This window comes from Gigantopelta aegis, chromosome 9 (genome assembly GCF_016097555.1).
Source record: "Gigantopelta aegis isolate Gae_Host chromosome 9, Gae_host_genome, whole genome shotgun sequence".
Taxonomy (NCBI): Eukaryota; Metazoa; Mollusca; class Gastropoda; order Neomphalida; family Peltospiridae; genus Gigantopelta; species Gigantopelta aegis.
Genome location: NC_054707.1, coordinates 40,174,765 through 40,246,853, shown reverse-complemented (window position 1 = coordinate 40,246,853; position 72,089 = coordinate 40,174,765). Strand labels below are relative to the sequence as shown.

Here is a 72,089-nt window from a genome sequence, read left to right as displayed (position 1 = left end):
ACACTCACTCACTTGCACACATTAGGGCCTCCACGAGTGCAAAATACAGGACTCGAGTACTCGAGGGTCAAACTCGACCCGGACCCGAGTACCCGACTCTTACACTAGATAACAATGAGACTAAGGAATAAAGCAAAACAGTATTATGCATCTTAATTTCAGCGCTCAACATGGATGCCAAATCACGCCATTGTAATTTGTATTGCATTCCACATATTCTACTTTTGTTTTTCATAATTAAATGAGTGTTCTTCTTTGCACGGGTACTCGAGTCCTGTGAACAGATTCAAGCCTTGTTAGATTCAGCCAGTGCCCGAGTACTGGAGTACCCACAGAGAACCTAGCACACATACATTGTTATGGGTTTGTGTATATATTATTTAGTGCTATTTATTACAATATTGTGGTATACATAAGAAGTTGTAATTAAATTCAAAGATTACGCTTGGTATGAGTGGTAGTTCTGCATGAGCGAGCAAAGCCGTGTTTCAATGACTGATTGATTAGCTTGGATTGGTGTTATATAATAAGGTTGGCCTTTAGTGAGTTTTACAAACTTCTTAGCTTATGATTACCCAGAATTCAGGGTTAGAGAGGAGAGAGAAGTTCAGTTGATGTGTAGACCTGCTGGCAGACGGTCACTATGCATTATGATATTTGTAATCCATGTCGGAGACAATACTGTGTATTAATATAGTGATAACTTGTTCCACGTCGGAGACAAAGTATAATATATGATTTGCTCGCTTGAACTTTGAATTGAAGAATATGTGCTTTGCTTATGTGACTTTATGGAAGACTTGTGTGCACTGGATCTTGATAATGTGATTTGATTGAACTTGGACATTCCTAGACTTTGGGTAAATATAACCTTGATTGTGGACTTTTGCATTGTATTTGTTTGCCCACTTGTATTTGTATATTCATCTGCCAAATTAGAAACTGTCATACTCTGTATTTGTATATATCTTATTGTCTTCCTATTAAATATTCATAAACTTTGTTATTTGTTGTGTGATTCATCACTTTCAATGCGTGTTACGGGTGAGTGTTGGGAATCCCCCTTTTTCCAAGGCCCACTCGTAACAACATGCTGAGACAAATACTGACACACATAAATGTTAATCTATTATCAGTGGTGACCCAGAAATGTATTAATAGAATCTATCATCATTGTGAGGTATAGATGAGACATTTCTAAACCCAGGCACAAATTGTTTAGCCCTTACAATTTTTTTTGGAATTGCACATACATGCTGAGTCAAATACTGACACACATAAATGTTAATCTATTATAAGTGGTGACCCAGAAATGTATTAATAGAATCTATCACCATTGTGAGGTATAGATGAGACAATTCTAAACCCAGGCACAAATAGTTTTTTTTGTGAAAGCCAAGGTTTACCGTAGCCCTTACAAATTGTTTTGGAATTGCTGTATCTATACCTCACAACTGTGATTGATTCTTTTTTTTTGCCCATTTAATTACAGTAACAAAACATTAAGTTTGTAAGCAGTGGTTTGTTTATTGTAGAACTATTCATAAACATTTCACCTACAAACTCATTTAATCATACGCAGAAAAATATAGTCCACATAACAACAACATAAAAATGTAACAACTTAGCAATTAGCCCGAGTACTCTGACTGTAAGAGAGCTAGACGGACATTTGGACATAAACACGCTCTCATTACAGTCAGAGACCAACCTATGTCTTTTTTTGGCAATTCCTGACTACCAGACGGTAGGCAACGAGTCCCGCTCTACAAAATTCAGTTTGGTATACAGCATTTTTGGAATCAGTAGGTCCAAATCATATAAAAACAACTGTATACCATATTCTACCCCAAAATGCTGTAACATCCATTTTCTAGAGCTCTTTTCCAGTTTTGTGCCTAGACTATATAGTGAATAGCAGGGACCAAGCTACAGATTTTCGACACTATCTTAGCGCTACGATATCGTAAAACTGTCGTAAGCTGTGTCGGCACAACATCGCTTGACATACAATGGTTTTACAATATCGTAGCGCCAAGATAGCTTCGAAAATCTGGGCCCAGGCTTGTATAGTATTCTAATTTTTGTTATATTTCGCTTCTATTGACTTTTTTAAGAGCTGATTTTATTTTTTCATTTGTGATCAAAATTTCCTATAGGCCTGTTGTGTTTCTATAGTCCTGTTGTTTGTGTTTCTATAGTCCTTCAACTAGGGAATAAGTTTGGAATATACTACAAATTATTTATTTCTGAGCCGAATTATTTTCCAAAACACTTTTACTTTTCTTTTTATGTCAAACCATACTGAAATTATTTACAAAAAACCTCACATTATTGTTGGAGGATGGGATGGAATTTAGATTATATTTATCAGTATATCATGTATGTTAAATGTAAAAATTATTTCTAAGTTGTATTAAATTGTGCCAGTACATTGTTTTCAGTCTTTGGGAAAGCCAGGCCACTTCTTCACGAACTGGGCGACTACGTATTCCTGCAAACCTGAACTCTACTTTGAGCCAGAAACCACTGATGAAATACGACAGGTAACGTTACATTTCCAGTACCGGTATTGGGTACATTAATTGATTCTGTTCTCTGCAGTTTAGGCTAGCCTGAAGGCACAAGTGGCCAGCGGGTAAATTGGGTGTGGCGCCATACCCAAATTGTTTTGCAGATTGTATTTTTTTAAGTTGACCTTTTGACTAAATTAATGACTCTTACCATTACTGTATGATTTTCTTTCTAGGGGAGGGCCACCCTTATTCCATATTGACTGGTTGCATGCAGCACACATTCAATTCCATAGTGCCATACGGTACCCAAAAATTTCTTTCTGGCAGAATTAAACTCTGATTTACAATATGCAATATGTGTTAACTTACTTAGTTTTTTCTCAGCCACATTTAAAACAAATCTTTTATTTAGGTTTAGTTTTTTAAAGGTACTTATGAAAGTAGTTTTTTTAATAACCCGTTTTGTTTAGCCAGCATGGAAGCATGCAGTGGGGTTTTCTCTCCTGACCAAATGTTGCAACTGCAATAAATGTGTTGCTAATATATGTTACGTTAGGGCTTTAGATCTCACTGATGTGGCCACAACAGGTTTATTGTCTGCTCTGAACACAGCTGGCTCTTTTTAGTGCAGTAATGTTATATAGATAATAACTAGTTAATGACATCGGATATCTGCTTTATCCTGTGACAGTAAGAATGAGAAATTTCTCATTCAGCCTGAACAGGATAAAGCAGATATCCGACATCAGTAACTGGTTATTATCTTTATCCTGCAGACCATAAAACTTAAGGGGAAAAGCTATTATTTCTGTTATTTTAGCCACATTGTACGATGACCAAGAGGTCAAATGAGCGATTTTATAATGTAGCTACATGTATGCATGTGACGTCACTCACGTGACGTCAAAAGTTATATCCTGCTACTATACGTATATGATTTTGCTTTATCCATCATCAAAATCTATCAGTAGAAACGATGGTTGCAGGATAAATTATTATCAACTGCTGAAGCATTGTGGATTATTCAGAAATGCAGTTCAAGTTATTTGAAGCTAAAACCCTGTTCACATGATCAAAATTTACACTCTGAGTCTCATGAGTAAATATACATACTGTATATATACATATTTTACCCAAGTGTGCAACACTATATTTACTGTGCTAAGCTTTTACATGACTACTGTATAAAAGGAAGATGGCCTGAGTATAATCTCATTTCAACCAACATGCTCAGGTAAACAAGTTTTGCTGTGCGTACACATGTCCAAAAATAGTCTGAAATTGCATGTGGTCTCCACTAGGTGCAAATTATTCAAAATTACATATGTGAGTATCTTTATTCATGTATGCAAATGCATTCATATGACCAAATTTACTCAGGTATGCAAATTTGCATATATCATATATGTAAACAAATACTCTTGTATGCAAATGTGTGCATGTAAAGAGGGTTTCATTTAAAGCTTAATATTGTAGTGGTTTGTGCGGTACTTAATTTGGTTTGCTTATTTTGGGCATATGTATTTTGGACACAACCTTTATCACCTTGACTTTGGTGCAATCTAAAGCCCTGATGGCTGATTCAGCAATTTATTCTTTTCCTATTTGAAGTGACAGACAATGTTAAATGCTATACTTGTATTTATCATCCATTAACAGCTTTTGTAGGAGATATCACTGGCACTATAATTTGCGATATCTCCTGCGATATTCTCCTAGGAGATATCGGTTCTTTTGTTACGTCACTGTGTATGTTTCAGCACTAAACGGTTTTGTAAACCAATCATCATTAGTGACATCACACCACTGTCGTTCTGCTAGTTAACGAGTCTATCGCTGCCAAATATAGTGACATTCAACCCACATTACTGACATTGTTTACAATTGTCGTAAATGAAAACAATGATAACGGATGATAAAAAGAATACCCCCCTCGTGTCTTGTGATATCATAATTTATCAGCACTCGATAAAAGTATAAAAACAGGTGCTGATAAATTATGATATCACAAGACACCCGGGACACTCGGGGAGTATCCTCTGTCTTTATTATGTCACTTAATTTAAAACAAAAATTACCTTTATGACTGTTTTATGTCTGAATATATTTTCAGGTTTTGGTGTTTGCAAGAGAGAAGGCCAAAAAGGTGAAGGTCGTTGGATATGGCCACTCCCCTTCTGACCTGGCATGTACTACTGACTACATGATCAGTCTCAAGAAATATGACAAAGTCTTAAAGGTAAAAACAGTTGTTTAAATTTGCTTAGACACTGAAAATCATTCCATGCATGCTGTCTGACACTGTTTTTTAGCTATATATATATATATATATATATATATATATATATATATTTATGCAGTCTGATTCTAATTAGGAGTTTGACAAATATACTGACATCTAAAATAAATTATACCAAGAAAAATGTTTTTAAATCCTTTATAATTTGGTTAAAGAAAATAAAATGGTGGTTATAAATGTTTGTGTTTTTATGGAATGAATTTTGTTCACAACATGCCAAAAAGACTATTTTCATGAATATATATTTTTTAAACAAGCAACATATTTTGGGTGTTCTTAAGTAGTTTCTCACGAGTCTTGGTATAGGTTCTTTTGGACATCAGTCCGATACTAGTCCTTTTTTCAGGTTGGGCTTGTGACAGATGCTAGGCTACCATCCCGATATACAACTTGGGATGGTGGTGTGTCAAGTACCATAACTAGGTCACCATGACCTACTTTACAAACATCACTGCATATTAAAAGGAAATCATTGTCTGGGCCATATCTTCATTATCAATTCATACAGGATCGTCAAAACTTGCATTCAAGTATTACTTGGGATGGCAGTGTGTTGCATACCATAACTAGGTCATCACAACCTAATTTTCAGGGTCAGTACTCTTGTTATCAATTGGGTTTTTTCAGGGGTTGGGTACAACTGAGATAATACATTTCATGATGTTAGAACTTAGAGTATAGGTGTACTCGGTATAACCTATGAAAACTGTGTTGATCTTAGAAATTGTGTAAACATTAGTTCTTAAGTATTGTCTTTAAAATGTTGTGCATTGCAGGTTGATAAGGAGAAGAACCAGATTAAAGTCCAGGGTGGGTGTATGATCAAGGATCTGAACAACAAAGTCTTCCCTGCACTTGGACTCGCTTTTCCAGTGTGAGATTTTTATTATAAAATATGAAAGAAGAAAGAAATGTTTTATTTAACGACGCACTCAACACATTTTATTTACGGTTATATGGCGTCAGACATATGGTTAAGGACCACACAGATTTTTAGAGGAAACCCGCTGTCGCCACTACATGGGCTACTCTTTCCGATTAGCAGCAAGGGATCTTTTATTTGTGCTTCCCACAGGCAGGATAGCACAAACCATGGCCTTTGTTGAACCAGTTATGGATCACTGGTCGGTGCAAGTGGTTTACACCTACCCATTGAGCCTTGCGGAGCACTCACTCAGGGTTTGGAGTCGGTATCTGGATTAAAAATCCCATGCCTCGACTGGGATCCGAACTCAGCACCTACCAGCATGTAGACCGATGGCCTAACCACTATGCCACCGAGGCCGGTTATTATACAATATATTTCTCGTACAAGCCAGTGCATCACAACTGTTTTATCAAAGGCTGTGGTATGTGCTATCTCGTCTGTGGGATGGTGCATATAAGAGATCCCTTGCTACTGATGGAAAAAATGTAGCAGGTCTACTCTCTAAGACTATATGTCAAGATTATAAAATGTTTACAATCCAATAGTCGATGATTAATAAATCAATGTGCTCTGGTGGTGTCGTTAAACAAACCACATTTTAACTTTCATTGTATATTACAAGGCTCCAAAGTAACGACAGTACCAATTGCAATTTCCGTCGTTGTGATATAAAATGCCATTTAGGTCCAGAGCACTACAGACAGCATGTTTGTGCCGCTCAGTAAAAATTACTGCCATCAGTAAAGTGCTTAAAAGACGGCAAAATATATACACCAAACGTGTGTACAATTTTGTACCTTTTAAAAACAGACTTCATACAGCAAAAATACCTTTCAGTCATATTTATTATCTACCAAAGTCAGTTAAAAAAACAAATTGCTCAGGACAAATTCTTACATGTGAACCCTTTATTATATCTTATGATACACATACATGTACATACATAGATACTCAGCCATAGAGACTGGTAGTGGTAATGTTTAACTACATATCAGGGCATTTTAAACTGCGACTATTTAACACTGGCTGACTTTACCGAATAAAAGTAATGGGTCTTTTATATGCTCTGTTCCACAAATGGGACAGAATATAACACAAACTTTAATACATTAGTCATGGGACACTGGTTGAGATGTCTGAACAAAGTGTGGAGCTCGGGATAGGGTGGAGGTCGGGGTATGGTGGGTCATCTCGCCTCGTATCATTTCTCAAGCAGACATGCATACAAACAAAATGTGAAAAAAATCCAATGAAATCAGTCATTAAAAACCAGAATGAATGGGACATCCACATCATTTACACATGGACATCTATATCATTCACACATAGACATCCACATCATTCGCACATGGATATCCACATCATTCGCACATGGACATCTACATCAGTCACACATAGACATCCACATCATTCGCACATGGATATCCACATCATTCGCACATGGACATCTACATCATTCGCACATGGACATCTACATCATTCACACATATACATCCACATCATTCGCACATGGATATCCACATCATTCGCACATGGATATCCACATCATTCGCACATGGACATCTACATCATTCGCACATGGATATCCACATCATTCGCACATGGACATCTACATCATTCGCACATGGACGTCTACATCATTCACACATAGACATCCACATCATTCGCACATGGATATCCACATTATTCGCACATGGATAACCACATCATTCGCACATGGATATCCACATCATTTGCATATGGATATCCACATCATTTACACATTTTTGCTTCATTGCTATGGCCTACTAAGAGATGATAACAATCACATAAAAAATAGGACAACTGGTTTTTACAAATTTGCAGGTGAAATAGTGTTAAAGTACGTACATATTTTGTGGTTAAACTTTGTCTTTGATCAAGATAAGTTGAGACAAAAATAAAAACATTACTTGCAGCTTTGCCATGGACACATTATAAAAGATAAATTGCCTGTATATGGAAGTGAAGGAATTTATTTTTATACTATTGTTCTGACTTATTCTGTTATATTAATAGTTATCACTTTGTCTAATTTTAGGTTAGGAACAGTGTCTGAATTGACAGTAGCTGGTGTTATTTCAACAGGGACCCATGGCACGGGTGCAAACTATGGAGTTTTCTCCACACTGGTAAAGATAAAAGATTTGAGTTATTTGAAGATAAGGCTTCAAGTACATCACATTATTTTTTGTTAATTGCTCTTTGGGTTTTTTAACATTCATTTACAGTGGACTTTGTCTACGCCAGATACAAGGGGGATGCTGGACGGGACTTTGGGATCGTGCCAGTTTACACTGAAATCTAGATTACATACAGGTAGATGCTGGTTTGGACAGGTTGTTTGTTTTGTTTAACAACACCACTAGAGCACATTGATTTATTAATCATCGGCTATTGGACGTCAAACATTTGATAATTTTGACATATAGTCTTTGAGAGGAAACTGCTACATTGTTTTCCATTAGTAGCAAGGGATCTTTTATGTGCACCATCCCACAGACAGGATAGCACACACCACAGCCTTTGATATACCAGTCGTGGTGCACTGGCTGGGACGACAAATGGCCCAATGGTCCCACTGACGGGAATCGATCCCAAATCGACCGCACATCAAGCGAGCGCTTTACCACTGGGCTACGTCCTGCCCTAAGGTTTGGACAGAGTCACATACTAAATCCGATGCAGTGTTGGCTGATATTCCGATCTCTCGATGTAACAACGGATCTCTGAATTTATGGAAATTATTTAACTTCCGATATAGCATGTCGGATAAATCACAGAATTGAATATCCATTCCTCAATGTTATAATGTGACATAATCCATGATTACTGAAAAACATTTTCCAATGAGTTTCATTGCACAAAACCAGAAAAGCATTTTTTCATAAAATTAGAAATCCTAGGGACTGGAATGAATGAAGAATATAAAAATTATAGTTACTGGTAATGTTGTCCTATTTGCAGGGTGTGTTGATGGGGCTTTAAAATGAATGAACAGTATAAAAGTTAAAGGTAATGTTGTCCTATTTGCAGGTTGTGTTGATGGGGCTTTAAAATGAATGAACAGTATAAAAGTTAAAGGTAATGTTGTCCTATTTGCAGGTTGTGTTGATGGGGCTTTAAAATGAATGAACAGTATAAAAGTTAAAGGTAATGTCCTATTTGCAGGTTGTGTTGATGGGGCTTTAAAATTAATGAACAGTATAAAAGTTAAAGGTAATGTTGTCCTATTTGCAGGTTGTGTTGATGGGGCTTTAAAATGAATGAACAGTATAAAAGTTAAAGGTAATGCTGTCCTATTTGCAGGTTGTGTCGATGGAGTTAATGACAGCTGCTGGGGACATCTTGGAGATATCGAATGAGAAGAACGCGGAACTCATGCCTGCTGTCACTCTGTCTCTGGGCTCGCTTGGGGTCATTCTGACCGTGACCTTGCAGTGTGAACCCGCCTACAAGCTACACCTTGTACAGTACCCCCTCAAGCTGAATGACGTAAGCTGGTGTATTCAAATCAAAGTATTCAGGCCCCATGCCTATAAACCTCTAGCTTGTTAGTTAAAGTCAGTCAATTAGATTTTCATGTTTGCCTCAAAAAGATTTGGGTCTGATTGAATTCCCATCAACAAATTTAATATAGCTGTGGGGGTACATTTACACACACTGTTCATTTTACAACTTTTGTTTTTTATCTGAATTTTTATTTTCCCCAAAAGTAGTTTGATTCCCCCACCCTTCCTTAAATCTAAATACAGTCTGTTTTAAAATTGTTTCAAAAAAATTCCTTACTTTGATCTAGAGGTACATAATAGGTTATTTGATGTGTATATTAAAAGTGTGAGTTTTGTCTGAAGACTGTTAGAATTATTACATAGTCGGCAATTCATTAACAGGGCTTCTAGATTATGGTAGCCCCACTCTCGTGGCTAGTGATATTCAATGTTGGACTAGTAAATAACTACTATTACCATGCCCGACAGCTAGTGGAAAAAAGTTGTCAAATGCTGCATTTAAATCAATTTTGTAAATATGAATATCCTGACCCCACTACCCAAACTTAGTGTTTTTAAGCTCTATCTTCCTCTTTAGGTGACATATCCGATTATTACTATTAGTAAAATTGTACTGACTTAAAGTAAAGTAGTGCTAGTGGATATTTAAATGACTAACCCCATGGCTAGTGGATTTTATCAATGTATTCCAATGGTATCATTAAATTAAACGATGAATGAATGTTTAATGACACTCCAGCACAAAAAATACATAGGCTATTGGGTGTCAAACTAGGTAAACAAAACAAAATTTAACTTTTTGTTTTGTAAGATAAGATCAGGTGTACATTGTGTTTTTTGTCTCTAAATGTTTCAGGTATTGGAAAATCTGGACGTTCACGTGAAGTCCTCAGATCATTTCCGTTTTTTCTGGTTTCCACACACAGATAACGCTATCTGCTACCATGCAAATAGGACAACCAAGGTAAACAAATATATATGTGTTTACTCAAATGCATTAATTAGTTTTAGTTTTGCTATTAAAAAATATATTTCTATAGCAGTGGATTTATTTTAACTTCTCCAAATGGTGTGTTTTTATTATTCGTACATTTTTAACAGCTTTTCAGTTATAACAATGATGAGTTCATATGTCTAGCTAATGTATATATATATATATGGTACATTAAATACTTTGTTAAAACTTAATCATGTATTGACATTCTTGTAAACATATGATAGATGTAAATAACCACCAATTGATGGCAAAAATCATTTCTATTCTAGCTGTTAACTGTCATCTTTATGGAAAAACCACATCATTTTTAATATTTTATCATGTATTTCTTTTTTCCATAAATATTACATGTATCTTTATATACACTGGATATTGCCATTTAAAGGGACTGTCTTGAGTTTCCTGCATTCTAAGATGTTTCCGACTAATAAAATCTTTTAACATCTAAAAATATGCATTAAATATATTTTCTTGTTTAGAATATCAGTGTCTGTATATTCAATGTGTTTCTGGTCATCTTAAAATTTGTAAGAAGCCCAAAGTGGATTTTGTCTTCAAATAAGTTTCGTATGTACAAAAAAAACATTTTCTAGGAAATAAAATGAAATTTAACTTGGTTCAAATACTAGAAATCAGAAACACGTTTAACATACAGCCACTAAATTTTTATGCAGAAAAAAATATATATTTGATATGTAATTACAGTCGTTAAAATGTCTCTGTTAGTCGATAACATCTTGCAGCAAACTCGGGAATGTCCCTTTAAGAAAAATTGGTGTTTTAATCGTGAAAAGTCAAACCTGAATTTGAGTTTTCATTGCTGTAACAATATGGGCATACATACTGGTACAACAGGTTGTGAACTAATTTCCATTAGAGTGTGTTATTTGTGATTTCCAGGAACATTTTGTGAAGACTAGCTGGGTGTGGGAGATGCTGGTTGGCTACTATCTGTTGCAGCTGCTCTACTGGATAAGGTATCACATGTATACTTTTATACAAGAGAAACAGAGATTTTGGTTTTTGCTGGCTGGGGCCGGAACGTAGCTCAGTGGTACAGTGCTTGCCTGATCCACGATTGATCTAGGATCGATCCCCATCGGTGGGCCCATTGGGCTATTTCTCGTTCCAGCCAGTGCTCCACAACTGGTGTAACAAAGGATCGTGGTATGTGCTATCCTGTTTGTGGGATGGTGCATATAAAAGATCCCTTGCTGTTAATCGAAAAGAGTAGCTCATGAAGTGGCGACAGCAGGTTTCCTCTCTCAATATCTGTGTGGTCCGTAACCATATGTCTGATGCCATATAACCGTAAATAAAATGTGTTGAGTGCGTCGTTAAATAAAACACTTCCTTCCTTCTTCACTGCTAGCTGTAAAACAAGGGTTTATAGCCTCATTTCTGCTTACATGTTCACATTTTACCATGTATTTCACTTGTTGTACTTTCATTTGCTTTGGGATTTCAAATTAAGAACCCTAAATACAGGTCTATAAGTTACATTACTTACCTTTACTGTCTTTCTTGCAACTTATTTCCGTGCTTATATCCAATTAAGGTTCAAGCACGCTATCCTGGGCACACACCACAGCTATTAGGGCTGTCTGTCCAGGACAGTGAGTTAGTTGTTAGTGGCTAGTGAGAGAGAAGAGGATGTAGTGGTCTTACACCTACTCATTGAGTCGTTAAAATTCGCTCTGGGTGGGAGACGGTACTGGGCTGCGAACCCTGTACCTACCAGCCGTATGTCCGATGACTTAACCACGACACCACCGAGGCCGGTTACCTTTACTGTATCATACTACCCAAGTAGAAAGTGTTATCTCCCTTAACAAAAAGTTAATAATAATGCTTGCCTGATGTGCAGAAAGAAATGTTTTATTTAACGACACACTCAACACATTTTATTTACGGTTATATGGCGTCAGACATATGATTAAGGACCACACAGATTTTGAGAGGAAACCCACTGTCGCCACTTCATGAACTACTCTTTCCGATTAACAGCAAGGGATCTTTTATTTGCGCTTCCCACAGGCAGGATAGCACAAACCATGGCCTTTGTTGAACCAGTTATGGATCACTGGTCGGTGCAAGTGGTTTACACCTACCCATTGAGCCTCACTCAGGATTTGGAGTCGGTATCTGGATTAAAAACTCCATGCCTCGACTGAGATCCGAATCCAGTACCTACCAGCCTGTAGACCGATGGCCTAACCACTACGCTACCGAGGCCAGTCCCCCTGATGTGCAGTACCACAGAGCCACTCCTATAATTTTTTCCAGATGTGTAGAGATCTTTAAATTTTAGGTATTTCAAATGACATATACCTTTTATGAGTGCAAGTATAAGCACACATAAACACATTGCACACAATAAATAAAGAATATATCCAGCTACCTTTTAAAAATGACTGAAATTAATTGCAACAAAAACAGTTGCAAATCACATCTAATCTCATCTCTTCTACCAATGCTTCTTCATCTGTTGCATGACATTGTTGTGAATTATGAAAATTATTATAACATTTCTTTTTTTCTCTTTTCATTTTCAGTACTTTTATTCCGCAGTGCGTTCCCCTGCTGAATCGAGTATTTTTCCACCTGATATATGGTTCTCGTCAGGAGAAGATAGACCGAAGTGACCATATATTTAACTTCAACTGTCTGTTTAAACAGTATGTCATGGAGTGGGCAATACCAAGGTAATACACAAACACCACCATTAACCTCGATACTGCAGTTAAGATATCTTGCCCGACTTCACCAAGTCGACATGCTGTACACAAAACAGTGCATTTCCACAATTCATATTTTCTGCAGTTTTGCACTTGGCCCTGACTGGAAATAATAATAGAACAACAGGGAATAGATTAATTGAGACTTTGGTGGCTTTGGTTTTTTGTTTTCATTGAAGAATACCTGTGAATTTTGGGTTGAATAAGTGGTATTCGGCAAGTATTTTCGCTAGACAACAGTTGTGGAACATTGTGGTAATTTTGAAGAATTGACAGCTGATGGTGACAGCTAATTTGATTGTTTTACCAACAATGTAATTCACAAATATAAAATATCCTAAAAATTAGAAAAACCCACAAAAATAGTACTTATTTTTTCACATATGAATATTATTTTATGTATTTATAAAAAAAAATGCAAGGGAAATATGCATGTAACATTTATAAACTTGTACCCACTTAACATTATTTTTGTGAAAAATGAATCCAGTAGTCTACAACTACATTGACATTGCAACCTGGAAAGTGTTGAAAGAGTAAAAAAAATTTTTAACCCAGTGCATTGTATCTCTTTGTATCCATTAGCGTTTTTTCCATTCTTGCTATGCTTCATGGCTGGTAGCCCAGTGGTAAAGCGCTCGCTCAATGCACGGTCGGTATAGGATCGATCCCCGTCGGTGGGCCTATACTGGGTTATTTCTCACTTTAGCCAGTGCATCAAAGGCTGTGGTATGTACTATCCTGTTTGTGGGATGGTGCATATAAAAGATGCCTTGCTACTAATGGAAAAATGTAGTGGGTTTCCTCTCTAAGACTATATGTGAAAATTATCTAATGTTTGATGATTAATAAATCAATGTGCTCTAGTGGTGTAGTTAAACAAAACAAACTTTAACTTTTCATGGCTGGTATGTCAATTGACAGGTCATTGCATGTGCTGGGTTCTGTGGGAAAAGGCTTATAGGTTGTTGCTGATAAATGGTAAGCGTAACCTATATTGTAGCAGGTTTCATCTCTTACCTTCATTCAAATGTTAGTCAAGTGATACCATACACCCAACAAGCCATTGATTAAAAACAGACGGCTAAGATGTCATTAAACATTTCTTCTCATCATTCATCATATACCATTGCTGATATCAGCGTTTAGTATTTGTTTTTGTATTTAGATATTGTTATATATCATTCATTCATTCATTCATTCATTCATTCATTCTAATCCTTCTTTTCTCCACAGAGATAAAACTGCTGTTGTGCTGTATGATCTCAAAAACTGGATCACAGCTAACAAATTCCCAGCTCACTTCCCAGTCGAGGTTCGATTTGTCAAGGGAGATAACCTCTTTCTTAGTCCAGCCTATGGACAGGAAGCCTGCTTTATCAACATCATCATGTACAGGTAATTAAAACACCAAACAAATAATGTTGTCATCTCTAATTAACCAGAATGTACTTAATTTTATGAAAAATACATTAATTAATATCAAAATTATTGTCTATATGTGTGTGTATATATATATATATATATATGTCTATGTCTCTGTCTATATATATATATATATATATATATATATATATATATATATATATATATATTATATGTCTGTATATATAATATATTATCAAAAGTATATTAAGTTTTATTTTATTTTACACACTGTTTAAAATTCATTTTCAAACCTGATTGCTATTGACAAGTCTTTAGCAGGGTTGGCAAGCCTGCACATGCGTTTGTGAATATATTTAGTAAATTACTGAAGACCAGTAATCATGTTTGGTATTTTTCAGACCGTATAACAAGTTTGTAAAGAATGAGGAATACTGGGAAGCCTTTCAGAAGATAGTAGCCCAGGTTGGTGGAAGGCCACACTGGGCAAAGGTAAAGCAATATTCCGATAAATGAAACGAAAATTAGATTTACATTCTACTCCGTCTTGCAATTTCTCGCTCCAGCCAGTGTACCAGCACTGGTATAAGGACTGGTACATCAAAGGCTGTGGTACGTGTATGTGCTATCTTGTCTGTGGGATGGTGCACGTAAAAGATCCCTTGCTACTAATGGAATAATGTAGTGGGTTTCCTTGCTAAGACTATACCAGGTATGTCAAAATTACCAAATGTTTGACATCTAATAGCCGATGATTAATAAATCAGTGTGCTCTAGTGGTGTCATTAAACAAAACAAACTTCTTGTATCTTGGACATCTACTATTAATTGTTTGTGCGGAAATGGTATTTCATGCACAGTCATTCCAAAGGTGTTTTGACCTGTTTAGCTGATTGCAAGTTTGATGATTTAATTAGTTCAATGAAAGGCAATGCCGGATTTATAAGGGGATAAAGGCCCCCCCTGCCAGAGGAGCTCCCCAGACTAACGACTTCCTTTATAAACAAATTTTTAATAAAATTGCACATATATAAAATTATAAAATTAGTTCATTTTTTTTATTTGTCATGTAATTTAATTTCTATGTTGAGGGGCCCCCGAATCTGAAGTGCCCTGGGCCCCCCAAGGTCTAAATCTGGCCCTGATGAAAGTACAAGAAGTAAAGCTGGCTTTGGTTAGATCTTACTGTCTGCACTGGCTTTGACATCTTCATTAATACTATTACATGGGTCAAGGCCATTTAATGTACTGTAGTTGATCGTCCTAATATGTTTATGGCTTGCTTATTAGCTGCTGGTAGGTTTGTGCCAGCATTGATTCCCTTGATTGAATGAAGGGACATGGGTTAGGATTACGGCCTCCATGAGTCCAAAATATTGGACTCGAGTACTCCATGGTCAGACTTTACTTGGACCTAAGTACCCGACACTTACACTGGATGATAATGAGACTAAGGAATAAAGTAAAATAGCATTATGCATCTTAACTGTAGTGCTGAACATGGACACCAAATCATGCCATTGTATTGCATTCCACATATTCGCCTTTTGTTTTGCCTCCATGTCTCATAGCCCTATAATATAACCGGAGGCAAGCATATGGCAACATGACATTAAAAATATAATTCAATGAGTGCTCTTCATTGAACTTGTACTCAGGTCCTGTGAACGGACCCAGGTGTAGCTAGACTCGGCCTGTGCCCGAGTATTCGAATACTCATGGAGACCCTAGTTAACATTGGCCTTGGTTAGATCTGCTAATGGAATATCAGATGATGGGTTTGCATTCCAGATTTTGTCTTTATGATGGAACTTTCATGATGAATGAATGAATTAATGTTTAACAACATGAGCACCAAAAATATAATTGGCTGTTATATGTAAAGGTATAATAAAAAATCGATGAAAGACTGGCATTGATATAAAAATTCTACATTTTGTAATAAAATAAAGAGCTGTATACCAAGCAATAAAATGACAGGTTAGTACATTTAAGATATGGAAGATTCAAGATTTGCAAATTACTTGTTTATTTTATTATTATTATTATACCGGCCTCAGTGGCGTAGCCATCGGACTACAAGCTGGTAGGTACAGGGTCTGCAGCCCGGTACTGGCTCCAACCCAGAGCGAGTTCTTAAGGGCTCAATGGGTAGGTGTAAGGCCACTACACCCTCTTCTCTTTCACTAGCCACTAACCAGCTAACAACTAACCAACTGTCCTAGACAGACGGCCCAGATAGCTGAGGTGTGTGCCCAGGACAGCGTGCTTGAACTTTATTTGGATATAAGCACGAAAATAAGTTGAAATGAAATGAAATGATAATTATTAATATTTTAAAGTGTTAGCTAATTTATTTTGAAGTCATGAGTAAAATATTGCTGTTTTCATTTCCAGGATCACAAGTACAAAAGGGAACACTTTGAGAAGCTGTATCCCAAGTTTGGAGAGTTCTGTAAAATCCGAGAGAAACTGGATCCTAATGGGATGTTTCTGAACGCCAACCTGGATAGAGTGTTTGGCAAGGGGACATCATCAGATGTGTTACAAGTATAGAAAATATACTATACTATTGGGTTGTTTGTTAAAAACGTAATTCAAAAGCAATCTGATTAAAATTGGCTTCACTGGTTAATTACTATTACCTGTGGATCTAACAGCATCCCATAGGAGCTCATGTCCAGTTGACGTTCATTTGACCAGTCAAAACCTTACTTGCAGAATAAAGTCCGTGATTTGAAAAGAATTTGAAAACATTTGGAATTATGCCAAGGGCATTTTAAATGATTCGGGTGAATTACAAAGTATGCCGGAAACTAATTTGAATATAAAATTTAATGTTGAGCTTTCATTTCAAGACAAAAAATAAATGTGATAGTATAGCCACAATCCAAAGTTTATTACTGCACTTTTCCCCCCACATTTTTTTAATGTTGAAATAGGTCAACAAGTTCGCCTATTGCTTGAGCGACATTCTAATTGAATTGGAACTCGGCTATATGAACCACGACCATAACAGCTGAGGACTGCATATGTAAACTTAATGCAAAATGGTTATTATTATTTAATCCTGTTGCCAAAGAAATGAATCGGCATTCAGCCATACAGTGTTAAAATAACTATCATTATGTTAAACACTAGTAATTTAAATTGTAGGGCCTACTAAGGCCTCAAACTTTCTTTTCATACAAACTAAAAAACACCCATAAAAAAAATAATATGGTGGTATATATAGGACACATTTTTTTCTTACTTTTAGAGATACTGAACTTTGACTTATATATCAAAATCTAGACTTGTTTTGTTAAGTGTTTCACTTATTATCTTGAAATGTCGGCATATTATCTCAAGATTTCGACTTCTAATGTCAAGCTCTCAACCTGTTATCATGACTATATGCCACTGAAGGTACGTATGCACTGACGAGATAATTATAGCATTCGACAATATAATTTGACAGGTCAAGATAATAGGTTCAGCCCTCAACATCAAGATAATAAATTGAGATTTCAACATAAGGCCCACTTTCCTTTAACGTGCATTTTCATATCTACATTTTCATAATTTGACGTCATCAAAGTACTTTACGGCACAAGTAAACATCGATCGACGTTTTTTTTCTGCACATGCTGAATGCACACTCGACTTGTTATCTCGAGCTCTCGACTTCTTAAGCACATTACTGATTATCTCAACTGCTCAACTTGTATCTCAAGCGCTCGACACCTCGAGTTATATATATTGTAGTTGAGCAGTTGCCTAACCCGGCATGTATGTATTGGTATGGTTCATGGTACAGTGGCCTCATAAATAGTCTTGCCTGATATTTTTAGAATTTGTGTGCTCCCAAATAACATTATAAAAGGCGAAATGTGATTGGTTGATATTTAAATTATTATTTACAAACAAAATGTCACCTGGACATGGGGAGTCCACGCAATGCTGTTAGATCTACTGGTAGACCAGTAGAGCTAATTTTAATCAAAAGCTACATTCCTGCATTGGCGTAGCCAGGATTTCATTTTGGCAGGGTGAACTGCACTGTCTGTGAGTCATGCTATGGGTCAACAGAAACATATAAAAGGTGGTGGTGGTGGAAAAAACCCAGTACATTTGTGCCATATTATTGTTGTTTTTAATGAAAGGTATTTTCAACACAAAAATGCATTTAAATTTTACTATGAATATGTTTTTAGCGAGTATTTACATTTCCATTTGCAGAAGAGAAAACTTAAGTTTATAGCTAGTCATGCAATGTTTTGCTCTCTTCTTTTTTTTCTGAAGCTAATTTTGCAAATTTGGTGTACTGCATGTAGTACAAGTGGGTAATCTTTCACAACAAAAACTTCCAACACTAAAATAGAAATACCCTCAAGCCTTGTTGCTGGGTTGTATAATATAGCACAAATTGAACAGAAGTCACAAAACTTTCTTCTTACATCAAACAAAAATGAAATCATTTACAAGAAACCATTTTTGTAGGAGGATGAGACGGACTATAGTACATGTGATGTCAACACTTCCTTGTAATTTATTACATACCTATTCAATCTTACTATAATGATAAAGACATTTTCAAACTGTGTAATAAATTTATTTTGTATTACACATATGTGCAATCTGGACCGGAACTTTTAAATGGGGAATTCCTTTTTTATTTTTACTGCAGTTAGCGCCTTTTATTTACTAACGTCATATATGATTTACAAATGACGTCACATCGTATTTGAAACATTACACAAGGCTGCCGCAGAGTATGATTCTTAACGTTAAGCAAATCCATGAAAGGAGTTTTGATCATAGATTTAACAAAGTGTTGTTATGAGGTTAAATTAAAAACCGTTTTTGTAAAACATAAAAGAATGTATGTAATAAATACAGAACTTCACATACATTGTTTTCGCTTCGTATTTATTGCACTCGTTTATTTTGTGCAAGAACATACCATTCAACTGCTACGCGATCTCGTGGTAGATATTCTTGCGCAAAATAAACTCATGCAATAAATAGGAAGCGAAAACAACGTGTATGAAGTTCTGTATATGTATAACACCTACATGGACTTGGCCTTGGCTACGTCTGTATTACTACGAAGTAATTTAGATCGGATATTTCTGTCTCCAAAAACACTATATTTGATATTTATTTTATTTGTTATTTGTCTATTTTATATGTGTTTGCTTTACGGTAATATTCATTGATTTCAAATATAATTAGACCGAAACACTATATTTGATATTTATTTTATTTGTTATTTGTCTATTTTATATGTGTTTGCTTTACGGTAATATTCATTGATTTCAAATATAATTAGACCGAAACACTATATTTGATATTTATTTTATTTGTTATTTGTCTATTTTATATGTGTTTGCTTTATGGTAATATTCATTGATTTCAAATATAATTAGGCCGAAACACTATATTTGATATTTATTTTATTTGTTATTTGTCTATTTTATATGTGTTTGCTTTACGGTAATATTCATTGATTTCAAATATAATTATATGTGTCATTTTATGATCAAAACATGATTTGTGAACAAGTCTTATGGTTCATTAGTGTTTTGTTAAATTATTTAATTTTGTGACAACATGAATCTTTGAAGTTTAAACTTGATGCAAATATATCACATGAAAATACTGGTCATTTTAATTCAATTGTGTGTGTCAAAAACATGGAAAGTGACTTTAGAGTGGAATACAGTGGCATAGCGTGGGCAGGGCCACCAGGGCGGTTGCCCTGGGCGCAAAATTCTGGACTGGTGGAATGGACTCGGGGAGTGCTAATGGTCCACTTGTTAGGGGGTGCAATACTTGCCTTGTCCCGGGCATTGGCAACCCACGCTACACCACTGGTGGAATATAAAACGCAACAGAATAAATAATCGAACAATCAAAACAAGTGCTTGCAATTTCAAACATGTTTAACCTCGTACCACAAACATGTCACTATTGCATGATATCAGTATATATGTAGTGTTCAATTAACGTTCAGTTAAAATGTCAAAAATAAAGTCTGTTTTCCATTTTTATTAATCAGTGTCTACCTAAAATACTTTTTTTCTTCTTCATTATTTTTACTTAGGTGCACAGTGTACCTTGCTCAGAATGTTAATTTCGATCCCTGTGCAGCATGAAATGTACAATAAAAATAAGGGGTTGAATCTTTCAAACTTTCTTCTCCAAAATTCCAAATATAAATTCCAAAACAAATGAGTTAGTTATAAATGTGTTGCATTTTACTGGTCCTGCCTAACTCTACGTCCGAGACCACTGGACCTGTAGAAGCTGCAGTACTTAAATATGTTACTTTAAATAAAATTAGAGGTGTGGTATCAATTTTGCATAGTGGTGGCTTCTCACCAAAATTATTTAACTTTTGTGTTGAAATGTAAACATTGTACCCTTAAAAATATTTTTTAAATTACAATCAAATCATTTACTGCTGAAACATAACTATTGGAAAATCTTCATTAGACAACTGACGGAATCGGGTGCATTCAGTCACGGCGAATTCTTAATTACACTATGCCAGGCTAAGTTGCTGGCAAGTTTACTGTAATTGTGTAACACATCTGTCTAATCTAGCTGCCACAATCAATTTTCTAGATTTTGTGAATTCATACTGGTAATTTTGTTAAGATTAGTTACAACGGTCACTATTACTTCTTTTTTTTGAAAGTTATTTATGCAAAGATTTTGTTGGGTCAAAGAATATGTAATTGTTTATAACAAATGAATGAGAAAGTGGCGAAAGATATTTACATATGATATATACATTTGCACCTTTACTATATTTATAAATGAACTTTAACCATATGAAATGGTTTTAACAGAATTGTATAGACTGATTCTCAATAAAGAGGTGCATATAAGGATCATGAAACGACCAAAAATAAAACTTTTGAAATCAATGAATATTATATTCCATATAATAGTTATATATGTCAGCTGTATAATGGTATAATGGTTTCAAGTTAACTTTCGTGGTTTTGTCTCACTGCATGGAATTGTAGCAGCTCTTGATACTTAATTTTGCAGTACAGAAATGTACGTTATACATTACCCCCTTCCAATAAAATTGTCCTGAAATATCACTAAGACACATATCGGAAAAACACTATCAGCATGATAGAAATATATATTGAATAGACCTATCAGGAATTAAACAAACATATCAAACTGATATCAAAATTTATTTATTTGTATTGGCACCAACACAGTCACAGTAAACCACTGCCAAATAGGATTTTAACTTCAAACTGATCTGCTACAAGTTCACTCACTTGTGTAGCATCTTGAAATGAAATAATAAATGCACATATTTTGTGATTTCAAAGAGAAGCAAGAAAGAAAGCTCAATACCTAAACATGTTTGCTGATCGCCGCAGTAAACAATTGCTATCCTTTTCATAATAATAAATTGTAACGTACGTTTCACGAACAAGCTAAAATCTAGGAAATACTATTTTAAGTGAAAAACACCAAGGAAACGAAGAATTATAGTTATCTTATTTTCTGATAACCTAAAACTTTAATAATGAGTGTCTATCTTCGACATAATAATTCCTTTACACAGTGTAATGTACATTTCACATCTGCAAATATTTGTATTCGGCCACTAATTAAACTAATAAAAATAGTAGAAAAAACATCTTTCGAGGTTTCAGATTATGCTGATAGATAAACTGAACAATAATTTTGGGTCACATCCAAACATTAATGGCATACTTTCTTGATGATTGGTAACGTAAGTTTCTTGACAAAGTTCAATTTTGTCAACCTCTTTCTGTGGAATTTTGAACATTCGCTTTGATTTTCCCCGACGGTACTGGATCATGAATGATACACAAAACAGACTCCAGGCTAATCCAAATGACATCTGGACGTGGGGGCCATTGAAACATCTGCCTACTTTGTTTCATAAATGAAACTTCCACTGGCAAGTTACTCGCATCCTTCTCAACTTGCAGTATTTTGCCTATGTACCATTTATTTCCATACATAGCAGCTATGAATAGATCCCGCCTCAAGTCTTGTATATCAATATATCTTTTCTGTGATTCCTCTAAGACCATACCAGATTCGTCTGATGTTGGCTCTTGTAGAAGTTCGACATTCTCTTCTTGTGAAAAAGAGATCGTTGCATTTGTTGTCAGTTCACAAAGACATTCTTGTCGCCAGTCATTGCAATCTGAACCAGAGATGCAAATGTCACAAAAGCAGGTGACGTTGCGTACCAATACCTTTGAATCCCCTTTGCCAATGACTGCATGGATATGCATGGTACTCTTTACAGGTCTTATTTTCAGCAATTTAATTTGATCTGAAATTTTTTCACATTCTTCTGAAGAAACAAAGATAAATTTTACAGACGCCATGTTTGAATTGTTGGCCCAGAGAAAAAAGTCATTTGCATCCTGTATGGTGGCTTTTCCATGTCCAACAGCTTCACCAGCTAACCGTTTAACTGAACCACCCAGACCATCACAAGGCCCATTTCCATGCCCCGCTTCGAAATAATTCCAGCGGGCATGGATACCAAATAGGCTGTGGTGGTTAGCTACAAAATTGAAAATAAACCTGTTACGGTACTGACTTGTAGGACTATCAGTCCAGTAGTGCAGTACTTTGACATCTGGGTCGATTTCCTTTACATATGGGATGATCTTCTCTATAATTGCTATAACAGTCGATGAGACGTCACTCAGAACATATGAAATGGCGACAAAACTCTTATGTTCCAAAGACCCATCATTTCCACGATAATAGCAGACAACTGGATGAATTGTAACGCCTGTCTTATTAAAATACGTACTTTGGATCTCTTCCATAGTGTTGCAACTGTAATTTTCCGCAAAATCCATTTGTAGTATGATGTGGTGCTGAGGGAGATTTTCTTTTAATGTTCGGATTGCTTCATACTGTATCTTTACTCTTGTATCCAAGAACATTTCTTTTGGTACAACAGTTTGGATAACTAGCATTACAGATTTCCTTTTGTTTTTCTCTTTGATTTTTACCCTCTTCCATTGGCTGTAGGTAACATTTTCCGGAAGCTCATATTCATCACAATCATGGTTTTCTTTTACAAATGTTTCTGGATTAATAGGTACATTGACACCTTCCTTGCGAATAGCTTTGATTTTTAGGGCCATGTTTTGATGTTTAGTGCATAAGCATGTACATGTACTCCTAGTGATGAAAGAAGTAAGAAGGACATGTTTAGGTCTGGCTTGGCAAAATGACGCCATTGATATTTTTATTGTCGGGTTTTCTGAAAGGAACTTCACGTGCAAATTGGCCAAATAATCAGTCAGTATTCGCTTTTGTATTTTTACTCCATGTATTGTCTTAGTATCGGACTTTCCTGGTTGACACCGACTGTTATCATCACGCTCATAAAATTCAAGTAGATTTTGTTGCAAATTCTGTATTATTCTGGATCTTCTTTTCTTTTCTAATGTAAGGGATTTGTCCTTCACACTTGCCAAAGAGTTTCTACTCATTCCTGTTTTAACACTCATCATTTTAATGCATCGATATTTCTTTAAGATTTTGCCAGCTGCTACTCTGTGAAGGATAGTTTTATTTCTAGATTTCATCCTGGACTCCTTTAATTCATGTAAAACAACATTACTAAATAGCCGTTCCTTTCGTACACTTGATGCTTGTTCATTTGTTAGTTTTGCTTGATACATTAGAGCCTCTGTTTTACTTCTTGGTGTCTTAGGGGTTCCAGTTATCTCTCTATCTGGCGGTTGTTTTTTCTTCAGTCTTGTCACTTGTTTCTTTGCCGATCTGTATTTCCTAAAAAGTGCAGCCTTTTCTCTGTTGAGACTTACAATTCTTTGCTATTCTTTTCTTGGGACCTCTTCTACGAGCATTTGGGAATCCTAGTCTTACAACTAATCTTTCACTTGAGGTAGAAGGTTCTTGACTATCATATCCACTTGTTTCTTGAACATCTGTGGACTCCATATCTCTGTTATCCCTGTCTATTTCAAGTAACATTTGTTTCTTCTTTTCTCTGTGTTTCTTCAAACGTTCTTTATTTATTTTGTTTCTTTTCTTTCGCTCTTTTTTACTAAGTTGGCTTGATGGAATATAATTGACCTTTCTTCTTTCTCTTTCTTTCTTCGGGTATTTCTCTCCCTCGTTTGCCTTTTTGCATTCTCTATATGCATGTTGAATCTCAGCTCTAGTTTTTGCCATAGTTTCTATAAATGGAGACTGAATTTTTTTTTAATGAAATTACGTTACCAAAGGTTTCATAAAGAGTTGATAGATGCAAGAAATTAATTATAAAATTTATGTGTAAATATTGCAAAATATATAGTTTTGTCAAATCAGGTTAACCGTTAAATGACACATACTTTAACTTTAATGGGAGAGGTAGTTCTAATTAATGTCACTCTATTTATCCTAGTTATATGAAACCGATGTAGTATATTTTAAATTAACGTAAAACTGCTTTAGCTTAAAAATAATTATATCTAACATTTATAATTTGATTGTAAATGTAATAAAATATGATAGCCTAAACATTCAAGAAGTTTAACTTACGGCAAGAACATTAATTAAACAATACAAACTGGTGCCTGATAGTTGAAATGTTCGTTACCAATTGTAACATACATTTCAATTATTTTAGTCCACTGTGGAGGAAAAGTAATAAAAAGTAGCAAAACATGCACCAGCTGATTGATTACATAAAATATCTAATTTTATTTTTAAAGCAGAAACAGTTTTGTTTATACTTGACTATAAGCAAAAATTGTTCTGAATAAAATACAAACTCACAGCTTGACTTTTACACTCTGTGCAAATATTCCCATCCACGTGTTTCAGTCTCTGAGATCGTAGATTACAAAGTGGAATCCCCTTGCAAATCACTTGGCAGTACTAATAATCAAGCATTCTTCTTATTTCATGAGAAACATACATTTCATATAACGTACATTTCAATAATGTACATGTCATAGGCGCACAAATCAATATCTATAAACATACTGTTATAAAAGGCATATTTGCTAACATGCAGTTTTTGAGTGGAATATACAACTAAATTATGGAATAACAAGGTATAACTTCTGGTGACGATAATTATTGTATAAACAGCGGTAACATACATTTCAAGAATTTGTATACGCTGCCCAAACAATAATTGTTGTGCTGTTTATTTTCAGCATTAAAATGAAGGTGATGTCTTTCCTTATAAAAGTGATTGTGCAATAGAAATAAATAATTTCGAATATACATCAGTGTCAGAACTCACTTAGAAAATGCGATATTAACAAATATAAAATGTGTAACGTACATTTCACATTTACTTAAGACAACATTGTTTAGCCCTGGGATACTAATTCAGTTCCCTCATTTAATTACAATTTCATAAAAAGTCAACAGAATATTAACAAACTTTGCGATAATAACAAATATTTGAACCCAGTAGTGTTTTTCCATTGGTAGTACGGTATACATTTGTTATAAAATATATTCAAGTGAGACAGTAACGAACATTTCCAATTTGAAATGTTATGTCGCCGAACCATAAAAAATAACTGAGATTCCAGTCCACATATTATGTTACAAAGGTAATACATGGGTATGTTTCGGACTAAAAACTCACTTGGTTTCCCAGAGTAATTGACGACAGTATTTTATGGTGCCACACGTAAAATACTGAAATGCACACCCTTATTGAGAATCGGTGATAGTTTTTATGTCCACAAATAACAAAATAAACATACCAGTTTATTGACCAATAGGGTTACTATTTATGTTTTTTTTAAACAACTACTAATAAAACAGTTCACTGTAAATATAGGTGAATATATTTAGTACCGTATCTCATATAGTTGTTGATATTATTTTATTTTTAGACACAATTGTTAATCATTCAGAGAAATCATATATCTTGTTGATCATTTGATGTACGTGTGATAAATTAAATATGTTAGTTATAAACATTGTAAGTGTTTGTGTATATGCAACCATGTTCATACCACTCAATAATACATTTTATTTTTCACATATTTTTATTTTAACAAAGTTGTGGCTACCATAAATGTCTGTTTATTTCCTGTTGCATTTGTTAATATGCATGTATCAGTTACAAGATTTGGATGGTTTCAAAGCATACAATAAAGTCTCAACTCATGACAGTCCGTTATAAATCAAAATGTAAAACTTTTATTTCTGGATGCCAGAGTGTAGATATTAATTACTGTACTGTGTATGCTTTATAGATTGTTTTATTGTTCACGTCATATTAATATGAACAGCTGAAAAATCATATTAAAAGTTGAAATCTTGCCTTTGTTGCTGTTCATTACCAGTACATGTAGTGTTATATTTAAAGGATTTAAAAATATATTTTCATATTTTATCATCCATTAAAGGCTTTTGTAGGAGATATCACTAGCACGATAATTAGCGATATTCTCCTAGGAGATATCGCTTCTTTTGTTACGTCACCGTGTATGTTTCAGCACTAAACCTATCATTAGTGACGTCATGCCACTGTCATTCTGCTAGTTAACGAGTCTACCGCTGCCAAATGTAGTGGCATTCAACCCACATTACTGATATTGTTTACAATTGTCACAAATGAAAGAATGATAATGGTTGATAAAAGTATAAAAATCCTCGGCAAGCCTCAGATTTCAAACTTTTATCAACTCGTGTGAATAAATTATGATATCTCAAGACACTCGGGGAGTATCCTCTATATCTAATGTTAAAACTGAAGGTCTACAGTATTACAACTGGCTGTCCCCACTTCATTTTGTCTTTCTTTCTATTCATACCGGACCACTCATTCTGATGAAATCATCATTTGTGGATCATTATGGGGCTGGATGTGGCCCAGTGGTAAAGCACTCGCTTGATGTACAGTTGGTTTCGGATCGATCCTCGCTGGCTATTTCTTGTTCAAGCCAGTGCACCACAACTAGAATATCAAAGGCTGGTATGTGCTATCCTGTCTGTGGGATGGTGCATATAAAAGATCCCTTGCTACCAATAAAAAATATAGCAGGTTTACTCTCCAAGAAAATTACCAAATGTTTGACATCCAATAGCCGGTGATTAATAAATCAATGAGCTTTAGTGGTGTCATTAAAGAAAAAAAAACCCTTTAAACTCTTCATGGATGTTTAGGAACAGAACAAAAACAATTTTCTCTTAAATATTTTATTTTTGTACAAAGATTACTTTAAGTTACAAATGACATTAGTTGGGTGAAAAATATTTCCAACTAATACAGTAATAAGGACGGAATGATTAGTGATATAAACAACAATAATGTTTTTACATATCAAAATTGTGAAGTAAGGCTGAAATATTACATATGAGAAATCCTCGTCAACATAAACTTTTATGTCTTCTCAGAGTAAGGTATAATGTCCTTTATCAGGGTTTAACCTGTCATTTGCCAAACCGTCCATTAACTAAAGTGCAATTTAACCAATACATTTTATCATAAAATCGTCAAAAAGCCGATGAAAAAAAACTGCATGCCATTTGGCTACAGATTTTCCTGACCAAATTGCTAATTATTTTGCGGGTAAAGCTTCAAATCTGCTGAATATGAATGCATAAATGAATCTAACGGATGTTTTCCATTCAACTGATAGGGTTGTTTCTCGTTCCAACCAGTGTACCACAACGGGTCAAAGGCCGTGGTATGTGCTTTCCTGTCTGTAGGAAAGTGCATATAAAAGATCCCTTGCTACATCAGGAAAAATGTAGCGAGTTTCCTCTGATAACTAAAAGTCAGAATTACCAAATGTTTGACATCCAATAGCTGATGATTAATTAATCAATGTGCTCTAGTGGTGTTGTTAAACAAAACAAAACTTTTAAACTAAGTTTTAGACAAAGCTGGTTATGTAATAACATATGACACATCAGTGCAAATATGTAACATGAAATTCATTTCTAGTATATTTGATAAAAGTATGTGTGAAATACTTTCACAAGACTGAGATACATCACTATTCTCAAATAAACTGTTATAGCAGTAATATTCCAGTGGTATCCCAAATATACAGCTAAAATATGCATTGGACAAGCAATACAAAAACAAATATGATCAAACTTAGAACTGTACAAATTCTAGGGGTTTTTTTAAAGAAAGATATTGGATTCAAATTAAAGTGAAATCTCTTTAAACCAGACACTCACAGGACCAAGTAAACATTTTGTTGTTGAGGCATATCTGGTTTAGAAAGGTTATGTTCTGTAAAGATGTTTTATTTTTGAAGTGATTGTAAACAAGGGTGAAGGGCAGGACGTAGCTCAGTGGTACAGCACTCGCCTGATACATGATCCATCTAGGATCGATTCCTGTTGGTGGGCCCATTGGGCGATTTCTCGTTTCAGCCAGTGCTCCACAACTGGTGTAACAAAGGCCATGGTATATGCTATCCTGTCTGTGGAATGGTGCATATAAAAGATCCCTTGTTGCTAATCGAAAAGAGTAACCCATGAAGTGGCAACAGTGGGTTTCCTCTCTCAATATCTATGTGGTCCTTAACCATATAACCGTAAATAAAATGTGTTGAGTGTGTCATTAAATAAAACATTTCCTTCCTTCCTGATTGTGAAAAATGTCTGGCTTTGAGGGAATTATGGTTTACAGAAGATTCTGTTTTGAGAGGTTTCACTGTATAATGAAAGTATGGGTCAAGGGAGTAAAACATATACCAAGTCTTGAGTTCATCCAAACAGAAAGATTTTACAAGCATTAAAACTGGAGTACATGTGATGATTGTTCTGAAAAGAAAAGCATGCTTACATGTATGTGCATTCTAGTACATTTTAAAACATTATTTGGTGTCTTAACCGATGGTGTTCTACAATTGTAGAAAATCAAACTGGACAGTTGCTACAAGGCAAAACTTCCAATTTTTTCTACTGATTTCATGGCAACTGTAAGAACAAATTAAAAAGTTTCTAAAATAACTGTTCCTTCAATGATTTATTTCTAAGCTGTTAATTATCTCTACAAATGTAACAGTTTCTAAAAGAACAGATTCCAATTTTTCAGTGATTTCTTAAACAGGAACTGTGTTAAGAACATAGGCTAGGCGTACGAGCTCCCAATTTTGCAGGCTGGTTTTTTCCCTAATAAAACAAAAGTGTCCAAGTCTGCATAACAACATTTATCATATTAGCATTACTTCCAAACAGCTATGTAGGATTGCAAACCGAATCACTACGCATTTTCACATGGGTTATAACTAATTTTGCGGGTAGAAGATGAAAATACATGGTAAAAAGATCTCGGGTAAGCCTATTTTGCCCGAATATATAATTTTTGCCCGAATTTGAAGTTTTGCTCCCCTGGCCCTCTGTCTCATATGTTTATGGTTAAGAACATGTACAATACTAGTAGTCTAAACAAATTCCATTTCTTCAGTGATTTCTCTTCACTTGAGAACTTGTACAAATCCAACCTCTTTACAATCATAAATTCCATTTCTCCTGTGTTGTTACGTTAAGAAACCACAGTGTGTATCGAATGATGAAACCCCCGAGTTGAATAGTGTCACTTCCAGGAAGCATGTGAGGATCGTTTGGCATCCCTGCCACCACGCACACCAGTTCCTACTGCTCCCAATTTCTTCACCTCCTGGTTAAAAGCATCAGCTTGAGCCAGCTCCTCATCAAATCTGAAAACAATCAGAAAATGTTAATTCCACTTAAAGATAAATATCATACCTAACCTGTGCATATAAAACTGAAGAGCAAATTTACCACAGGTGTTTATCCCATATATATCATGATTCCATTGCAACTGCACAGACACATACATTTTATGGAAATAAAATAGATCAATGTATTTTATAATTTAATATGTATCCTGTGGATATAAACCTCTAAAGAGCAAATTTACTGGAGGTGTTTATCCCTTATATCATGATTCCATTGCAAGTGCACAGATACATACATTTTATAGATCTAAAATAGATCAATGTATTTTATAATTTAATATGTATCTATTTCCACTGACCACACACATCATGGTCTGCAGTGGTCAACACAATGTGCATGTCTCTCTGATTAGACCATGTAATTTCTTATATGTGTGTGTCTCTATGTGTCTGCGCAGATGCAGTGGAATCGCTAACTTGGTCAAATACAGCCGTGTATATTTAATAATTTACAATATATGCTGATTTTTAGCCATGTGCACTAATGTCAATATTTTGTCCATGTTTAAGATTTAAATGCAACAAATATAAATGAGCAATCATTACATTTCATACAATTGGCCCTTAGAGTTAGAACTTCACCTGGATTATAACACAATATTTGTAAAGTTTGAGTTAAAAATAGAGTCCAGATTTTATCAGTATGGGTCCTGCGCCTATATTGGAACAAACAAAAACGTGTGTACGTGCACACACATACACATAAACAAGTGGACTGTGACAAATCACAGAAATAATTTTGAAAAATTATACAACTCAAAAAAACTCATCTTCCACAAAAACATTCTCATGCAAGAAGATACCATTTTTTCTTATTGCAAAATGGTTTGGTTGACATTACTTACAGTAATTCAAAGTTTCCCAAGACTTCTTTGGCTGGAGTTTTGCTCCATCTCACACTACAAAAAAACAAAACAAGATGGAATATTGTTATATCCTCATTCTTTTTATTCACAATTGAAATTTTTATTTTCGGGCAAATGTTAATTAATCTTTTCATGGGTAAAATGATCAGTTTAACTTAATTTAAAATACATTAATATGAAAATATTAATACAATACATCATTCTGACGAAATGTTTTAAATTATATTCTGAATCAATCTAGATTATGTTTATATCACACAAAGATGCTTCAACCCAACTACTACAAATACGAAAATTTAATACAACGAAAAACACATCCATTATTGAAGACTTACTCTGGCAATTCACCAGGAGGAATGACTATGTTAATGACATCAGAAATGAGTTTGTACTTCATGATCCGGTCGCTCGATGTTGTGGCAGTCAGTGAAGGTGAGGCATTAACCTATAGAAACAGAAAACATGTTTGCGAATATTTACAAAAAGCCTTTTTTTAAACTTCAAATATTTTGGAGATAAAAAGCAACCACTTATTGTTTCAAATTAACAGGTTACAGACTTAAGACAACAATACAATGGCACACAGTCAACAAGAGCTTCCCAACAGTATTGCTCTATGTTCAGACATTTGCAGATTATGTATAATTAGATCATAGATCTGTACTACCTATATTTATAGATTGTGTCAAGTGTTTCTGCCAGAAAGAAATTTTGGGGTATGGCGCTATGGAATTGTATGCAACTCCAAAAAGAAAATAGATTAAGTTTAGTTAGGGTAAGAAAATCATACACTAATGATAAGAGTACCTGTAATTAATTTTGTCAAAAGGTTAACTTAAAAAAATAAATCTGCAAAATATTTGGGTATGGCACCATACCAGTTTTACCCTCTGGCAGAAACCCAATGTGTGTTCAATCGCAGATCTGTACTATACACACGACATCCAAAACAATGTTCAAGTCTGTGATAAGTATGGTAAAAACAACTTTATAAAAAAAAACTTAATCGAAAATAACACAGATTTACCTCAATCAGCCAGGGTTTCAAATTATCATCAATAATAATGTCATACCTGAAAAATAAAACATTAAAAAACATGTAGATGCATGTAAAGAAAAACATCTGCTTAGTGTTGATGAAATCAATAATACTTGGTAAGTCTGTGAGATTATAGTCTCTATATTCTTATACAAATTATGACATCTTTTATTAGTGTGATAGGGAAGCTTAAAATTAATCACCTCCTATTTGTAAATAATTATAACAATATGTATTTATAGGTCACAGTTTTGGCAAAGTGTTTGTTAGACAACAATATATTACAAATTTGTTGGCGGTCTCCAACTTAGCTGTGCATGTCATAATTGGCAACTTAGCTGTGCACGTCATAATTGGCATGCGTAACCATGGAGTCCTAACGGTCTGTACTGTAGGGTCCTGTTGGTCGGCACATCCACTTTCTCTATTTAAGAAAGTGTTTCAGAACACTTGGGGTTCTTTCAAAGTTTCGGTTCTTCATCGGTTCTTCTTCGGTTTTTCCAAGTGTTTGGTTTCTGTGGTTTATTTTTGGAGATTTGGCACTATTTATTCAGATTAACTTCTGAGAATCTTCAGGTTTAAGTGATTTACATAATTTTCAGGAAATAAACATACAACTTCATTATTTATATATTTTGTGTAGCGTGTATAACATGCCTTTTTTAGTTGTCATTTGGAAATAAATATCTATCGTTTTTTGTTACCTTTCAAATTGTTTTTGTTCGGTCTTTTATTTATTAATTATAAGTAATCATCGGGTAAAGAACCCAGTCATCCTGTTACAATAGTTTCTTAAGTGTGTATAATTAAAGCCATCTAGTACTTACCCGTAACATTCAAAACAGTGTCGGTCATTAGAAATAATACCCTGCAAAAAAAAAAAAAATGCTGAATTCAGAAGAATTTTTTTTACTAGGATGTTAAAGGCAAGAAAAAAGAAAAACAAAATATTGTTTACTTCAAATGTCGCACTAATTATGGTTGTAAAAATGGTGTTATGTCTAGAAATGTATGCGTAATAACATGCCAAACTCATTATAAGTGGTAGTTGGTAGTATGATTAGCAACAATAATGCTAATCAGAACTTTGAAAATTTTCATTTAAACTTTATTTTCATGCTGTCCTAGGCACACACTTCTGCTATCTGGGCTGTCTGTCCAGGACAGTGGATTAGTTGTTAGTTGTTAGTGGTTAGTGGTTAGTGAGAGAAAAAGAGGGTGTAGTGATTTTGCACCTACCCATTGAGTCATTAAAACTCGCTCTGAGTGGGAGCCGGTACTGGGCTGCGAACCCTGTACCTACCAGCCTTATGTCCAATGCCTTAATCATGACACCACCGAGGTCGGTACTTTGAAAAACCCTGCATCAGGCATCCAAGGGCAGATAATTCTGTATTTTACAGACTATTCCAAAGTGAAATATTACTGTGTAACAAATAAAAGAAAGAAATGAGTGTTGTGTATTCAGAAGACAGTAATGTTTTCTTACCGAGACAGCCTTCAAAGAGTGAACAGTCTGCCAGTGTATTTCATCAAACAATTTGTCTGAAACCTGAAAATACAAAACAAACATATAGGTAAACTAAAACTGGTTCTACTTTTACAACTGGCACTTTCTCTTTTTAGCAGATAGTATTATGACTCTGAATAAAATTCATACCCAATACATGCATAGCTGCTTTGTTCTATAATTAAATTCTCCGACTTAAGAAATACGGGTAACTTTGTTTGAGATTTCTCAGGTTGCCAGTATTCCAGTACCATAAACGTCCCCTCAACAACTGATTTGATTGTTCTTTACACGTGTAGCTAATATACTAAATACCCTATTGTCACCTTTCAAGGTGAATTTAATATTATGTTAGTTATTTGTTTACCACAACGAAGACATCACTACGGTGGATGAAATGGTATATTTAGTAGTTGGGTGGTGGATTGTCCAGACCTGTCAACCCTCCCGGATTCCGCGGGAGTCTCCCAGTATTTGATCAAATCTCCTTATCACCTGTGCAGGAGACAGTTTCTCCTGTTAAATGACATTTTTGTAAGCATTAAAAAAAAAAATCAATCCTCTTTTGTCAAAATAACATACGGGAAGTAACTCTACCTTTTTTTTCTCTATCGGAAAATGTCGACTACTTTCGGTTTCTGAGAATGTAACAGGCTGAATTGTCCCGACTGTTTAACCTTTGCCGAAGTGAAAATTGTGGGATAGCCTATTTATATTGTTAAAAAAGCACATGGAGTTTATAAAATGACGTGTTATTATAATGTTTGTTGTTATCGTAATGGCTACGAAGCGTATTGCCGCTAATTCAACAGGCTGTGTATTGACATTCAGTGTTGCATATAAAAAAAAAAACTATCCAATTTAGTTCTAATAACACCTCTGAATTGTAAAATGTCTTCCCACTGGATTACATAATGCAACTATGACGAATCTGAACTGCCAGACTCCCGAGTTGACAGCGATACACACAATGCATGTTAAAATCACATGTCACAGCAAGACAACGAAAAGACCAATTAGCTGTATAAACATACTTGTGTCAGTTAATTTTGTATGTTTGTGCAGTAAAATGTTGGTTATAAGGGTACTCTTTAAGAAATTATTTTTGTACAATTAAAAAATGTTGTTTGACATTGACATAAAGTTACTCACGGAAATGGATATAATTCCGGTATATTTCACACGATGTCCGTAATGAGGTTTTACTTATGATTAATGAAAATACAATGTTTATTGCATCATTATAATGATTTTAAATAAGTACCACGCCACCGTTCCTCATTATAGTAAAAACTGAATATTAATTTATAAGATTTATATAAATTTGTCTTTGGTACTTAGGTACACTAACCACAAATGATAATGTAACGCAACCTGTAAGGCTGTAAGTGTAATACCGTAAATGTACTAATTAAATTTTTTATTTCTTGTTCATGTTCTTAACATTTTTGGATAAAATATTTTTTTTTTTTAAATATGTATTAAATCATAATAATATTTAAACTTTAAAAAAAAAAATAATAATGTTTTTTGTTTTTTTTTAATGCCAAGATCTAAGGTTAAGAAGTGAGTGAGTAAAAGTTTTACACGTGCGTATATACCACGAAGGTTTCACGCACGCCTGTCACGGGCTTAATCTCTGACTTTCGCCAGTGACTAAGTCCGGGCCAGGAGGGGGGAGGGGTACGTTTGAGGTGGGCGGAATTTGGAATAAAAAATTTAGTGGTCGGTCAAAGACCTAAGTCCTAAAATCCTAACGACATTCTACACTTCTACACATGTCCGGACTAAGAATTTAAAACCAAAAGTTTTTGACTGCTCGGCCTAAAAGGTTTTAAGGTGATTTGAGCAATTGATCGGGCACCAAAGTAAAGTGCGTTGGACTATTTATAAAAAAATAAACATAAGAATTTTGAGCCGCGGCCGAAATTGTTTAAAGTCCAACTAAGCCCAAAAAAAGAAAATGGAGGTTGGTGTCTACTTTGGCGAGCCTGAAGATTCCCGGAGTAGAGGCAGGAGATGTTGGCGTCGTAGCAAAGTACGCACTACAGCACCGTAGTCGGGGCCGCAGACCGCCCAGATCATCTTGTGGATGTTCTTGTTGTCCAACTTGGCCGGAAGTATGACTTGGCGGTAGGTCTTGTCCCTCTGGTGCGTCACGACTACGGTGTCATGAGTTCCAAACATCTTGTTGTGGAGTTCGTATTTGCTGCCGTCCTCCAGGGATCTCCAGTCTGTGTTGAGGTGGCTGCCTCGTAGCTGCGTCGGGTCAGTCGTGTCCCCCTGCATGTACTGGTGAAGTTGTTTATTCAGTCCGTTCACAGCGACGGTCCATTCGGACTCTTCAGGGGTAGCGACTACCGGGGCTGGTCTCTCGGCCTTGGCTGGCCGGTCGGTCGGTGATGTTGCCTTCCTTTTTTCTCCAACGGTGGTCGATCAGGCCGATGGCGAGGCGACTGGCTGTACCGGAGATACCGGCCAGTTCTTCCAGGGCCATGTGACGGTCGGTGATGGAGGGTCGTTGGGCGTCTCACACACCGCAGTGTTGAGCTCGTCCAGTTCGGTGGCCGACGGTTCCGTTGGGGCTGGTCGCGTCGTCTCAGGTTGGACTGGGGGCGGCGTCGCAGAAGGGACCGCCACTGGCGGCTGAGCCGCCAGCTTAGATCCCCCCCATGCCGCTCCTGGCACAGGTTTCCTCTTCCTCCACTTCCGATTCCTTGTCGGTGAGATCGCGTCCCCGTACACCAAGGTCACAGAAGCCCATGACCCGGTGTGCGTGACGCAATACTCACTCAGCTTTCCAAAACTGGCAAGCAGTCCCCCCAGGTGGGGGGGTAAGTCAAGAGCGCAGCTAACCACGTCTACTCTCATCGCGAGTTGAGTTGAAAAGCCGGTTAAGAAGTATATATTTCTCTTGACTAAAGGTTGACAGTTCTGGGATTGTCTCCCTTGAAAGGTTGACAACAAAGCCCATCTCAAATATTCACCAACACCCTTCATGCAGGCATGACAACAGTATGACAATACTATAATTAATATATTGGAAAACCTGAAGATCTTGTAATCATCCTATTTCCGAAAGTATTGAGAAATTGAGAGAAAACCCCCTGCTTTTTCCCTTGAGAAATAATACTAACCCTGATTCTTAGTTACTACTTTATAGAATGAGATGTTTGCTGTTTGTTATTATGTGCAAACACCTCAGGTACCTAAGCTGTCTGTTGAAAAGTTAAGTTTGTTTTGTTTAACAACATCACTAGAGCACATTGATTTATTAATTATCGGCTATTGGATGTGAAACATTTGGTAATTTTGACATATAGTCTTAGAGAGGAAACCTAGCAAGTAGTAGCAAGGGATCTTTTATATGCACCATTCCTTTAATATATCAGTCATGGTGCACTGGCGTGAACGAGAAATAGCCCAATGGGCCCACCGACGGAGATCAATCCCAAACTGACCACGCATCAAGTGAGTGCTTTACCACTGGTCTACGCCCCGCCCTGGTTTGTGAGAGACAAATCAGTGTAGAGGTCTTCAACCTTCTCAACAAGCCATTAAAACGTACAGCTGATGGCTTAACCACTATTAACAGTCGGTAATAAATGGAACCCTCCACTGTATGATCCATTGTCCAAATTTCCCTTTAGTGGAACAAGTCAAATGAACTCACTCCAGGCACGAGACATGAGAGTGACTGCATAGGTATTACAGAAAAATATAGTTATATTTTCACCTCTTTTCCTCGAGTACTTTCAAGAAAGAGTCGGAGATTCTGAACAGTCCATTTGCCTCCATGAATAGGATTGTAGTCTTCCTGCAACATCAAACCAAACTATAATAAGACACTGTACGAAAATCCCAAAACAGGAAAGGTTTAAACAATGTGTTACAATTGTTTCCTATGTTTCAGCGGAATCCCTCCATCTTCATCAGGGGACTGTACTTCTCCACTTCGTTATGGTATATCCATTTTTCCTAATAGCCATTTAATATCACCAATTGTAACAAACACGAACTTCACACTTCTAAAGTTAAACTTTGTTTTGTTTAACGACTCCACCAGAGCACATTGATTTATTAATCATCGGCTATTGGATGTCAAACATTTGGTTATTTTAAGTCTTAGAGAGGAAACCCACTACCTTTTTTCATTAGTAGTAAGGGATCTTTTATATGCACCATCCAACAGACAGGACAGCAGATACCACAGCCTTTGATATACCAGTCATGGTGTACAGGCTGGAACGAAAAATAACCCAATGGGCCTACTGATGGGGATCGATCCTAGACAGAATGCACATCAGCGAGCGCTTTACCGCTGTGCTATGTTCAGCCCCTTTACATTTTTTAACTAAATGTTAAAATACAGTAGAGAAGAACTTATTATTATTAATACTTAACATATAACAATATTTGCTGCATTAATCTCAGGGGTGGGAATTGGTGAACTGTAAAAAAGAGGAAATCTAGAGGGGTCCTGGAAATTCTTGAAATCCTAGGTTAAAATCTGTGCCATCTGATACATTTTGGAGGAAAGGACGATTAAAATGCGAGGAAATGCAATGTTCCATGAGAGGAAAACAGCTGATCTGAGGAGAATTCCCACCCCTGAAATCTACATGAAAACAACAAAATAATTCACTGGGAGAAAATTACAATTATATTAGTAAGAAAATCAGAAAAACATGGAAGATATAATTTATGTTTTAAACACAAAAATATCTGTCTCTAGACTTCCATATTCTAGGAAAGAAATCCTTACTAAACAACATGCTAGCATATTTTATAGTTTTAAAACAAGACAAAAGTGAACATACATACCCCTTGTTTCTGAATGGAAACATTGGTCAAATGTACAAACATGTTGTCCAACTCATTCACATTGGCATTATACTTGACTGTGCAAAATCTACAGAAACCTAGTTTGTACCTATAAGAAAAGTAGAGAAATGGTTCAGCAAAATATATGAGGGCGGTTAACTTAAAATGAATTAAATGCAATAAATTTATTATTAAAAAGATGCTGTTGGACTGGTCATATTAAATTTTTCTTTTACAAGACACGAATAAGAACTGTTGTTTTGTTGTCGAAAAAGATCTTATTTTTAATTATGCATAGAAGTAAATAAAATTTCTCATAATTATTATGAAACATAAAAATGTATACTTTACTAAAACTAAATATACAAATGGTATTGCTTTCATGACATCACTTGTAAACACCTTGTAAGACTCGTAGCCAAGTAATCTAGATAACCCACCCTAAACACCTCCATCCCACATTCTTTTTCAAATGATAAAAAACTTTTTAAAATAGACACAAATTATCTGCTATGAACAGTAAAATATATATTTTTGTAACTTACATGTAAGCTTTCAGTGGTCTGAATGAAGTGACTAGAACATATAATCGAAGATCAAATTTTTTCCCACCTATTAGAAGAGGATTATCAATGTATTTTGATATCACATATGTGTCTTTTGCCGTTGGAGGGGTAAATCTGTGAAACGAAAATATACAGTAGTGGTACATGAACTTCATACACTAAGACATAAACATACTTAATATAGTACTTACTATAATAACAATAAAGAAACAAAGTTTGAAACCAAACATACAACGACAAAACAAATATTAAATGAATCTTTTTACCGTAATCAGTATTTATAAAAAAAAGTTCATAAAGCATTTGACTTCATAAAAGAGTACCATGGGAAAATACAACTCTCAGATAGGTCCATACATTTTGGACTGCACACACCATTAATTTAATTTAAAGAAAAAGGAAGAAGTTCAAGTCAGGGAAAATCTTTTTCAGTATCTCATCAAGATTCACTACGCACGTTTCAGAGATCGTTAATCAATTTTAAAACATTAAACAGTAGTTGCTAATCACTTTTCAACTGACTAGAAATTAAGATTTTGAAAACAAAATTTCCCTTGCAAATAAAATTGTTATCAGAACAATAGATTAAAAAAAACAATGGGTGTTTTGGTGTGGGATATTTTCAGAGATCACTTCATTTGAAAGATGACAGATGCTTGATGTCAAAGCAATTAATGAAATCTCTTTAGCATGTGATTACCAGAATAAATATTGATGATATGTTAATTTTCAACCACTTGGAATAAATTCTTAAACCACTTGGAATAAATTCTTACGTTGTTGTTTTACCATCTCTTGACCACTTCTTTAGCTGAGAAAGTTTGTTGACTAAAAATATACCAATGCCACGGGCTGAAAATAAATATTTTAGTCAAAATAATTTTTGAGATCAAATTAACTAAAATTTAACAGCAATTACAAATAATATAATCAGAGAATTTTGTAAACCAGGAACGGAGGATCTTGTGTGCCCCAAACCACCTGGAATGCTTGAACCAGTGGTGAATAACAATGTGGACATTGTTGCAGAACATGTTGAGGAGAGAAAGAGAAAACAGGGAAACCGTGGCCCTGCTCCAAAACGGCGCCAGTGAATAATGGTGTTTTTTCCTAGCTTGTTTTAGCATGGTGCAGTATCATCTTGCCTTAACCTGTGTCATGCTGTACTGAGATTAAAAAACCTTTTTCAATAATTAATTCTAAAATTGCCTTGATGAACTACCCCAAAAAAATATTTTTAATTAATAAAAATATCTGTTATATCTGTATATTATATTTTGCCATTCATTTATTAAAGCAAGAACATTAATTACATTATTTTATGTTTTTTCTTTATATTTTTTGTCTTTAATGCAAAAAAGTGCCCTGGAAATGATGAAAATGCCCCCAAAGTGTTTTGTCTACCATGCCTTGCCAAATTTCTAAGGAAAACACTACTTATAACAATGCCCATGTTATTGTTATTCTTTGAAATTCACAATTCTTGTCTATGCATTTTTTGAGCGGTAGGTGGTGCCAAGCAGGTTAGAAAAATGCCCAAAATCGGGCACATTTTTTTCAGACAGTGTTCTCCACAGCAGTTAAAAAAGAGCACCTCTTGGCCAAAGAAGTGAAAATCGATCTCGATTTATTTTTTAATGGCCCCCTGTGTCATTTTAACCACCTTAAAGTGCAATAATATGACTCTAAATACCTTTAAAATGCATCTGAAGTTTAAAGTATAACATAAAACAAAACAATTTTTTTTTTTTTTTTTTTAAATTCCACGAGGGTGAAAATGGCAGATCCGCCACTCTTTTAAACTGAAAAAAAGAGTTCAAAACAGCGATAAATTCTAATTCATTCTTGCTGAAACCATCCCCAGACATGTTTTCTTAAAGTTTTAGTGCTTAAGGTGCCTAAAAATGCATGGTTGCTATGGACTTGAGGACTGAACAGAAGGGAAGCCTTCAGGGCCATTTTTCTCAATTAATGCTTCGGAAAAATTCTGCTTTTGGTCAACACTAAAAAGGTCATATCTCATTCAGTTTTCAAGGTATTAACAAACATTTTGTACTTTTTTGTAGCTTTTAATGTACTCTATCTGATTGTGTAAATATCTCATTTTTTAAATTTTAATGCAACAGCCCACTTTCGGTGGAGTGGCTCACATATTATTATCTTCTCATTCATAAAGATTAAACTAAAATATATTAATATTTTTCTCAATATGGTTTGAGAAATCAAAATAAGATTTTTATATTTCAGGGTCTTCTGAAAATTAATTTTATCTGAAAATAAAAATAAATTTGTTAATTTAAAGTTTTGTCTCACAGACCTTTAATTATGTGATCGTATTAGGACAGTCTTTGTTTTGAACCATTCCAGGGGTCCAGTTGTGTCTAAATTAAGAATAGAAAAATTTAATGTTTATTAAATACCTTTTCCACATGGCTTCATGATCCAAGTTGTGTTAGGATTCTTGCGGAATTCTTCAACAAACAGATTGTAATCTGCTGGTAGCATGAAGGTTTGAGGAATGAAGTCTAAAAGAAAAACAGAAACTTTAACAACCTAATCTCAATTTAAACATCAAAATCTCTTTGTTTTTGAAGAAAAGACAAATTTGCTCCGTTAAGATTTATTAAAATATAACAAAATTCGAAACAAAATACTAATAATATTGTAATTTAGATATTATAAAGTTTTAAAATTTAGTAATCAATTTAGCTAATGAAACTTTAAAAAATACAGACATCATAACATTTATAAAATTTCCTATACTTTTCAAAATAACCTCCATAACTATACTTTCAAAAGTTGTAGTAAAAACTTTTGTTGTAAAAAAAAAAAAAAAAAAAAAAATTAATAATAATAAACAAACAACATATAACATCAAGAATTCACCCAGATAAGAAAATCTTCCATTTTCATCTTTTTCCGCCATTGGATTTCCATCCTTCTCCAGTTCTTTGCGATAGCGTTTTATATTTTTCACCATTAAATCCTTTCTTGTCAGTTCTACATGATTTGGAAAATGATTTATCACTCTGAAATAGATGAAAAAAATCCACTTCAAAACATTAAAAATGGTAAAACCAGTAGTAATATGAATTCTTCATATAAAAAGATATAAGAACAAGTTAATTTTATGTAGTTTTATTTTCATGATGAAAGATGACAATTTCTATTAGGGTGTTTAAAACAAAAAATATTCCTATTGTAACTATAAACTTGTTTAAGTTAAACTGTAAAAATTAAAACATTCTTATTTTAACATCAATAACAGGGTACAAATATGTGCAGGTCTTACAATCCAGTAAAACTCCTCTAAACCAGACACCCTCTGAACCAAGTAAAAAGCTGGTTTTAAGAGGTATCCAGTATAGAGAGGTTCACTTATGTACAAATATTTAAAAAGGGACCATGAAAAATGTCCGGTTTTCAGGGGATTCCGGTTTATAGAGGTTCAAGTTTTGAGAGGTTTTAGTGTACATGTAGGCCTAGGTATAAAACTGGGAATACTTTGGCAAAACATGATGGGTTACATTTTTTAGTTGGGGTTTTTTTTTTTTCTTCTTTTCTGTTATTGACGGTACTCTAATAATATTCCTGTACTAATTTTCATGCAATTTAATGAATTGTTTTCATTGTCAGAATGAGAGTTTCTTACTGATCATCTCCCAGTCTGTAGCCACAATCAACACTGAAAACATTCCTTATGTTCTGTACATTTGCCCTGAAAACAAAATTAAACCTTTACATTACATGTATATAAAAAAAAATTTTTTTTAAATATAAATCAGATGCATTCTGTATCCCTTCCATTCCGACCTGACCATGGGACTGCTACATAAACATTATGTTTACTACTAAAAATTTAATACTGACCTGGATAATGTGCAACAAAACCAGTTTATCAGTCTATCTAGTGCAACAGATGACTGGTTATATAACATATTTATGTGCCAGCTGGCTGTCACTGTCACTGATTGTACATCCAGGATCTATCACTATATTATGGAGACACATGTGCTGTGTTGATGGATTTAAGTGAAAACCGTATTTTACACTATACATGTATATTTATATGTACAGGGAACATTTTATTCAGTATCACATCACAATTCTAAAATGTGAAACTGTTGCTGATCAATTTTAAATTGTTTAGCACTGTTGCTAATCAAGACATCCAATATCCGATGACTAATTAATCAATGTGCTCTAGTGGTGTCGTTAAACAAAACAAACATTTTTTCTTTTTTTCTGTTGCTAATCAAAAGTTTAATAAAAATTTTTTCCATAAAACATATTAAAATACAATACAATACAATTCCAAAAATTACATTTGACCCCTGATTTAAGCAGATAACATAGCAAATAGAGATCATCATAATACTGGCTCAAGTCATCTCAAATATACCTACCCACTGGCCTGTATGAAGTAAGTACTAATTAATCAACTGTGTTGAGGACCTATTTAATGTTCTCTTAGGTGGTTGTTTAAAACAGTTTCAGATATAGCTTAAATGTCTGTATAAATGAGGCCATGCCTGCCGTTACTGGACATTGGTTTATAAATATTAAAATTTATACCAGTAAAAGTTCCAGTCATCATCAGTCCCAACTTGAATCCATCCACGAGTCTCAAAGTTGTTCAGCAGAACCGATTTATCCTGGTCACAGGCGAAGCGCAGGCGAGACATCATAAAACTCCTCACTGGCACCAATTCTTAGAAAACTGAAAAATAAATAAAATGATGAGGCATTCCAATTATTAAAAATATATATCATCTGGGTATGTATTATGGTGCGGTATAGGTTTTTAAGCACCATTTTAAAAAGAAAAGCTATGACATCAAATGCAGAAGTTTTTGTTGACGGAAGTATTTTTTATTGATAAAAATAAAGCAATGCTTACAATTTGTCAGTTTGCTGTAAGTAAAAACAATTAAAAATACCATGTAACTAAAAGTACTATTTTCTGTAGGGACAACCCCTATGTCAGTCTATTTCTATGGATGTCCAAATGAGTCACCTGTCCTTATTTTACATGCACTGCATCAGCCCAAGTACTCTTGACTGTAAGAGAGCTAGACGGACATTTGGAAGGTTATACGCTCTTATTACAGTCAGAAAAGGAAAGGAAATGTTTTATTTAACGACGCACTGAACACATTTTATTTACAGTTATATGGCATCCAACATATGGTTACGGACCACACAGATATTGAGAGAAGAAACCTTCTGTCGCCACTTCATGGGCTACTCTCTTCAATTAGCAGCAAGTGATGTTTTATATGCACCATCCCACAGACAGCATAGTACATACCACAGCCTTTTATATGCCAGTCATGGTGCACTGGCTGGAACGAGAAATAGCCCAATGGGCCCACCGATGGGAATCGATCCTAGACCGACTGTGCATTGAGCAAGGGCTTTACCGCTGGCCTACGTCCGGCCCATTCATTACAGTCGGAGACCAACCTATGTAATTTTCTGTGGGATGGTGCATATAAAAGATCCCTTGTACGAATGGAAAAATGTAGTGGGTTTCCTCTCTAAGACTATGACAAAATTACCAAATGTTTGACATCCAATAGCCGACGATTAATAAATCAATGTGCTCTAGTGGTGTCGTTCAACAAAACAAACCTTTTTGGGCGACTGTCAGGCACTTGTCTTATTATCGTAATAATAACTATTCGCATTAGGCCTAATGGCCCTTGAGCACATAATATATACAGATATATATAGAGAGATATGTTAGTATACAACTTGTATAATGTAAAATCATATTGACATATAATTCAGTAACATAATTAGTGACAGGGTGTGCATATGTTTATAAAATAAATAAATGCAAAATTATATATCGTATATATAACAAACTTTCTACTTATGCATTCACATTCACATGCAGTGAAAACTTAACTGTATAAATTATGTTTCTTTTTTCAAAAGATTTCAAACAATACCAAGCTAACCATCTTACTATTCTTTCACTGTTGTTATTTAGCAGTTCTATAAATTTGAACATACTAGGGTTATTTTTTGTAATATTTTGGTAGCCTATGTAATGTCTGATAGATTTGTACATAGGACAAATAAGTATAAAATGGAATTCATCTTCTATTAAATTGCAAGTAACACATTTACAATTTTCTAGTGCATTTGGGTCAGGTTTTGCCCATCTTCCAGTTTCAATTAATCTTTTGACATCCAATAGCTGATGATTAATGAATCAATGTGCTCTAGTGGTGTTGTTAAACAAAACAAACTATTTTTTTGTGATTGTCGGGCACTTGTCATGTTATCGTATAAGACAGCCCCTGGAAGACGGGATCGCTGAGTGGGCGATCATGGGACGCTACGTCACGATATCGGTCAGCGACCATAGAATTCAGCTGTCCGGAGTTTGCTGAAGCTTAGCTGGATGTGGGTGCTGTCAGGTTTCGTTCTGTAGTGTGTGTATTAGTGATTAAAATCTGGATTTTTTTCTTTTAATACAGGAACTCGAAAATGATCAAAGTAAATGTATTTGACGTCAAACATAGGATTGTTGTATTAGAGCAGGAATCTTTGACTACTCTTTGGTGGGCAGCGATTGAAAGAAAATTACATAGCTTGGTCTCCGACTGTGATGAGAGCGTATAACCTTCCAAATGTCTGTCTAGCTCTCTTACAGTCCCAGTACTCGGGCTAACACTGCATACAATTATATTGGGTGAGGATTAAATGATGTTCAAGTGCATATTACATGTTAAAATAATATCTATTCAACATAAAATGTGTAGTGGACACTGTTTTGAATAATAGTAATATTTTTTTTTTTTTTTTTTAAATAGAAGGCTGCCAATTTGAATTATAGTCATAATGGCCCCAGTACAAACCGGCCCTAACAATCAAAACTGCCCCCAAAAAGTCAAAACGGCCAGAGTGTAAAAGTCAAAACGGCCAGAGTGTAAAAGTCAAACGGCCCTTAAGAAAAGTCAAAAGTGAAGGGTTTTCTTCCCTGCTGAAGCAACCGTTCTTTTTTTCTCAATAATTTTCGGGAAAACATTATTCGACCCTTCTATAAACTTCAGTTGCCATAGCCTAGACCCCTTCCCCTGCTAAAATCCCTGGACATGCGTATATATCGAGGTGATAACTAAGGATCGACTACCGACCGATACGATTATTCGAAAATAGGTAAACACGACAACAAAAGAAAGCACATTATATACATTAACAAATTGCAGTTTTTAAAATGTATCAGCCATTCATTGGTGACATTTGTATACTTTTATATTCATTGGCAATTCCCTGACTGTCATTTAATGTATGTAAATATTAAACATCCGTTACAAATACATAAATATGTGTTTCAACTGGGTTGTGTGGTCAAACTAAAAGTAGCAATGTGTACCTCTCCGTGCCAAAATGTCTATTCAACATATTTAATTACTTATGTGATCAAATGAATGTAATCAGTTAGTCAAAAACTACAGGGTGTTCATAATATCAGCAGACTATTTTTTCCTATATAACGGCGTATAATGTCAGTATGTATCATTAATTTTTACTTTGCGTAAAGTTTGGTTACAAATACTTTTTCCTGTTTTTTTACGTTATCGGAAAATTAGACTATGGTGACACGAACCGGAATATTCATGTCATTACGTTAGCCAGTACTTGTTTTTAAATTATATTTTTACTTTCGCATTAAATACATGTAGTTAATTAGGACAGAAATCAATTTAAGTGATATAATATTTTTAATCAATTTAAAAATGTATTCGGTAATTTCCGGAAATATTACGGAAAACCACCGGATGTGTATGGCACGCTGACGAGAATAACAAGTTAGAAATGGAAGATGATGATTCAAGATCGTTTGATACAAAATACAGGGGTAGATCTGTTTCAGGTAATATTATGATTATGTTAATTAAAAACTGAACATATTGTAGATCACTGATGTGTCATTGACTGTTTTAAAAAATACTTTAGGCTACACCGTGACATCAGTATTGACTATTGTTTGCTGGTGAGTGACTGATGTCATCGCTCAGTAGAACACCGGATATGACGTCACAAAAATTGACTCCATACTGAACAGGTACCTGAGGTAGTGTGCGTCACAGTGACTTGCAGTGAACTATGTATCAGAATTATTGTGGAGTAATTAATAATCGTGCACATCAACAGAGCCCTCAAAAGTACCCGGTCTCCGGCGGCAAATCGCCGCCTGAAACAGCTTTTGCCGCGCCTACTTTTCGTAGTGACTGATTTGCGCTAACAGAGGCCATGAGAATGCATATCAGAGGTTCGATTTTTCAAATGTTTCTCGGGGAGGGCCCCCAGACCCCCCGCTTTGCCCCCTGCTATCATCACTGTTGTAGCCTGCTACTTCTTAAACTATTGAGGGTGCTGCATCAAAAGTCTCGGAAAGAGTACCGTATTTTCCCCACTATTGGGGTATTGAATTAACCACATGAACTGGGTATTGCATTAAACACTACAAACGATGTAGTGCTAGGCCTGGATTCGAACTCCAGACCATCGGGACTGTAGCCGACCACTGTATCCACTCGACCATGCAGTGGATCAACAAGTGAAACTGCATTTTAATACTTATAAATCTCATAGGGTGTATTTTGACGGAATGAACCGAATGTGTACGGAATAAAACGAAGATTTAGTCCCATGATGCCTCATTCTGTCTTCTGTGCTATATTTCTTCCAAAAGCACCCTTGTGGAAGAAATTTTATACAGAATAGTCAAAATGTCTAATTTTTCAAATGCAAAACATAGCGATACTGGATTACGAAATATAAAATTCATGTTGGTTTTACAGAACAAATTGTTTTAAAATATATTGTATATAACTATCGCTAACCCTAACCCTAACCTTAAACTAATTTCAAGAAATATTTCTTTAAAATAGAGGTGGGGAAAATACGGTACTTTTGCCAAAGTCTCGCAGGTCACAATCTTTCTAAAGCTTATGAGCACAGCGAACCAGGGACTTCACATTTACTAAGGTCGACGACAGTCACTTTTAGCACCCTTCTTTTGGGTTCATACAGAATAAATATAGCATACCTTAACGTAATTTCACTTGAAATCCATATTTCATAAAAGGTACATTTTTTTAATCCAGTGTTCTCGCTGCTCCATTTAAGCAGGGTGGCCCGCCCCGCTATTGCATTTTGCCGCCCTCCTTTTGCATTCTGCGCCCTCTTTATTTTCCAGCACCTATCTCCGCTATTTCCAAATTCACACTTCTTTCCACACAAAAAACACACTGGACATCAAAGGAAACAAGCCGCGTTGTCTACGAAAAAGCAATTGACGAAACATTTACGACAGTTATCGTACAACGTAATTTAACATTATGTTTAACAGCCTCTACTCTGTCCCATACCTGTATCCATTTGTATGTTTAATACCAATCTAATTAAAATTAGCTCCACTATTACATGTGGATCTAAAGACAGCCAGTTGGAGCTAATGTCCACCAATCAAAACCTTACTTGCAGAATCCTGCCAGTGATTTAAAAATAATTTGAAAACATTCCGAATTATCCTGAGGGTATACGACATGTTTCGTGTGAATTACGGATGCCTTAAAACATGTTTTATTTTATAAAAAAAATAATTTGTAATGTAAAACTGAAGACTGATTTAGTTTTTTAAATTTTATAAATAAATAAATAATTTTTGATGTAAAATTGAAGACTGATAACCCACCCCGTACGTATTGGTATGGTTCACTGTACTGCAGCCACTAAAATAGACTCGCCCGATATTTTTAGAATTTGTATGCTCCCAAATAACGTTATAAAAGGCGAAGTGTGATTGGTCAATATTTAAATTATTATTTACAGACGAAATGTTACCTGGACATTGGGGACTACGCAGGACTGTTAGTTTTAAATCACTGGCAGGATTCTGCAAGTAATGTTTTGATTGGTGGACATGAGCTCCAACTGGCTGTCTTTAGATCCACATGTAATAGTGGAGCTAATTTTAATTAGATTGGTTTAATACAAGCAAGAAAAGTTATATTTTATTTGAGCAATGAAAACATTTTTATTTTTTATGGATTCGGCACTCTCCGATTGAAAAAAAACCCTCACTTATTTGGTGCCAAATTTGTCAGGTGGTCATTCTGTCTTTTTTTTTCCACTAAATATCGTCTGATATTTTGTCCTCAGTTGCAGATAGAATTGGTTGTAACTGATGATTTTTGCTTTCTGTCATTTCCATCATTCTGTTTATTCAGCAGTTCTTTATCAAATATTATAAATTTTTCATTTTGGGGGGGATATCACCGCTTATAAAAACAACAGAAGTGGTAGTGTTTATCATTAAAATAATTTATCTTGGGTGCCAAATAATATATACACCGCCTTTACAAAAACGAAACTATTTCATCACAGCGATCGATTCATTCAATGAAGATGGAAATAACAAAAAATGTATCCGACATTAGGGGATCATTTTACAAACATCTTTATTGTTTTTCATATATCATGAAATTTTATTAAAGATAATAATATTATAACTTTGATCGGTTCAGCAAAACTGGAACTGCCCGTGAATGTCTGACTGATAACATTTTCGGTTCAATTAAAAGACGAGTATGCTTGTATATCGTATAAACTTTTTTGTAGGCAAAATAAGAAGTATGTTTTTTCACAAAGTCAACCAATACACAACAATATGGTAACCAAGTTCCCCCTACCCCTTTTTTTTTTTTTTTTTTGCTTTTCGTTTATTGGGTGTTTTTTTGGTGTGTTGCCGCCCGGCCGCCCTCTTTTAATTTTCACCCAGCAAGAACACTGTAATCACAAGATTAGAGGCACTGATTTCCTGTTTCAGATTTTTCCCTTTTCCGTTTCTTAATGTTAAAATTCAGTTTTTTCCGTTTCAGTATTAAACAAATTCTGTTTTTGTTTCACTCACATACACACACACTCACACCGCAATTAATTGCTGGTATAAAATAAATAAATATGCAATGCGGCAAAACATGTCAGTAGTTTGTATTTATTTTTGGTTTAAATTTAAACACGAATACGCCACGACACAGACTTCGGACAATTTCGGTTTTCTTTACGATATGCTCGGGGAAAATAATTACAAATGATCACACTATAAACCACTTCCCTTGTATAATTTATTTTGAACAAAGCCTGGCATACAGTATGCAATTACTGCATTCCTTTGTGAGATCGGAAATATGGCAATGCCGCAAATGTTAAAAATTAATAAGCAAACATAACATAATATATCTTTCACTTGAGTAAATATCGGACAATTTTAGCTCCCAGTGTTCGGTTTTTCCAGTTAAATCGCCGGGAATAAGTGAAGAAAACACGACTGGTAAAACGTCTAGATACTCTACATTAAACATTTGGCATACCGTACAAAGATACTACTGCCGTAGCATAACACAGGCAGATGTTGGTGTCCATAGTTTCTAGTTCGAAAAATAAATGTTAATTAAATTTAATCAAATGCGCTATTTAAAGTTAAATAATGTTTTTGAAAAAAATCTGAAATTTCGTTTCAGATAGGTATTTCCGCAATTCCGCGATCGCGGAAAATTAGTGCCTCTACAGTGTTCTAGCTAGGATTTTGATGGGGCAGGGCGCTAATTTAATTGTAGGGCAAATCTTATTTTGGAGGCAAGTGCTGGATATGATCGAATATTTTACATTCATAAATATCATATACCGTATTTGACCGGAAATAAGCCCAGGGGACCAAGACAACTCATTTTGAGCTTAGCATGGGGTGGGCTTATTCTCAGACAAGGGGCCAGTTTTGTTGAGAGAAAAAAAGAAGATAATAATTAAAATAAATAATAATAATTAAATGAACTAGGAAGAAAACAAAAAACGTTCAGTAGCATATCTATTAATTAGTGTTCCATTTGTTATTAATAAATAATAATTGTTTATTAATTAAATTGTGGGTTTTTTACTAGTATCTAATTATCAGAAACACACCTTCTATGTTACAATTACTTACCAGTGCTGTTTATTTACATCCAAAATTTAATGCTGAGAAGACTTAAAACAACAGCAATTAACAACAAATTCAATACTAGCATATACACACGTTTCTGACACAGGCAGCCAGCTCACACTACAAAAAATTGTCAATGTAAGGTCATTGTTCTTAGCCAATCATTGCTTAATTAGCATTAACTGCGGACCCAGTGTGGTGGTAAAAATAGACATTGGTTTTTAGTTCATACTTGGGCTTGGATACTTCAAAGAAATACTGCAGGCATGAAATTGAAAACAATGTTACACACTGTTATTGTTAGACTGCTAAATCTCACTGGTGGTAAAATATTGTGTTACATTTGTGTTTAATTATCTGCAGGAGGTATGACCTTTTAAATGAACTTTGAGCAAACTTGCAATTTCGTGTTATTTATAAGGTGACGAAGTTGGGAGTGGGCTTATTTACGAATGAGGGCCTAATTTCTTAAATGCTATCAAAACGGAGGGGGGCTTATTCAAAGACATGGGCTTATTTCCGGTCAAATACGGTATGTAGGAATATCTATGCTGGTTTTAATTTACAAAACGTTTTTGGATGGATGGGGGCAATCAATTTCTAAACCCAAATTTATTATTCTTAAATTTGGATGTTTGATGAAACAGTACATTCATCGCCGTATGCAATATTATTGTACTAATGTACTAAATATAGACACTATTAAAAAAATATCGTTCCAGCCAGTGCAACACGACTGGAATGTGCCGTGGTATGTGTTATCCTGTCTGTGGGATGGTGTATATAAATGATGAAACTAATGGAAAAAAGTAGTGGATTTTTCTCTAAGACTAAATTTTAAAATTACCAAATGTTTGACATCCAATAGCCGATTATTAATAAATCAATATCCTCTAGTGGTGTCGTTAAATAAAATCAAACTTTAACTATTAAAATGTTTTACAAAAGGTTGGATCACCTAAAAAAAATCATATTCTTTTTTTTATTATATATAGTATTTATACCATTTAATATCATGCCCAAATGTAATTTAAAATAAATAAATGAAATAATTAAAAGAAATCAAGAAATGAAAAAAAGAGAATGATTAGAAATAAATAAAAAGAAATAAAGAAATAAAATAACAAACAAGTTAAAAAACTGACAAGGATATATCTGTAACAAGTTGATCACTGCATTTAAAAATGGCTATTATTGCATGTCACGGTCTAGATAGATTTTATTAAATAGCTTTTGTAGACATGCTTTTAACAAAACACAGTTATGCCTTCATAGACCAAATAACCAGTGTTGCTAGTTTACTCTGTGCCATATTATAAAGATGCAATCAATGTGTCATTGATAAGGACTACTGACATCAGTTAAAACTATATGTATCTTGGTCTGGGTATTTGCAAAGGCAACAATTACTTTCAAAAATTTACTTAACAAAATAAATTTCGCATTTGACGTTCTGTCGAAGTTTATCATGATGGTCTACTTTCAACTAGGTGTTTGTTAGGTGGTGTGTGGTTACGTGCATGGCGGTGTGAGGATTACTTCGCATTCAAGCTTTGTAAGACAGCCTGTCCACTCGTCTGCAGTCATATCGACTAACAATAGAAACGAAAAAACATATCACGTTACTGCTGTCAGCTTTCACAACTGTGGCCAAACAATGTATTGTCAAACATTTTTTAGTTGGGAATTCAGACTCGTAACAACAATGTACACGCTTTGAGAGGAAAGCAAGATTTTTGTTTGACAATGAATTAGGGCAGGGCGCCGATAATCAGGGGTGGTGCGGAAAACAAACACGGCAGGGCGGCACAAAACGGGGGCAGGGCGCAGCTCCCCTCTATTTAATACTAGCTAGACCACTGTATTATTACAATGCTTCTCCACATTAAAATAAAAACTGGTCTACTAACCTTGACCCCTGACAAATTTCTATAACAAGCGGACAACGTTTACAGGTTGGTATTTTGTTATTTTTCATAATTCTGGACAAAATATTAATTTTAAGTTTCAAAAGATGAAAGAAATAAAAAGTACCTTTTGTCAAATATATCATATCAAAAAATTACCGTTGGATATGTTTTATTTACTGTGTACGAAGCCAAAACAAGGGTGCGATAAGTGACTGTCATCGACGACAGTCACTTTTCGCACCCTTGTTTTTGCTTTGTACACAATAAATACAGGGGACAATATTTTGAAATCTGAGGTAACCGGAAGTCGGTTCACGTGGTGTTTACCTAGGTAACCAATTGTTTGGATACGTGAATTATATTTGCATAACCTGTGGGTTAACTTACAGTGCTGTCTGGTGTATCGATGCACCTAAGCATTCAAAGATCATTTTTGGGGTGGGATATAGTCCAGTAGTAAAGCGTTCGCTTGATGTGCGGTCGGTCTGGGATCGATCCCCGTCAATGGGCCCATTGCGCTATTTCTTGCTCCAGCCAGTACGCCACGACTGGTATATCAAAGGCAGTGATATGTGTTGTCCTGTCTGTGGGATGGTACATATAAAAGATCCCATGCTGCTAATCGAAAAGAGTAGCCCATGAAGTGGCAACAGCAGGTTTCCTGTCTCAATATCTGTGTGGTCCTTAACCATATGTCTGACGCCATATGACCATAAATAAAATGTGTTTAGTGCATCGTTCAATAAAACATTCCCTTCTTCATGTTCTTCAAAGACCATTTTCTATGTGAACACTGTGAAATACTTTATAAAATGTGTCTCTCAACAATGAAACCGTGCATAATCTGAAGTAAACTACAAATTGTTCTATGTCTGTTCTAAATAAACATTTTAAAATTGTGCATAAATGTAGACACGTCCTTGTATCCAAAACGATTTGCATGTCCAATGATTTGGCGCAGTAGATGTGGATTGGTGACCCCACTATTTATAGACTGCCCATGACCCCACTTTATAGCCTATAAACGCTACAGTATTGTCCTAGGATTATTTTAACACTTCTTAGTTTTGTCTTTTTAAAAATATTACTATGAAAATTAACAATCACAAATGACCCATCTCATGATCAGTTTCGGAATCGTTTTCTTGAGTGGCACAGTACTGCAGATGCATACATGTTCATTGTCATGCATGGCTAGGATGCCTACATGGATTTTTTTCTTGGCTAGATTGTGTGGATCTTATTTCCCTTTTATTTTTTGTAACAATATGACAGTTGTGAACTGGAATGACTGTCAATTAAGGTGTACAACTTTTGTTTTGTTTGCATTTGTCTGTGTTTTCCTTCTCAGTTTTTGAAAATAAAAATAACCGAAAAAAATAATCATGTACTGTTTATTGTAATTTTAAAAATGCAGGAAAGGTTTTTTTAGATTGGTTTTAACATTCTTAATATCAATAACGCTGACCTACTTCACGTTTATATAAACTGGTTGACTAACCTTGACCCCTGTCAAATTTCTATGACAGCAAACATCGCTGTTTACAGGTCGCTATTTTTTTGTTTTCATAATTCTGGACAAAATATTAATTTTAAATTTTAAAAAGTGAAAGAAATAAAGAGTACCTTCTGTCAAATATATCAAAAATTTACTGTTGGATATGTTTGTTTTATTTATTGTGTATGAAGCCAAAACAAGGATCCGAAAAGTGACTATCATCTACCTAATTTACTTTCTCAAAGTTCTTCTCAATTTGTACCAAGGAAAAATAAAAATACCTGCATGTCATATTTTAATTTGTACCAAGGAAATAAAAAATATATGCCAGTCATATTTTACTTATATGAATTGTTTAACTTCCACTTTTAATGTTTTGCAAGCTGTATATTGATTGGTCTGACAGATCAAATGGCAGTCATTGCACTAAGGTCAAGGATATACATGTAGTTCTTTATGTGTTCAGGTCTTTCATTTGGAACGTCTCGTGCAGTTCTGTTATTGGCCTGAATGATCAAATGTTGCCTGTTTCATAGTTTGAACATTCGTTTGAGTGTTTTCTTTAGATATTGATTTATTATTTTATTACATTAAATGATTTGTGTCAAACAGTTAGTAACCTACATGTATGTACATAAGATACTATTTTGTAATGAAGTATTGTAATGCAGGGTACAATACTCTTGAGTTACCCTAGTAGTAAAACACTTGCGTGAAATTAAAAATATTAAAAGACTTACTATTAATTACATGTATCTTTTGGCAAGTAGGTTATTTTTTCAGCACCAAGCTGTCACCATGACATAAATTTCATTTTACTGATGACACATATGTATTGATGATCAAAATTGTAAGCAAATGTTTGACATGGTTTTTAAAGCAGATGATGAATAAATCAATGTACTCTAGTGGTATCATTAAACAAAACAAACTTTAGCTTCACTCTTAATACTGTGACTTACAACTAGACCATGCTTTCTCATCAAGTGAAAGTTTAGTTTAGGTATTATTTAATATAAACTTGTTATTAAACCTCAATGGGAATCATTGTTTATGGAATTAATCCACTCAGTTTAATCTCTTTCTTCACTGATGTTTTGCATATATATTTGGAGATGCAGGGCTCAAACTTATGAATTTGTCTCCCACGGCAATTTTTAAAAGAATTACCATGGGTGAAACAGCCCACCGATGGCAATTTGAACCTGCCCAAAGCAGATTTTTTTTATAAAAGTGATATTTGCAGCAAATAAACATGACTGAAAGATTATTTTACTGTATATAGACATATTTCAAATTATGTTAAATAATGTAAACCAGATATATACATTTTGCCATTGTTGAGGGGCTTTGCAGATGGCACAAAAATGCTGTTGGTTATGCTGTCTACCTAGAGCAATTTATATCTTAAAGACGGTAATTGCCGTTGGTGTGTCGTTAAGTTCGAACCCTGGAGATGGGGATTTTGATGTGTTTTAGTGCTTCAGGTTTTTATTGTTTATTTAGATGAGGCTCATGGCTCTATGGATGAGACAGAAACGTATACCCAGCTGAAATCAAAGCCAGGCTCTCATCATGATCAGGGAAGCAACACCCGATCATTCATCATCGTGGGAGTGATATTTCTTGTGTCACTTATAGCACTAGGACTGGTGTACCTCAACTTTCCCCATCTAGACGAGTGAGTAACAGAATTGTATAATCTACATGTAGATGTCGGTGGTCACTTTTAATGGTTTAACATTGAATTTCTTGTTAAAAAGAAACCTATTACTATTAGTACATGTATTCAATTGTGAATACTGTACATTATCACTTATTAGTCAATCTTGGCTACAAGTCGAGTCCATAATTTCAAGCCCTGAAAAGATCAGTTTTGTATTGATCTCTTTATAATTCGACCAATGAGAAAACAACCTTAAAATATTGAGAATCACGAATGGCTAATATGTGCGATATTTAAAATAGAGATAATTATTTTTGGAATATAAGCTTTGAACATTGGTAGATTCCCATGTCCTGTAAAGTCTAGCATTAAAAGAAAATATGTCATTAGTGGATGACTAAGACTAATTTACCGTATAAGTTATTGAAAGCATGTTGGTCATACAAATACTATTGAGTTTCTGTTTTATTTATTGCAGGAATGAAGTTCAGTATATCAGGTTGCCCAAGAATATTGAAGATGCTAAGAATCTGGGAAGGGTGTTGTCAAGTTACAAGGAAAAATATTTCTATCAGCTTTTAGGAGGATATTTTATCACTTACATATTGTATCCTTTTTACTACTTAAAATATATTAAATATGAAACAGTTAAATATTTAACTTTAATTCAAACTGTTCTTTGAAAAATGGAGGTGTGTTGGGGTTTGTAACCCACATAACTATTTCATTGGTTGATGTGAAAGTAAATTATTTTTTATGTGGTGGTAATATACCCTGCTGAATATGAAACTGTATATATAAAAGTATGAGGACTGTAACTTTGATATTTGCCACCTTCCATGAAGATTTTTGGCCCATAGGTGAACTATTGTTAAAATAGCAACAGATTCAAAATTATAAGTAAAAACAATGCAATACACATTGCTCTTATTGCTCTCCTGTTTGTTGTGTCATTTTTATAATACATGTATATGTGTATTTAAACATTTAAATTTATATATCCATGAACATTTTAATATTAATTTTTGTTCTCATATCTTTACTTATTCTTTTAATAGATTGCTCCTATGTGATACAATTTTCCTTAATTTATATTCAGTTTGCAATCTTTTGCAATCCCTGGTTCTATATTTCTCAGCATTATCTCAGGGTTTTTGTATCCAAACTATGTAGCATTGTTTCTTGTATGCTTGGTAAGTATTTCTTTTAGTGGTCAATTTATTCCTAATGTTTAAAATGAAGTTAAAGGTCATTAATAGTATCAGTTGCTAATTAATATCAACAGGACACTTTAACAGAGTAGAGGTCACATAATTTAGTTGTTACTTTATGTTATTAAAATGAAAGAAACAAATACTAGTGTACATATGAAGGGTCCATGGGAATGACCTGTGATGTCACATTTTTAGTAAGATGATATTGTTTAATTTTAACATTTACAAGTCTGCACTCATGGAATATTTATGCCTAAGAAAGCATAGTTTACAAACTACTTTTAATGGCCTACCATAATCATAGGTTTTTAATTTAGTGTGTCATTGTTATCTTGGCATACACGACCGTTATAATACCGACTATCTGTTTGGACATCATAGGTTGTTCCCGTGGACCCTTCATATTTATGTACATGTATAATTTTATAAAACATCACCATAAACATATTGTTTTAGTATTCATGAATTACAAGATTTGTGCAGTTAACACTTAGTTTGGTATGTTTATAGACTGACCTGTGTGTGTGTGTGTGCTCATGTCTGTGTTAGACAGAGATGGGGTGGGTGGAGAGTTAGGCTAGCTCTGGGTAAGAGAACATTTAGCCAAATCATCTCTTTAAGCTTTAAAAATTGTAAAAACCCGGTTACTTTCTAATAAAATAGCAATTATTGTATGAACTTTATTTACCAAATTAAAATAAAATTTGCAAATTGTTTTTTAAAATTCACAATTGGCGAACTTGGCGAGTGCCATCACTAGCCCTGACTGAGTAAGTATTTCATTTACACAGCACCTGAAATTCATAATGGCTATCAGCAGTATAACCATAAAAAGTTTTTACTACAAAATGTTTTCACTACAGCAGTGATTATCATCATTGAATATTTACTTTGTTATAAATTTGTATAAAATTTCCATCACAAGATAATATAAATTTGAAGGTCTGTGTACCAGTATGTATGTACACCCATTTCGTATTTATCTTTCAGTGTTCTGCATTAGGTGCTTCTATCTGTTATTTATTATCCTTCCTGGTTGGAAGACGCCTCGTCAAAAAGTATATACCTGACAGAGTCGCAAAATGGCAGATGCATGTAAGTTTGATATTATTGTTAAAATTTTGCTTCTTTCAGGTTGAAGTTTTTTCAAGAAGTGGCAATTTGTTTGGCTAATAATTTACATTATTAAAAATATGCATTTAATTATCTACTTTTTCTAATATCTAAAGAAACAGTCCAGTAATTACTTTTTTTATTGTTTAAGCTTACAATAACCGAAAACAAAGCAAATTGGAGCATTATTTTCAATAGCCTTAGTGTTTGCTCATCCCAGCAAGTGTTTTATGCAGTGGTTAAGATGAAAAAGTATTAGCAATTTGGTGAATTGAATTAGTAAATCTGTAGCTGTGGTTGGTGTATTACTATTATCTGAGGCTGTGTTATGTGTTTTGCTGTCCCATCTGTCAGATTATGCATATAAAATGCGGGGTGTTTTTAATAGTTTTTTGCTAAAGAGTTTATTCCATTAAAAAAAAGTGCCGCATTTACATTTGCTTTATACTCATGTCTTGATCATGATGAGTAATATTGTAAGTACCAAATATTTGTAACAAAACTTTATACAATTGCAATCTAGTATTAAAAGTATACACTGTTTAGTTGGAAGTAAATGGATACCTATAACAAAAAAGAGGGGAGTGGTTTCTAGGTCCTTTTTTTTCTTTTCTTTTTTGTAATTATAAAAAAATTATTAAACCAACAAAGTTAGAATAATGATTGTTATTATAATTGTAAAAATTCCACATTTATCTGTGAAGCGTTCATCATTTTCTGAATAAATATATTTTTCACCATTTTTGTAAAATTCTATTCTGTCAACAAAATTTGCATATTTTTAAAATGTTGCATCTACTACCGTAGTAGCCATCAAACCCCTATAGTTTAAATCAAATGTGTTGAGGTTTCATAATCATTTTGTGTGCTTTCCCTTCTTATAGCACCACACAACTAAATAGCTGTATTGCTTAACATTAATGTCCTTCTCGAGATATAATGATTAATTATTACTTCTTTTCTTGCAGGTTGAAAACCACAGAGAACATTTGCTCAATTACATTGTCTTTCTGCGAATCACACCGTTTCTACCAAACTGGTTTATTAACATTACATCCCCAGTTATAAATGTTCCTTTATCAACATTTTTCATTGGAACATTTATAGGTTTGTATTAATAATGATTTAAAATAACTTAGTAAAATTTGTATATGAAAGCTAAAATTTTAAAATATTATTTCAGTTAGATCCATTCATCTGTTTATTTGTTATAATATTTTTCTAGACTTAAAACTGTAATTCAGTTTAGCCCTCCAATATAGTGGAATTATAATGGCTTCTCATTGATATTTTAAAATTTATAGTGGAAATACATTTGTGTTGCTTGTTTTAAACTTATAGTGAAAGAACTACTATTGACTGGTTGTTCAATATTCATAATGGTAGTATATCTATTTCTAATTGGTTGTTCAAGATGTATGGTGGAAGTACAGCTACATGTACTTCTAACTGGTTTTAACTTATAATGGAAATTCAACTATTTCTGACTGGTTGTTTAAATTTTGTTATGTACCATTATTAATGAAGGAAAATTTTGACTGCTGTTTGAGCGAATATTGTAATTATTCCTTGAGAAAAAAAGAGAAAATGTTCTAAGCTTTCTTGTCTTGTGTTTAGGTGTTGCGCCACCCTCGTTTGTTGCAATCCAAGCTGGGACCACTTTGTATCAACTGACATCATCAGGAGATGCTGTGTCATGGACGTCCATGTTGATACTGGGCATACTTGCAATTCTCTCCCTTCTACCAGTGATCTTCAAAAAGAAGTTACAGAAGAAGTTCGATTGACCAGAACTTATTGTCTAGTTGTTGTAAATTAGTAAATGTTTGTCTAGATAACTTTAAATACATAAGTTGAGGTATCATACCACTATTACTCTTTTGCCATGCATAGTTTCCAGTAATATGTAGAGAATGCAATACATATCTATATTTATTTGGAATGTAATGAACAATTGTGGTCTTTGTATTGTTCACTTTACCTGTAAACACAGACAAGCTGGTGATATTTTTTGAAAAAAAACAACCTTTTTCTTCTTATTTATTTATTGTTACTACCTGATGAATACAATCAGTCTTGGCTCACTTTTTGTTTCTTCTCTCTGTTTTTTTCTTCTTGTTTTTCTTTTTTTGTTTAGACACAGTGTCTTCTTCTTTTTTATGGATATGAAATATGCCCCAAATGATTGCATAGATAGTTATTTTCAATGAGAAAATGGGTGTTGATTACCGTAAGAGTGTTAAAATGTGTTAAGAATATTAATGTGTAGCTGATTAGCAAGTTCCTGATTGTACAGGATCTCTGCTGTATGGATAATGCTTATGAGTAGTCCTTTGTTTTCCTCTCACCTTTTTTGAAATGAAAAGGCAAGGTGTAGGTATTATTTTTCGAGCAACGGTAAAACCGCCATCTTTTGCATTTATGTCAACGTTTCACGTTTAGCTCCATTTCTGATAAATTACAAGTCCTCCATCAGTGAATCTTGGTTTATAGTTAAATCTATGAATGGTCATCTCAATGCATTTAAACTATTTTGAATTTTGTTAAATTAAAATTTTAATTGAATTGTTTTAATTGACTTTGTTTTCAAGTTTATTTTTTGTTTAATTTGTTTATATGAATTGAGATGGACATCTATGGATGGTTTTAAGTGTTGTAGTGTTGTACAAAATATTGACATGGTCTAAGCCAATAGCTAACAGATTTTTATAAAATGTTCTTGGGTTCAGTTTTGTGGATGAATTGTAGACTGATTAGTAATTTTAATTCTGAAAGTTAACGCCGTGGAAAGACAGCATTTGCATTTATTCATCCTCTCGTAATGAGACATTGAGGGAATATAGCATTTTGCCAATTTCATTTCTGATTTCGCCTCTTTGTGTCAACGGTCAAGGTTTTAAAAAAAAATCACGACACCACCACTCTTCTCACTTCATTTCTCATCCAATTTCCATGAAACTTGACATATAGGAATAGAATCGTCGTATCTTGAACAAGTTTGCATTTCACCATTCAAAGGTCAATGTCTAGAAATTACATCTACCAGCAGTTTTCAGGATTATTGTCAAACTGGGAGGATTTTTACAACATTTCCAATACCTGGTGTTTATGTTTGATTTTACTAAAACAAATTAATTAAAACATCAAATTACAGTGGCTTTATGTTCAAGTGGATCATATTAAACCATCAGTGGTCGAAATACTCCCATCCCAACCAGTTTTTGCCAGTCAGCGTCACCACATGCTGTGATAATATTTTGCCTGTTGGACCGGCAATTACTTTACGTTTAAATTCACACTTCAGTTTTAGTTTCAGTCAATCATCTTTCCTTCTGCAGAATTTGTAGTTTACCGGACAGAATATCTGGCAGGAATGTTAGCCAATTTCGACCCCTGAACCATCCATAATAAGATCTGTATCAATATTTAAAATATTCTGGAAGTGTATTAATACTACTATTTATGAGGATTTTAATTTTTTCAATATATCTGTACTTGTCATATAGTATTTCAGGGTATGTAAGTTTTTTAATATCTGTTTTCCCATTTGTTTCTTTAGATTAGAGCACCAGTTTAGTATAATCATGTTGTAATTGTATACGCGGCATTTATATGCTTTTTTGTTTGACACTTGGCAGCCAATGTGTTTGTTCGAGCTGGTGTTTTACACAGTCATTCATTGTTTAATCATGTCCTACTTATACAGTGAATCACCCCTAAACCAGACACCCTCATGACCAAGTAAAATGTCCGGTTATAAGGAGTATCTGGTTTAAAGAGGTTATCTTCTGTACTGATATTTAAAAAGGGACCATAAAAAATGTCCCATTTAAAAATAATTCCAGTTTACAGAGGGTCCGGTCTTGAGAGATTTCACTGTATTTAAAGTTCTTTGACATACATGAGATACCTTTGACATATTTGTGATGTAAATTACTTTTTATAAACCAATCTTTGAATACACCCATATTTGATGGGTCATATTATCATATGGTGTTTGTACGTCCATTCGTCCGTCTGTTAACTTTTCTTGTTTGGTGAATATCATCCTTGTTAATTCTTATAAAATCATCAAATCTTGCATGCAAGTACAATTTGGGATGGCGGTTTGTCTTGGACTATAACTAGATCTCCAAAATGTACTTTTCACGGATTACTACACACTAAAGGAAATTTTGTGTCTGGGCCATATATCTTCCTTACCAATGCATAAAAGATTGTACAATTAGGGAGGATAGTATGCTATGTACCATAATTAGGTCACAGTGACCTACTTGTCATATATTAGGCTACTGCGCATTAAAGGAAATCCTTGCCCAGGCCATATTTTTGTTATCAATTATATGTGATCATCAAACCTTGCATGCAAGTACAACTTGGGATGGCAGCATGTCCCATTCCATAACTAGGTCACCATGACCTACTTTTCACTGATTACCGTTCATTAAAGAAAATACTTGCCTGGGCCACGTCTTGTTTATCAATTTACAGTTGAATAGAGTAAAACCATGTTTAAAAACCATATTGTTGTACATTTTGTTTTCGCATGTCTTAACTGGTACTATAAAAATTAATTCAAAATAAAGTAATGTATATTATTGCACAAATTTCACAAATTTATAATCGATTCATTAATATTTGTGGTTCTCTATCAAACTCCTGACAGGTCTATCATGTACGTCACTGTACTCTTTTGGTTTCTAGTCAAAATGTGGTCTTTTAAAAGAGACTGTTTAAATGCATTTTTTGTTTAGAACATGGGCCGAATTTACGAAGCCTGTTTTTCTTAAAAGCAGGTGTTTAAGCATTGTAAATTCATGTAGTTACACATGTGTAAGAGATAAACAGGCTTTGTAAATTTGGCCTGATGTTTCTAGTCCTAATGTCTGTGGTAGTGCAAACTCGATAAACAATCGAGGGACCCACAACTGACCAATTTCTATTAAATATTTGACTGGTTCAAGGGTTTAGTGAATATACACTTGCATAAACACTGACTTGATTGAAACGTATTTTAGTACTTAAAATGAAAAACAAATGGATTAAGCATAAGTTTTCCATCTCACTAAGCCTTTTTCATTAGAGCTTTTCACCATCCCTGGTGTGTAAGATAAAAGATAAGTTACAAATGAAAGCTCAATTTCAAATGACTCAAATCATTGAGATATTTTGATATCCAAATTTTTGAGAATTGGAAATTCATACTAATTTTAGTGACCTCTTGTGGCGAAATTTAAATATTTAGTGCAATACACATAGTCCACCACCATTTTGTGTGTGAATGTTTCGTCGTCGTCAAATTGTCTTTCAGCCAGTTTTGTTTGTGAATAATAGATCTATATTTATCAGTACTTGCTAGATGCAGCTTTTGTTTGATATTATTGCTGTCGGCATTCCTTTTGTTTATGATTCACTGTATATTATGAGCTTTTAAAATATTCTGCAATATTCCAGTTGGTACCATTCCCTTTTGTTTGATTTATCCGTCTGTCATGGCTTCTTGATTTACCCATGTATACAGTCATTACTGTGACATTATCTTTTTATGTGAGCACATTTTGCATACCTTTCAAGTATGAGGTTTACCCAGCCAGTAGTCCACTTAGCCGTGTTTTGCTTTTCATGTAGACTAGCTAGAGCAAGTAGTATTTAACTAATAAATTTGTGAAGATATGAGCCACTTTTGTACAAAGGTATCTGTTATTCCAAAATTTGTAAATTTTCTAAAACAAGGATTTTTTGTGGCGACGATCGAAAATATGTATTATTTAATGGAATTTGTTTTTAAATTAATACCTTTATCTAAATTTAATACACTGTTGTAACAAATGTTTCTTTTATAAGTTATGATTAATAAATTCGGATAGCAAAGTACATAGTAGTTTTAAATTATAGCTTTCAAGTATTACTCCGAGTTTAAAAAAAAAAAAATTGTGAGGGGTTTTTTTGCTGGGTTTTTTTTAAATTATTATTATTATTATTGTTTTTTAACAAGTAAAATTGTCTATCAATGTAGATAGCGATTTATACACAGTTATTATTATATCAACACATTAATTGTAGTTTAGGTATATATTACCCTAGAAGGTTTTTTGTTTTGTTATTTTGTTAATACATTTTTACAAGTAATTTTAAACCTAAAGCAAAAGAAAAAGTATATTAATGCTAAAGCATATTTTCAGTTTGTGGATTTGCGGTAACTCAAATTCATTGTGTTATTTTTTAATCATTAGGGTTCATCATAAAAATTTATTTTGTTGTTTGTATGATATCCATTTTGAGACTTTGAAACAGAATTAATTAGCTTTTATTGTGGGGAATACTTTGAAGGCAACAGAAATTATATGTGGTTATTTATAAGCCAAATGTGTGTGTTCATATTAAATAAACCATGTGACAAATCAATTTTGTTTTAATAACCTATAATAAAATTGGTAGTACACAGTTATAAACAATCATTGTTTCAGTTACTATGGCAATGCTGTCATGTAAGAAAACCAGTCAATTGAAATAAAAGTTCTATCTTTGATATATTGTACATGTATAAACTATAACGGTTGTTTGTAACTGACAGTTTAATAGTTTAATTTCGTTTTTGTAGAACAATGGAAGTTTAGTTATTTTTTAGTTGTTGGTTGGGTGGGGTTTTTTTTGGTTTTTTGATAAATATTTTTTAGTGTTTTCTGTAGCTTTAATACATACCTGTTTCATATAAATGTGTTGGTATGAACATTTCCAATGGTAACAATATTTGTTACTTGCAATTGTTTGCTATATGTTGATGTTGTGTAACTTTCCATCACTGATGGTGTGAACATATTTATTGGCAACTTGTTTCCTAGACATACATCAGTGTGATTGTACAGTTATTTCTTTTGGCACGTTATCTGTTGTGTAACCTTTCACCCATCATACAAAAACGTTGCGATTGATGGGAACATTTTTATAGGCAACTTAGGGTTTTTGTGAGGGGTTTTTTTGTATAGCCATATGTTATTTTGTTCATATGGACAATGCTTTTAAATACAGTAGTTTTACACTATTTTGACATTGGGAAACTTTGTGGCTTTTCATGTTTTAAAACCATACTGTTGTAATATTGTATCATTTAAGTACATTTTCATATTATAATACCACAATAATACGTGTTTTCACATGATATAACTGGTACTGACCAGCTGTAGGTCATAGTGAAAAGTGTCATTTTTGGTGTCAAAATGTTATATTTGAGTTACTAACGTCCAATATTCAAAAGAAAAATGTAAAACATTTTTAATTTATAGTACCCAGTAGGTTTTATATTTCTCATCAGCAGATTGTACTCGGTCCTAAGAAATGTTTTTCAATGCGATATTTATTGACACAGTAATTACATAGCATGACAATCATATTACTAGTATGCATTTTTTAATGCAGAACCTATGGGGAGACTGATTAAATATTGTATGTTTAGTTTACATTTCAGTCATAAAGATCTCATGACATCGTTCAAGGTCCACTAGTCACGAATTGTGACAGGTGTTGTCGTGCACATAGTCACTTCTTGTAATGTGGAAAGATTTTTTTGTAAAGATTTTTTTATTTATTTTCTTATATTATTTTGTAATATAATGAAACCTGTCTAAACCGGACCCTGAACTAACCGAAATCCTGTCATAACGGGCAAACTTCATGATACCGAATTTTCTAAATTCTAAAATGTCACATTCTAAACACCTGATCCTGTCTAAATCGGATAAATATTAGGTCCCCAGCATACTAGTAATTGGGTTTTGATAGGTTTCACTATACATTTGTGCAATTTGTAAAATGGAACTACCACTCATAAAGATATGACCAGAGGAGGTCATGTGATTAAAATGAGACTAAAATATGAAATATATTCGTAATATATATACTCATTATTACCACAACACCCGCATTTTATTTTTACATGATAAAATGTGCCTTCTTAAGTACTGCCTTGTAGATGTCTCATTAATTACATTACATATTGTTGCTAATGTCTCTGTTGTGGATTCTGCAAGGCTCAATGTCTCTGTTGTGGATTCTGCAAGGCTCAATGGGTAGGTGTAAACCACTTGCACCAACCAGTGATCCATAACTGGTTCAACAAAGGCCATGGTTTGTGCTATCCTGCCTGTGGGAAGCACAAATGAGGGATCCCTTGCTGCTGATCGGAGGGAGTAGCCCATGAAGTGGCAACAGCGGGTTTCCTCTCAAAATCTGTGTTATCCTTGGCCATATGTCTGATGCCATATAACCGTAAATAAAATGTGTTGAGTGTGTTGTTAAATAAAACATTTCTTTCTTTCTGTTGTGGATGGGAAGATAGTTCTGTGTGATCTTAATACCAGTAAGTAATCGTCAACAGATTTCAGGATTCGTGTGCAGGAAGGTCCTTTCGTGAGAAAATATCCAGGTTGACCACTGTGCAGGTTCCTGACTAAGTATAGCATTAGTTTAGCAGTGTCTGCGACCCATTCCAAAATTGATAAAAATGAGTATTCAGTAGCAGATGCTCACAGAACATCATCTGCGAAAATATCTAAAGTGCCTTGTTGCTTGGCATACATTATATTATTAAAGCAAAAAACAACAAAGAATTTTTTTTTTCCTCGTCTTAGATCTTATAGGTTGAGCATTTTTATAAAAAGTAATGTTAATGACTGAAGTCTAAGCTAAACATACAATATGTTGTCATTTTCCCACAGGTTATGTTGTGTGTGTGGCTAAATAAAGTTAGCTAGTTTTATATAATGTTTTATAGATTACGAAATTGTTGTGTTAATAAATGACACCTTTTAAAAGTGAAATCTGCTGACGGTAAGCATAACGTTTGCCTAGTTGGTCAGATAATAAATAATAAGCTTCTTTGCATTGTTGGTTGTGAGTCCGTGTCAGTTGCTTAGGCTAGTGTTATAGAAATACACACAATAACTGTAATTAAAATACTTTATTAACAGAATAAATATTATTCTTTTCTACTTTTTTTTTTTTCTTCTTTTTTTTTCTCTTGACATTACCTCACTCCTCCCTTAAGTAAGAAGTTTGAATGTTCACAAGTTCACAACCATTTTTGCTCATGGTACACCTTTAAACCATTTTATCATTGTTAGTAGATGTTGGCAAGAAGTGCCGGCATTACCAAAGTTTGACACGAATGCTGCTGATTAAGCTGCAATTTCGGGGGAGGAGGTGGGGGAGTGTATGTATCTATACACTTTAAAAAAAAAAAAATTGTATGAAGATGTAAAAAAAAAAATACTACTGGTATTTAAAGCAACAAGCTAACCTTTAGACCACACCATATTACAAGAGGACAAAGTAGATTTTACCTTTTAGAATAAATTATCCACAGTAATTTGCTTCATGTGATATGCCATTCTTTGATATCATTTAGCTGCATTTACTCATGTAAAAGTTTGTTTGTTTGTTTAATGACACCTCTAGAGCACATTGATTTATTAATCATCGGCTATTGGATGTCAAACATTTGGTAATTCTGACATATAGTCTTAGAGAGGAAACCTGCTACATTTGTTCCCATTAGTTGCAAGGGATCTTGTATATGTGCCATCCCACAGACAGAATAACACATATCATGGCCTTTGATATACCAGTCGTGGTGCACTGGCTGGAATGAGTCCAAATGGGCTTACTAATATTGTTATTTATCATTTCAAAAGGATTATCATGTTCTTGACTCTTTTCCTTCTTAATTTTATGGTGACAGATTTGTTAGTTGCACTGGGGCATTTAACATATACATGTACCTTGACAGCAAAATACACAAGTTGTAGTTGGGTTTTGTTATGACACAATATATGAGTATTTGGAGCTCTGTGCGAGTTATGTTTATTTTGTTTTGTTTTCTGCATAATCATTTCTTTTGTAGTATTTTAATTTTCTTTTCTTTTAAGTATATTAAAATAACCCGACGTCTGTAGTTACTGCATCACTGCAGTAACTTTAAACTTTTAACCCAATACCATTGCATGTGTTAATTTATTGTTATACGTGTACTTTTAGCACCCAAGATTTATTTGACAAAACCATTGTATTGCTTTGATCATTATAACTATTAAATACACAGACGTACTGTATTACATGTATTCTGTTGCAATAAACAGATCAACATATACTGAATGATTGTTATGGGTTGTTTGTGTTGTGTTTTGGGGGTTTTTTCCTAATCATTACGCTAGCACTCCTTTGTCTTCTTGTGAACACCTTTCTTCACGCGGTGACAGAAATAATAATATAAGGGTACTTTTTCACGTCACAGATTTAGCTATCCCAATTCAGGAATGACTTTTTTTTATAGCCCATGGTTAGGTGTTTTCAGAAACTCTTTGTCACGTAAAATATATAAGCGAACTTTAGTTCCTGCTGTAAATACTGATACTCGCTTAACCCAAAACAAAATATTCAGGCATGTAATTTGTTCAGCTTTTTATGCATAAAATAGGTTTGTTTTTTTATAAAGTGGATTGGATTGGATCGGATCTGAGATACATAAAACTGAGCTTGATTTGAGTGTAGTATAGGTTTCGGCTTTTAAAATTAATTAAACTTCTCTCTTTTTTTTCTCTTTTTTTTTTTCTTTTTGTTCAATAAGAATCACATTCTTGAACATTGTATATTTAGAAAAAATTGTCTAAACTCAATTCCAACTAAAGAAAAAGATTTTAATGTATAAATGACATTCGTACTGCCTTTCCGCCTAAAATACTACATTAAGAAATCAGGGGTGGTAAAGTGCTCGCTTGACCCGCGGTTGGTATGGGGTCGATCCCCGTCAGTGGGCCCATTGGACTATTTCTCACTCCAGCCAGTGCACCACGACTGGTACATCAAAGGCTGTGGTATGTGCTATTCAGTCTGGTATGGTGCATATAAGATCCCTTGCTACAAATACCAAAATTACCAAATGCTTGACATCCAAAAGCCGATGATTAATAAATCAATGTGTTCTAGCGGTGTCGTTAAACAAAAACAAACTTATACTGTTGAGACTATATAAAAATTACCAAATGTTTGACATCCAATAGCCGATGATTAATAGATCAATGTGCTCTAGTAGTGTTGTTAAACAAAACAAACTTTAACATTAAGAAATCAGTCCTACCCCCTCGGTGGCATCGTGGTAGGCCATCGGTCTTCAGGCTGGTAGGTACTGGGTTCGGATCCCAGTCGAGGCATAGGATTTTTAATCCAGATACCGACTCCAAACCCTGAGTGAGTGCTCCGCAATGCTCAATGGGTAGGTGTAAACCACTTGCACCGACCAGTGATCCATAACTGGTTCAACAAAGGCCATGGTTTGTGCTATCCTGCCTGTGGGAAGCGCAAATAAAAGATCCCTTGCTGCTAATCGGAAGAGTAGCCCATGTAGTGGCGACAGCGGGTTTCCTCTCAAAATCTGTGTCGTTCTTAACCATATGTCTGACGCCATATAACCGTAAATAAAATGTGTTGAGTGCGACTGTTAAATAAAACATTTCTTTCTTTCTTTCAGTCCTACCCAGAACTGCAAAACTTTCAAAGGTTGTTAATTTATGTGTGTGCTTAGATTGTGTGGCCCCCCTAATATCTATGAAAACCAAAAACCTCGCCCTCAGATCAATATAATATATTTGAACTGCTTAACATTGCCATCATCACAAGATAAACCTTATGCTAAGGATTACTTTTGGCGTGGAAGAATATTCTTATAAATTATATCAGTAATGTCAACCTGATCTGTTTATATAACTTATCCTTAATTACACGTTGAGTCAGATATTATCGTATACAATATTGTCGGTTATCATGGGCGTACATAGGATTTTGAAAAGGGGGGTTCCAAAATAGATTGCAGAGATGTTGGGCATATATTTCTATGTTGAGTAAATATAATAATGTCAGATATATTAAATTATTAAAAAAAGCGATTTCAGGGGGGGTTCTGTCGAACCCATCGAAACCACCACCCCACCCCCCACCCCCACCCCCATGTACGCCCATGGTTATGGGTTATATTCATGTCGAATAAATCTTACAAACTCCTACGTTGTGGGGTGGGTGAAACTAGTAACAACACGCATGTCTGATAAATAAGCTTAATCCAACAGCGCACGTTGTCTCTGTAGGCCTAATGCTTCATACGGATAACTCATGCTGGGAAATTGTTGCAGTGTGACAATCAAATGCATAAAAACATTTATATAATGCTTAAATGCTTAACCCTGTTTTCCATACCAAATGTATTCCTTCACTAATTCTTGACTCAAGTGTATGCACCCTATCTCTGTGACAGTTTTTCAAATGTTATTTGTTGACTGGTCTTTAAAGACCGTCTGTTGGCATGAGTTTGTTACAACAAGAAATATAAATAAACACTTTCGTTAAAAGTGTATTTGTTGCAGGCAAATGGATTAAATTGATCAAAATTCGGTTTATAATTCCAAACTTTAAATATCTATTAATCGGTACCATTCCTAAATTTCTATAAAATTGGAATTACATCTGTACGCAGTGTGCCAATTTGCCAAACACAGAAGTCGCAAGAAAAATTAGTTGAGAAAACACCGACCCACCTCCCCTTTAACATAAATCTTAAGATACATCATGCTATGTAGTTTTGTTGTATTGCATATATGCATACATAGATAGATATTTTATCAGATTGAATAAGCATGCCTATTACGTGTTTTATGTATGGCGGTTGTTTAATGCCCAACCTTTGATGGGAATTTTCTTTAATTACTTAATTTTTCATTGATGTGTATCAATATATTGTCGTTTAAAAATAAATGGCCATTTTTCAATTCAATATGTGTAATGTTTTTATTTAGGGGAAATTCCCACCGAAACGAGTTCGCTAGGTTGGTTGGAATGACAGTTGTCCTGCTACAAATCTATTTTTGTAGTGGAAGTGTTCCCTTCGTGGTAATGTTTCGTCTGGACATCAATGCAACAAGGTTGTTGAAAGTGATTTTTAAAACAAATACTATTCACTTAATCTTGATAGATTAGAGTGAAATAAAATAATAACACAATTCATGTGCAGTATTTGTAGTAAATGCCTTAAGTTTATTATTTCTGGCTAAAACTGCTACAGGTGTGTACTACCAAATCAAATCCCATAGACGACAATAGTAAATTTGTGGCTAAAACTCCTACTTGCAGCGTATCAATCGACATAAATGCCACGGATATAAATACTACCACCACCACCACCCCCCCCCCCCCCCCCCCCCCCCCCCCCCCCCCCCCCCCCCCCCCCCACCCCCCCCCCCCCCACCCCCCTTAAAGTGAATCAGAAAAAATTGCGGGCAAGCTGTTCATTTCTGAGATAACGGATAGCGTCTATGACTACTCTAGTTCTGCACAAAATTCGAGTACTTTTTTTTACAGGTACCCCATACATGTTTCTAGCACAAGAATACTTGACACAGTGGAACTAGATAAAATAAAATTGCATACATTTCTTGCCCAAATGAAACTAATTTCTTTTACAACCAACACACTCCCATTTATTACCAATCATAGGACTTGTCGTGTTCACTTCTCTATCAAGTTTCGGTGCACCTCGAACTTTGACCCAGCCGAAAGTTATTTGGTTTAGTGCTATCTATACACAGCATTTCATCAATATATATATATATATATATATATATACCATGGACATAAATACAACTCGCTTTTGGATAAATCAGAAAAGAAACTGGGATTAAGCTGCTCGTTACAGACATAAGGGACAGCGTATTTGACTA

General features: G+C 34.5%; 3 protein-coding genes across 4 annotated transcripts in view; 2 read left to right on the top strand and 1 right to left on the bottom strand.

Annotated features, from left to right (window-relative positions):
* The window catches only part of LOC121381575 (L-gulonolactone oxidase-like), a 23,053-nt gene extending 4,038 nt beyond the window's left edge, over positions 1–19,015 (top strand). The window contains exons 2-12 of the mRNA XM_041510909.1: positions 2,445–2,546; positions 4,630–4,755; positions 5,592–5,689; positions 7,803–7,893; positions 9,071–9,256; positions 10,130–10,237; positions 11,171–11,247; positions 12,826–12,975; positions 14,245–14,406; positions 14,796–14,886; positions 16,792–19,015. Of these exons, the coding sequence (XP_041366843.1) occupies positions 2,445–2,546; positions 4,630–4,755; positions 5,592–5,689; positions 7,803–7,893; positions 9,071–9,256; positions 10,130–10,237; positions 11,171–11,247; positions 12,826–12,975; positions 14,245–14,406; positions 14,796–14,886; positions 16,792–16,950 (1,350 nt within the window). The 3' untranslated portion in view covers positions 16,951–19,015. The remainder of the gene's footprint in view (positions 1–2,444; positions 2,547–4,629; positions 4,756–5,591; positions 5,690–7,802; positions 7,894–9,070; positions 9,257–10,129; positions 10,238–11,170; positions 11,248–12,825; positions 12,976–14,244; positions 14,407–14,795; positions 14,887–16,791) is intronic.
* A 9,865-nt stretch (positions 19,016–28,880) lies between these two features.
* LOC121382083 (probable tubulin polyglutamylase TTLL1) lies at positions 28,881–46,300 on the bottom strand. 2 transcript variants are annotated; one of them, XM_041511571.1, is made up of 15 exons: positions 46,190–46,300; positions 43,500–43,644; positions 42,577–42,642; positions 41,811–41,953; positions 41,345–41,449; positions 39,701–39,776; positions 38,904–39,038; positions 38,359–38,467; positions 37,271–37,351; positions 33,514–33,576; positions 32,852–32,892; positions 32,013–32,058; positions 31,321–31,430; positions 30,965–31,018; positions 28,881–30,077 (listed from the first exon to the last, which is right to left on the bottom strand). In XM_041511571.1, the coding sequence occupies exons 2-15, from the start codon at positions 43,610–43,612 to the stop codon at positions 29,954–29,956; spliced, it is 1,266 nt and encodes a 421-aa protein (XP_041367505.1). In that variant the 5' UTR covers positions 43,613–43,644; positions 46,190–46,300; the 3' UTR covers positions 28,881–29,953. The 2 variants fall into 2 exon arrangements, with proteins under 2 accessions (XP_041367505.1, XP_041367506.1); XM_041511572.1 differs by lacking the exons at positions 43,500–43,644; positions 46,190–46,300 and adding an exon at positions 42,795–42,937.
* Positions 46,301–46,735: 435 nt separating this feature from the next.
* On the top strand, positions 46,736–66,471 carry LOC121381106 (transmembrane protein 41B-like). Its single transcript, XM_041510224.1, has 7 exons — positions 46,736–46,815; positions 55,843–56,017; positions 56,481–56,609; positions 57,102–57,195; positions 58,207–58,311; positions 59,298–59,436; positions 59,947–66,471. Exons 1-7 carry the CDS (start codon positions 46,758–46,760, stop codon positions 60,114–60,116), a joined length of 870 nt encoding a protein of 289 aa, XP_041366158.1. The 5' UTR covers positions 46,736–46,757; the 3' UTR covers positions 60,117–66,471.
* Positions 66,472–72,089: the final 5,618 nt, after the last annotated feature.

Excerpts from the sequence above, each read along its gene's own strand:
- LOC121382083 (XM_041511571.1), bottom strand. The coding sequence starts at position 43,612 with ATGATGTCTCGCCTGCGCTTCGCCTGTGACCAGGATAAATCGGTTCTG. Across the intron at positions 38,468-38,903 it reads AGACCACTGAAAGCTTACAT|GTACAAACTAGGTTTCTGTA; the intron begins GTAAGTTACAAA and ends CTTTTCTTATAG. Across the intron at positions 32,059-32,851 it reads CACTGTTTTGAATGTTACGG|GTATGACATTATTATTGATG; the intron begins GTAAGTACTAGA and ends TTTATTTTTCAG.
- LOC121381106 (XM_041510224.1), top strand. The coding sequence starts at position 46,758 with ATGGAAGATGATGATTCAAGATCGTTTGATACAAAATACAGGGGTAGA. Across the intron at positions 46,816-55,842 it reads CAGGGGTAGATCTGTTTCAG|ATGAGGCTCATGGCTCTATG; the intron begins GTAATATTATGA and ends TTGTTTATTTAG. Across the intron at positions 56,018-56,480 it reads AACTTTCCCCATCTAGACGA|GAATGAAGTTCAGTATATCA; the intron begins GTGAGTAACAGA and ends TATTTATTGCAG.